Raw genomic sequence first — 72089 nt, 5'->3', positions numbered from 1 at the left:
TTCAGATTAAAGGTTCCTGCAACATTTAGGCTGCTGAAGCTAATGGTTGTCACAGCAGTGGAGCCCTTACGGCCCCACAAGGCATGCTGGCCATCCGTTTGTGAGGACCGTAGGCTTAGGGGCCCTTCCCATGACAGTTCCTGCCAGCCTTGCTCTGCTGGAGTCACACTTTTGCCTCCAAAAAATACCTTGTTACCCCCGTCATGATCAATTGTCTGTAGTCAGTTCTTCAAAATAAGACCTTCTTCAGTCCTTCAGCCCAAATATTTATGAAGTGAATGGCCACTTTTGCTCATTAGGCTCTCACGGTTCATGTGGGCTGAGAGCAGTAGCTACTGTTGTGGCTGTGATGCATATCTGCTGCTCCTCCTCTTTAGCTCTGGAATTTTTTTTCTGAAAATTTTTCCATCTCAGCTTTCTTCAAGTTTCTTCGTTGTGCCCCGTGGGTCTAGAGCTCAAGAGAAGTTGTTCTGGTGTAGTTCTGAAAGTTCATCAGGCTCAGTAAGTTAATAGCTTAAGAAGTTGAGAGGCTGGGGAGAAGACGAGATATTCAGAGCACCTTTTTAAGGTATTTGATACATAATCAAATACAATCAAATATTTTGATAAATAAATTAGGAACCTCTTGGCTTTCCTAACAGTGAAAGAGATAACTCGCCCTGATTCCATTTGGTGGAAGAACCTAATTTAAGCATCCAGATTTAGATGAGTTAAGTATATGATGTGATGACTCCTTCCCACTCCTGTTCATTTTTCCACTGCTCACATGGGTAGGAAATTCAGATGTATGTTACTATTTTTTTTTTTAGCAACGTGATGTGACCCCTTATTGTTAATGAGAAGAGATTAATCTTTGGAAATGTGAGGATGAAATTACACTCTTTCAGGACTAGAGCCACGAGCTAATATAATCATGTAGAGCCTAGGAAAGAGCTATGGAGACACCTGAATCTCAGATCTGAAATTCATGTCTATAATGAGAAAACCAGAACATTTATTAAGCGATTATTTAAGTAGGCTCAGGGTCACAATCCTAACCATTTCTGCTTTGGCCAGGAACAGAGAATAGTTACAGAGTAAGGATGCAAACGCAGACCTCCACCCACAGTTTCAGTGGGAGAAAAAATCATCTTCCCGCTGGGTTTTGCCATTGACTAATCCTGCAAAATCAAGAATTTTTATTTGCATGAAGAGGCCTAGGAACTAAAATGAGGTCTTAAAATGCAGCCCCAACAGTTTTTGGAACTGAATTTTGGGTGTGTAACTTACACTCATGACAGTCTTTGGCTGTACTATGTTTTGAACACAGCTGCAAGCACACATGTAGTCATTCCCTTAGAAACATCCATCTTGGTTATGGAAATACTAGGATTATTAGAAAATAACTACTAGTTATTATGAGAAATCACACTCATCTGACCAGAAGGACTGTGAAATATAGGTAATATTTTGTGGAAATTTAAAAAAAAAAGGGGTATTAAGGCAAAGAAATGCCAATATATACCTTTGTTATGTTGCATCAGCATAAACTATAAATAGATGGGAGAAAATGCTGTCACGAATCCCATTCAGAACTTGAGGAACTGCCTAATTACAGCTCTACCAGAGGTGAGTGGTCAAGGACACCACCCTTCTGAATGCCAGCAACATTTTTAAACTACTTGACATATGCTTAGGTGCTCGGCCATCCACAGGGGAGGAACAAGAAAGTATAATGTAATGGCCTTTAAGTAGGTTCATCCAATTGTCGCGGTTTAACCCCAGCTGGCAACTAAGCACCACACAGCCACTCAGTCACTGTCCCCCTGCCAGTGGGACAGGGGAGAGATGAGGAAGATTCAAACCCATGGGTTCTGATAAAGATAGTTTAATGGAACAGAAAAGAAAGTAAATAATAGTAATGATAAAAGAATCAGAATATACAAATCAAGTGTTGCACAATGCAATAGCTCACCACCAACTGACAGGTACCCAAGCCAGCCCCTGAGCAGCCAGCTTCCCCTCCCAGTTTATATACTGAGCATGATGCCATATGGCATGGGACATCCCTTGGGTCAGCTGGGGTCAGCTGTCCTGGATGTGTCTCCTCCCAACTTCTTGTGCCTCTCCAGCCTTCTCACTGGCAGGCCATGAGAAGCTGAAAAGTCCTTGACTTACTCCAAGTTGCTCAGCAACGACTGAAAATATCAGTGTGTTATCCATGTTACTTTCATACTAAATTCAAAACACAGCACTGTACCAACTACTAGAAAGAAAATTAACTTTATCCCAGCTGAAACCAGGACACCAATGTAGAAAATACTTACCCACATCAATGCATCTCCCTTTTGGTTCTACTGTCTTGCTCATCACATGGAACGTCATGTCAAATATTGCAATACTAGGAAAAGAGGTTTTACTAGTGTAATTAACATAGTTTCAACAAAAGCTGAGGGTTAGTTTTCTGTGCCACCACAGAAGTAGCGCTACATATATATTTCAGAAACAACCAAAGTACATACAGGTGGTCTTTAGTTGAAAGATGCTTTCACTCATATGCTACTCTTTCTTCCTTCCTGCCTTCCTTCCTTCCATCCCACCCCCTCTAATTCTTCTGCTCCCACTGCAGTAGTGCTCTGGAGGCTCCTGGCAGTCTCGTCCCATAGGTATGAAATGTGCATGAGACTTTCATGTGACAGCTCCTTGGATCCCGACATAAGCGTCTGAGCCCTGCTTGCTCACTGGGGTTGCCAGAGGAGCACTGGTGTGCAGCTTGTGCAGCATTCAGATGCCCCCCTTTTGACCAGAAAGAGGCTGTTTGATGGTTCATTTGGGCACACTAGGAGCTAGGCTCAGCTAGTGTTGACAAGGTAGGCGTCTCCCCCACTAATTCTGACAGGCTGACAATACAGGTTTAATACTAAGGAGCACAATTACTTCTCCTTGTACCCCATTAATATTTGTTTGATTAGTCTCATGTCTTCTTCCTTTGCTCTCCCATTTATATTCCCCCCTTTCACACTCTCATCTAAATTCAATCTATTTGTGACATACTCCCATCCATTATCCATTCTCTGTTTTCTCCTCAAATGCTCCTCTAATTCTCTTCCACAAAGTAAGAGTGGACAAGCGCACCGAGTAGTTAAAGCCCAGATAAGTGGTTACTGAGCTTCCAAGTCCTCCTTAACACAGCCTTGTACAGGGTTAAATGAGCAAGAAGGGGACATAATGGCTCATGCAGTCAGGGGAGAGGTCAAGGTGCTAGCCATGGCTGAGACATACTTTCTAATGAAGAGCTTTTAAGGGAGATCAAAGATTAGGTTGACCAGACATGCTACACTTGCAGTGTGCCAGAGGAGGAAGGAAACAGGTCCAGCTCCCTGAGGTCTATCTTCACTGAAGCCCCTCACAGGAGACGGAGGAGATGTAAAGAGAGATGGAAAGCATGAGGCACTGAATGGCGCAAGTGACACAGGGTAGATCTGACCCTCAGTTGAATTACTGCCTGGTGTGCAAAATTTGAGATTTGAGGTTTTGACTGTCCCACATACCTACTTACATTTGCATCCTTCCTCTTATTAGTTTAAATTAGTCTTATGTTTTGCTATAATAGGAAGATGAGGACCTTAAAAGACACACCACTTCCAGAAAGCCATTACTGCAGCATAACCCCCTCTTCTCATGGCAGAGCTGGGACAAGTCAGACTTCCACTGAATCCACTGACTTCCTAAAGTTTTTCAAAAAACTGAAGCATACAAAAAAGGTCCATACTGATTTGATGGGAATTCAGTTTCTAGATGGTAGCTGATTAGAACTAGATGACTAATTCAATTTTCAAGCCTGATGCCTGCTGATCAAGCTGATAACTAATGTACTGCAGGGACTGCTTTCTGACCTATCCAGAGATGGGCAGGCACCTGGAGGCAAATGTCTAATTTTCATTTAGACCCCTACATCAGACAAACCTCTCTTTTTTTTTTGCTTTTTTGCTTTTGTCTTTCTAACACTAATATTTACTTATGATGCTTACTTAGAGCCCTGCAATGCATAGCAAAAGTTGGTCTTATTGCAGAGAAATTGAAGTTCTCCTTTTCTCACTGACCAAATTGTATGCTGTGTCCATTTGGTGGGAAAAGAGAAGTGGAAGTGGACAGAATAGATCTCTTCCATTCTCCTTTGGGTTTCATTATCAAAGACATTTTCAATTTCAGTAGACACCTAAACTTTCTTTACGAGCTGCTAGCACAGTCTAGCACAATTGCCACAATTTAAATAACTCCTATACAAATACATTTTATCCATCAGTATCTTATGACCCAGGAAAACATAAAACTCAAATTACTCATTAACCTTAGCTTCCTGAAACTGCAATTACTGCCCTGTGCACAGTCAGTAATTGAATTGAATGCGGGTAGCATGCAAATGCCAGCCAGTGCTAGCTACTGCTAAAAAGCTAATCCTGCATGCTTACCAAAATTGCATGTGGCATACAGACAGCAGGTAGTAAAGCTAGAGTGTTAGAAAGGAAAATGCATAAAGTAGCATGTGCAGGGATTAAGGAGATGCAAAAGATCAGACTCACAGGAACCCACTCAGTGGGAATAAACACAACATTATATTAGCTCAGGTTTACGGTTACAGTTAATAGCATGCAGACTTTCACATTGAAAAGCATTTTCTGAGCGGGTGGTTTCACCACAGAATCAGATCTTGTTTTTCTCTCTGCCTTTTGTAATTCAAGATGCTAGCTGGCATTTTATATAGCCTAGTGTTCCTTGCCCCAACTGTCAAAAAAGAAATCAAGACATTACAAATAAGGACTGGATCTAACACAATGAGATTCAGTATGAAGTATACTTGTCTTTCAACATTGTTACTTTCTATTTTTTTCCTCCCATTGAATGATGAGTGTATGCTTTTCCAGGTTTGTGGACAGTGCTTTTACATTTTTCAGCTTGATCTAAGTGTAGATGACCCTGGTCTCTTGCAGCTACATTTAATATCTCATCATGGCCCTTGCAGAAATCTCTCACTAGCTGGCTAAGTGCATTTATCATGAAATCTCATATTCCTCTCACATTTCACTTGTTTTGTCTAGTTCCCTGATTCCAGCGCTTATTTCTTACTTTCTTTCTTTGCTACTTGAAGGTGCTCCAGTAAGTAAAAAACGCCACTTAAGAGCTCGAACGCCACAGTTTTGAACTCATACAAGGCATGCCTATGCTAGCACTGGCTGGCATTTGCATGCTACCCGCATTCAATTCAATTTTAATTCAGATAAGGATCATCCCCTCTTGCTGCACCTTGGTTCACATCATAGAACTTCATGTTTTATGAAAGGGATTTCTACTAGAAGACCCTAAATCACAAGCTGTTCTTCAGGAGTGCAGTGACTGATACCAGCAGTCACTGCCTGAAGACAGACTGGAGCAAGGCCAGAGCAATCTCTGCCCTGGAAATGTCCAGCACCAACGCAGTTTGACAGTGCCGCTCATTTTGGATCACATCACTCTTTAAGATTGACACAGCATCCATAGCATAAGTATACACAACTTTCTCCTGTTTTAATTTGGTGGTGCCTCGCAAGAAAGCCCCTACAGAGGATCTACAGCTACCTATAGAAAACAATGTTATTTTGATAATCTTTTTTTGTAAGCGATGCCTCTTTAATCTGATGTTTGAGTAGTTGTCTGGTTCTCCTTGGCTAAACTTGTCTCAGCCTGACTGGAAACCTTGGTTTAGCTTGCTGAGATGTAACAACATTTTTTTTTCTTATGATCAGACACATACTACCCATTCTGTGTAATTTTGCATATTTTAGTCATGTGATGTAATAGTTTTATAGTGGTGGCAGCTGGCTATTCTACATAGAAGGATGTATTTGGGACTCAAACATATATCAACCAGCACAAATATATAGGAACAAAGGCAAAGTATGACAGCAAAAGCCTTCAAAGTGGGAACACTGGATGTGGTCTAGACAAATCAGTCCTGGATTGATAAGAGGGGGTTTGGGATAACACTAGGAATGCAAGTACTCACCAATGGTAAATTAAAGATACTCACAATTTGGAGCTGGGCAAAACCGGAGTTAGGAGTAAAAGAGAGCAAAAGGCATTGCCCAGCACATATAAAATGCACTGTATATTGTAAATGCAGATGTAATGTACTTGCAGACCAGTGAAGAAAGAACAAGGTCTAATAAAGTGTCAGTCAACACAAAAATAGCCCCAAGTGGAACCTAGAGGGAGGAAGAAGTTGCCAACATTGTATTCCTCTTGGCAAAGAGGAGGAAACCCAGTCATCATCACACTCCACTCAGTGTGTGTGTGTGCTTGTGTGCTTTTCTCTGCAATAATTTAAATTGATTTTTTTTTAATGCAGTGAGAAATATTAATTTAGTAAGATAATTGGGACTGTGAAATTTAGTAACTGGACTAATCGAAGTAAATGTTTATTGCATTTTATTTAAGTCTACTAAAATGTCAGTTAGATGAACTTGGCTTCTCAAGTTAGGTTTGTCCCCATTTTTGCTTACAACGAGATTTTGAGAATAACAAACTGATTTTAATTAAGATGTATTTTGTCATCATTTTGAGTAATCCCTGTCTGGATGCACAGAGTTCACAAAAACCTGCAAAGGAGAGTTATTTGAGTTCAGATTTGTATCCAGAACAGCACCAGTAGAAGAAGTTAAATGTAACCAAGCTTAAACTTCTAAATATGTCAATGTGGGGATTTTCACTGCTTTTAAACTGTTTTCAGTCTGCTCTTAAGATGACAGAAACAGTGCAACCTGCCTGTGCTTTCCTTAGAGTAGTGACTATACACATCTTCTGCAAAACCCACCCATCTTGTCTGTCCTCCCACACACATTCCACGGAAGGGACACTGGAGTGACATCATTTTGGGATAGCTGGTAGATACTATAATCAAATAAGAGAAGACATGTAGAAAAATGTAATGGAAGAATATCTGTAATATTCAGCCATCACAGACTGCATGAAAAGGGAGATCCACTTCATCTAATTTACTTAGATTTATAAAAGCCATTCAACCACATCTCTCACTGAAGGTTCTTAGAGATACTAAGATGCCATGGGATAAAAGTCCTCTTCTGGTAAAACTGCTGATTAAATTATAAAAAGCTATTGTGTAAAGCAATGCTGAACCCCCATTTTTCAATGCAGTGCCGCCCTTCTTGAAAAGAGATGGGAAAAGAAAATATGTACAGAAAAGGGCTGTAAGGATGTTTAAAGGTATGAAATGGATTCAATAACAGGAAGAACTGAAGATAACAGGGCTTGCCAAGACTGTAAAGGATATGACTGATGGAAATATTTGATAAAAGATCTTAAAATTATGGGAAGTTATTTTACCATAGAAATGGCAAAAAGGAAACAATTGCTCATCTGTTTCTTCTGGTAAGAGAACGCTGGGGGATGAAACAAATTAGCAGACAATAAATTCAAAATAAAGAGAAGCTCTTTTTCCCATAGTGTATTGTTATGCTGTAGCAATTGCTACCACAGTGTATTGAAGATATCAATAAACAACATGGGTCTAAAAAGATGCAGGCAATCGGACCAAATCTTGGAAGAAAAGTCCATTGTGCTATTATGATTCATTAGCTCAGGGACAGCAGAAATTTACCATCAAGACTTCCTGCCTAGCAGGGGACAAAGTTTATTTTCTTTAAATCCTTGCTTATTTGAGGATTGCAGTAGGGAAAAAGCCTCCATTTTAAGTTTGTCTGTAACGCAGCATTAAGTTAATGAGGCTTGAGCAGCCCCTTCCATTTCTCTGTTCTTAAAAATCAAAACTGCATTGGAGCAAGGAAAGCAATGCCCTTATGCAGAGGTCATCACTGGCTGCAAATGGATGTTCTGGTCTCCTCTTTCTCCCAGTGGTTATTAGAGCTCTTTGCATTTTGTCTCCCTCCTGATATGCCCCTAAGACTCCACTAGGGGCAGCTGCAGTAACCTGCAAGAAGGACTGTAGTCAGGAACCTGTAGCATAAAGTAATTTCATAATTTGGCAGGTAACACATTTTGACCGTCCTACCACCTTCCTTCCCTCTTTTCAGGCAAGCTTGGACAATTCCATAAAGCCTGTGTTTACACTGCTACTGTGAATCTGCATCACTGTGCCTGAGAAAAGTGCCTGATTGCTTTCTTCAGTACCAGTCAGCTTTTAGGGACCCAAAATCTTATGCCAGATAGGGAAGGTGTCTGTAGAACTGTGTGTACTAACACACTGAGACACACATGGTAGATTTTATAATCTTTAAATGCCACATGAGAAGGCTTTAGAGAATATGATAAGGAATCTGGGTTAGAGGAAAATATAACAATTTTAATTTTAAAAAGCATCTTAATTCCCTCATGACAGCAAAAATCACAGCCAACAACAAACAGGATTCCTCCTTTCTAAGAGCCAAAATCATCTTCAGGAAATAAAAATTCAAACTTGTAACTAAAATAAAAAATTTCATAACTATCTGTTAGGATCTAGAGGAAGTTGGATTCTTTTGCAAGGGCACTTATCCAGACTGACATAAAATTTTGTTTAAATGGGATTGACCCTATAATCCTCTGTGATAGAACAGTATATTCAAAAAATAATGTATAGAATCAGACCTCTGAAGTACTTGGTAGTAACATATAAAGTTTACCTTTACAATTTTAAGGAAAAGCAGTCTTCACCAGAGATAGTTTACCGATATTTTGGCCAGAATTGGAAGGAAAAATAATTTCACTCAAGACCACCTAATCACATAATAGTACAAAGAACAAATTTTATGGACAATTCTAAAATTGCTCCAAAAAAAAGAATGAAAAAAGATATTATGAGTCCTGATAGAACGAAAAGTAATAAATCACACTGTTTTTTTTCGGGGTACATATTGATTCACTTATTAGGAAATTAAGAAGATCCATCTGGATACTTGATATTGAAGGGGATCCTCAAGCAGTACAACAGGTTGCACCTAACATACAGATCACTGGAAGTTAGCTAAAAATATCCTTTTTGTCAGAAAAGACACTTAAGCAAACAAAACTTTGCATACAAAAAGAAAAGTGTCTTTTTAATCCTTCAGTATTTCCTTCTTCTACGAAACAAAACATTTGTGCATTTCTTTGGCAATATTTTCAGTACCCACAGCGATACACCACTATTATACTTTAAGTTGTTGCTTTGGAAAAAGCAGGAGTTTTGACGAAAGAGACATTTACACAGTAGGAAGCAGTGAAAAGGGTACCCTTCATCTAACGGGGCAGGGAACACCTCCACTGGTGGAGCTTCACTGACCCCTAATGGACAATCTCCACCAGTGCGCTGCCCTGGCAGGAATTTCAAGCCATGCCAGAACACCTCATAGTACTCGAAACTTCTTTCAGCCTAATATGAACTCTGACATCTCAGCTTTTCATTATTTAGTGTGAACATATTTATGCCACCTTCGTATTTGAGTGTTTGAAATGTTCTAAGAAGCCAGAAGGAAGAGAAAGGTGAACAAACACTATGTTTAATGCAGCCATTCTGACAACTAGTTAGGACAGAGCAAAGTCAACTCTTTAAAGGTTTTACATCTTTCAACAAGAAATAAAAAATGTTAAGGACTAAGATCTCCAACTGACCCATTTAAACTGTTTTAAAAGGAAGAGTTGCAGTCGGCACAATCAAGAATCTGTATAAACAATGGCAGTAATCTGAAAGACATAGTCCAAGTATTTATGCCTTTTCTCCCCCAAGTATGACTGTATCTGCCATCAGGACAGCAAGGAACCGTTTCCATTCAGGGAAAGGATTCTTTGCTTCAGCAAAGCTACTACTGTTTCCACTGAATGAAAAACTGCCAACACAAGAAGGGAGAACGAATTCATGCTGGTTGGTGCAGTTTCTTTTTGACTTTCACAGACTGCAGAGATGAACTCATGAGAATGAACTCCCAGTATAGGAAAGTAACTTTGTCTAGAAAAGGTTTTTGTTCATGTTCTTTACTAGCTTGGTAGCTCTGCTCCCCTTTTCCTATGTACCTTGCTTTCCTTCCCACCTCAGAAATATACCTGCTATAAATCTTCCAAACTAGTGAGATTTTGACATGCAGAAGGTAATGGCATGGAACAAAAGGATCCCAGAGCTGACAGCTAGCAGAACAGCCCCATTTAGAAAAACAGTAGCACTAGACTGTAAGACAGTTACTGGCTTCCATGGCTAACTGGATTAACTAGAAATCCTTGCCCAAGTCAAAAAGACTCACCAAATTTCCAATCCTGCTTAAATCTAGCACTCTAAGTAATGATCACTTCATGATAGCCCTTTCACAAACAATAATGATAAAAAGGCAAACCAATTAAGGCAAGCCCTTTGCTGCCAGAAATTCTTTGCCCTTCAGTGTGGTGACATAAATTACAGATTAAATTAATTTAATCTCTGGTTGACAGAGCCCCTTGAGAGGCAGTCTTGAAGAGTAAAGGAATCCAGGAAGGCTGGACATCCTTCCAGAAGGAAATCTTAAAGCCAAAAGAGCAGGCTAACCCTTGTGCTGCAAGACAAGCCAGCAGGGAAGATTGGCCTGGCTGAACAGAGAGCTTTGGCTGAAACTCAGGAAAAAAATGGAGAGTTTATGGCCTTTGGAAGAAGGGGTAGGCAACTCAGGAGGACTACAAAGATGTCACAGGTTATAGAGGGAGAAAATTAGAAGGGCCAAAGCCAAAGTAGAACCTAATCTGGCTACTGCCACAGAAGACAATAAAAACTGTTTCCATAAATACATCCACAACAAAAGGAGGACTAGGGGGAATTTCAATCCTTTAGTGGATGCTTGGGTAAACACAGTGACAAAGGATGAGGAAAAGGCTGAGGTACTTAATGCCTTCTTTGCCTCAGTCTTTAATAGTAAGGCCATTTGTTTTCTGGGTACCAAGCCTCCTGAGCTGGAAGAATGGGATGGGGAACAGAATGAAGTCCCCACAAGCCAAAGGGAAAGTCAGCAACCTGCTACATCACTTAGATACACACAAGTCTATGGGGCCTGATGGGATCCACCCAAGGGTCCTGAAGTAGTTGGCAGGAGAGTTCAATGAGTCACTTTCTGTCATTTATCAGCAGTCCTGGCTGACCCGGGTGGTCCCAGTTGACAGGAGGTGAGACAATCTACAGGAAAGGCCAGAAGGAGGATCTAGGGAACTACAGTCCTGTCAGTCTGACCTCAGTGCCAGGGAAGGTCATGGAGCAGATCATCTTTAGTGCCATCACATAGCATGTACAGGACAGTCAGTATAAGTGTATGAAAGGCAGGTCCTGCCTGACTAACCCAATCTCCTTCCATGACAAGATGACATGCCTAGAGGATGAGGGACAGGCTCTGGATGTTGCATACCTGGACTTCAGTAAAGTTGAAGCATTCTCCTGGTGAAACTGGCTGCTCATGGCTTGGACAGGTGTACTCGTCACTGGGTTAAGAACTGGTTGGATGGCTGGGCCCAGAGTGGTGGTGAATGGTGCTGCATCCAGCTGGCAGCCAGTCACTAATGGAGTTCTCCAAGGCTCAGTGTTGGGGCCAGTCCTGTTTAACGTCTTTATTGATGATCTGGATGAGGGAATTGAGCGCACCTTCAGTCAGTTTGGAGATGATACCAAGGTGAGCAGGAGCATTGATCTGCTGGAGAGCAGGAAGGCTCTGCGGAGGCATCTGAACATACTGGACTGACAGGCTGAGGCCAGTGGCATGAGGTTCAAAAAGGCAAAATGCCAGTCCTGAACTCAGGTCACAACAAGCCCATGTCATACTACAGGCTTGGGGAAGAGTGGCTGGAAAGCTGCCCAGTGGAAAAGGACCTCGATGTGCTGGTCAACAGCGGCTGAACACGAGCCATCAGTGTGGCCGGGTGGCCAAGAAGGCCAATGGCATCCTGGCCTGTAACAAGAACAGTGTGGCCAGCAGGACCAGGGCAGTGATTGTCCCCCTGTACTCGGCATTGGTGAGGCTGCACCTTGAATCCTGTGCTCAGTTTCACAGCAAGAAAGACATTGAGGTGCTGGAGTGTGTCCAGAAAAGGGCAATGGAGCTGGTGAAGGGGATGGAGTACAGGTCTTATGAGGAGTAGCTGAGGGACCAGGGGTAGTTTAGCCTGGAGAAGAAGAGGTTCAGCAGGGACTTTATCGCTCCCCACAACTACCTGAAAGGAGGTTGTAGCCAGGTGAGGGTCAACCTCTTTTCCCAAGTAACAGAACAGGAGGAGATGGCCTCATGTTACACCAGGGGAGGTTTAGATTTGGTATTTTAACTTCCAATCCTTTTTTTTCCACCTTCTTCTGGTCTTCCTTTATCAGAAGTACCAAATGTTGACATTAGTTGTATATCTCTGCTCTGAAGGAGCAGAACAACTACTGAAAGGAAGATGTGACTGTTGCTATTCCTCTAGTACACACAGCAACAGTGCATCATTTGAGACATCCTGATAAGGCAATGGTTTTCATTTTTTCCCATATTGTGATCAGTAGACAAAAGAGAAATTTCCAGTCTTTCTATGTTCCTGTTGTTCGCTTCTGAAGAAATTATCTGTTAATTCAACCCACTGGCTGAATGCCCAGGTCTAAAAGTTTATGGACGCAATCAAATATTATTTTAGTCTCTTGATAGATATAAACTTTGGGTTTGGTACAAGACACAGTGCTAATCTTACATAATACAATTTCGGGAATTTACTCGATTAAATCCTAACTACATTGAAATCAGCAGCAAACCATCATTCAGTGGCCACGATCTATCATTTTTTCAGTATTTCATTATTTCTGTGATTCAAGAAAGTCAAGAAACCACCACTACTTCGGAGTAGATATTACTATCCTATTTCTGACACTTCTGTGATTTCTGCTTACCAAAAGACACTCCCATGTATTTTTTTCCATCATGAAGAAACTGCCAGGGACTAGAGGACCTCAGTAGCATCTGATGAATTTAGTGGTAAAGCACGTATTAGAAGGAAACAGTCCCACATGCTCCCAGAAAAGAGGGAATGGGACCCCTTTAACTGAGGCTTCTAAAGAACGTTGATCTGCTAACACAGGTTAGAACAGACTGAGAGCTGCAGCTAGCGGTCACCTTCCCTTTTTCTTTCCATCCTGTGATCTCTCTCAGTGGTTGTAAAGACCATTCAAACACTCCATCATTAGATGTCAACAAAGGTTGGGCTGACGGCTGAACTTCCCTATGAGGCAAGGGAGCAGCATGAATAACTTTCTTTTCCCACCCTTCTTTCTGCATCACACCACAAATGTCTGCTAGGTGGAGCAAGCACATAAATGCAGTGGTTTTGACTCATATAAAATCTGCAGAGATAAAATCAAGAGCCAGAACCCTCTTCATAGTATAATGGATGCAAAGTAAACAGGTTTCCTGAACTTTTTATGATTTCCAATGAATGATCAAATACATTCAAATACTCACAAAAATATGTCCTTCTCAAATGCAACAGTTTTTAATTTTTGGTACAAGAGACTGAGATTCCAATCTGCCTATATACAAACAGCACAGAACTACAAAAAGAAAGTTTATCTAAGTCAAATGTCTTAATTTTTATTAAATTCAAAAACTGCAGAAAAAAAAAATCACAAGTTTCTAAGTACAAATAAAAACAAATCAGCTAAAATAAAATAGTTGTCAAGTTAAAATCCATTTTCCATAAGATTCCCTTCCTTGCTATTGCCCACAGTATCATCAGAACTCATAGAAGTGCTTTAGAAATTTATTTTACCTTGCCAATATGATAACAAACTGTAAGTTTACCATGTAAAAAGGCAAACTGTTTAGGCACAAGGTGGCAGAAGACACAAATATCAACCATGCTTTCCTTAATTTGTCAGTAGAAATCCAGGTGTGCTTAAGACCTGCATGGTATTGTATTCAAACTGTCAGAGCTTACTCAGTGAAATAAGGGCTCTTTTTTTGGTATGGTTTTGTTTGGTTTTTTGTTGGTTTTTTTTAAATGTTAAAAGGTTTCTTGTATCTTTTTTCTCCCATAAAACAGAGAGAAGCTGTTTAAGTCAGCAGTATACCTTACTGTTCAGTGCCAGTGTTCTGGTTAGAAGAGTGGCAAAAGTGACAAAATGTGTTCCAGCACCAGAGAACGTGAAGTAGAAAAGCTGTAGTGTAAAAAAGACCGGTTCATACTTGTGTTTTCTGTGTAATTAATAGTCTGGCGACCACCTGCTAAGACAGCATGACAGGCAGTCACATGCTATTTGAAGATATGAGCTGGGCTAGGTCATCAGCTGCTCTCCCAACAGAGCAGTGATCAAGGTGAACAACTAACATCTGCTGCTCTTCTCACTGCACCTAAAGGAACTGTCAAGCAGAAAATTAAATTATAACAAAATTAAAACAAGTGTTGTTCCATATTCCAGATTCTACCTTTTACCCATCACTTGATACTTGCCATTCTAATAACAGGTGCAGTTCCACTGTCATTCATAAATACAAAATTTTATTTGCACTTCATTAGTTTAGAAAGACCACAATGTTTTTCAATACCACAACATTCAGGACACACCAAGTTATTCAAATATGTATCTACTGATTTACCACAGCTAAACTAAACAGTGCATTTAATAAAAGATATACCAAAGATATAATTCACAAGTTAATTATCAGACAAAATCCTAACACAATATTTGCTTGATGGGAATAATTTCCACCATTAGGAAAGAAAATAATTTTACCTTAGGTTCCCTTCCCCCCAACCCTACAGATGTCCAGACAAAAATACACATATATATTCCTTAACACCGGAAAAGTATAATTTTAATTTTTTTTTAAGAATTTGTCTAGGACAGCAGCATTGCTTTTTATACTTTCTTTTAGACCTTGAATATATATCCATTCTTTTATTGAAACGTAGTGATTCTTGTAACCCAAGTTTATGTTTATGCAGAAAATTATATATGCTATTTCAAAGTGCAATCTTAGATCTGCACCAGATGTGATGTCTTGGTACACAAAGAAAGGGTGCAGCATTAAACAAAATAAATAGAAGACTGCCAAAAATTAAACTTAGCTTTTCAATAAATCCAGTCAGCAGAGGATGCTACAGCCAAAAAGTGTTTTCACTACATTAAAAGGAAACATAACGCCCATTATGGAAGCTTTGTACATAAAGTCCTCTGTTTTTAAAAAATTTGTCTTTAAAATAGTTAGCAAAGCACCATATACTTATCTTCATACCAGAAGAGCTTCTGCCTGCCTGTTTATAATAACAAAGAACTATTACAACATTTATGTCAAGAATAGGTATAGATTTAATTTCTCCTTCTCCTCAACGGGATGTGTGGCAAACCCCCAACGACTGTACAGTATTTATAACACTGGGGCAATGAACAAAACATCATCGTGAGGGAGAGGGGTAATAATTAATGTTATAGTTGAATCCTACATAGGATTGCATATTTGCATATTTACAAGTTAGTGTGTAGCTCTGACTTGAATAACAAAGTGCAACAAGAAACTGCCAAATGATTGTAGTGCAGAGTAGTACAGATACTTTCTTTACCCTCCTGCTCCTATTTTTCACTCTGTAGGAAGTAACAAGTCAACAGCAACGGACATGTGGCCTTGGAGGAGGCAGTTCTGGTGGGATTTCTGGCTCTGGCTGCAGGGACAGGATACTGTTGGACAACTCATTTCTTATAACATCCAGTGGCATCTTAAAGAAAAGAAAAATCACCTGTAACAGTCATCTGCATAGAACTCAGCACAAAGAACTCGTTTCAGGAGTTCACGGTCAGCCAAAGCCTCAATTTAAGGATCTTTTGGATCTTATTAGTGAAATACATCTGTCAGCAGTCTGCGAACTACATCATGCCCGCTACATGTTATCCAAAAATTTCACGTGACAGTCTGTACTTGCCCTCTATGTCCTCCCAAGCATGTGCAATCATTATTTAAACATCGACCATTTATGTGGTCAGAGGAACTACCACCTGGTATTTTACCTTCTTCAGAATGTCATCAACAAGTTTTAGAAATATTTCATCCACATTAAAATTATCCTTGGCACTTGCTTCACAGAACCGCATCCCGGTTATTTGCTGTGCAAACTGATGGGAGAGAAAATAAAATAACTCCATGAAGATATGCACAAACTGCAAAAATCAGCAAATATACCTGCCCTCCCCATAAAACCTTAAGAAAAAATCAAACACACAACTTTCCCCAAATCTGTGACTAAAGTCTAATTCAAATAATAATCCTGAATCTGCATGGTACAGCAAATACTGCAACATACAGCTAATTTTTGCTTAAAATTGGTTTATTGGGAAGTGTTCTGCATTTTTCCAGACTTAAATCTGAGAAATTCACATATTCAGTTGACACAAGATTGCTGCAGACAAAAAGTAATAACTTTTCAGAAGAGTTAATCTGAACCTTATTATTCAAAATGCAGAAAAGGGATGTAAGAATTAGCCTTGACTCTCTGGTAGAAAACACTTCACTTCCAAATGTTTGTGTATGCCCATACTGATATTGTCCTGATGAAGATGAGTATCACACTAATGATATGAGTACCTTGACTGCTTGTCACTCCTGTACTCTCTAACACTTTTGGAGTTGCAAGAGAACATAACAAAAATGAAAACAAAGGTGAGCTAAGTAACCAAGCAGGGCTGTTGCCTGTCCAAAACCAGTACTGAAAGAAGGCTCGCAAACATGTCCTGAGTAAAGGTATCTTCATTTGTGATTCAAGTCTTCACTTTCAGAGCCCAGAAAGGGGTATCTCCAACACTACTGTATAGTGTAAGCCTACTTACAGCTTACTTTCTTTAGATCATACTGCTCCAGCAGGAACATATATAAACTGCACGTTCCATAGCAGCAAATACCATAGGAATTTTGCCAGATCAACACCACTCTCAATATGCTCTCTACAACTAACAGTCTGAACAAGAGCAGCCATGGACCATCAACAGCAGTGCCACAGCAGCTTTGTTTCTAGACCTGTCCTTACCTTCTCTCCCTGCTGTCGAGTAATCTCTCGATCAACTTCACAGTCCAGTTTATTTCCAACTAATAGAAGCTCTGCATCTTCTGAAGCATACTGTAATTAAAACATTTTTAATTAACTAAACTTAGAAACGTAAGATTTTGTAACGCAAACACAATACAAAAAAGGGCAATTCCTCTACTAAATGGGGAAGCACACCAAATCAGTTTATATGTAAATGTTCTTCCCAAAAATTATTTCAAAAATTTTTAACTTCAATTTTTAAATTCCATCTTTAAAACATGACTTGAGAACTAGCTGTTCCAGTTTATCTAAGAATGAACATAATGACCTCATTTCACAGAAAGGAAATAACCCCCCTCCCTTTACTGCACAGGTAAATGAGTAATGTTACAGAATTCCACTGACACTTCTAGCTGGGACAATTCTAGTTCAAGGAATTAGGAACGGACAACCATTTTGCAACAAAACCAAATTAATGTTAAATCCTAGCTAAAAGAATCTAGTGAAAATCAACTGGAAGTAGTTTAAAAATCCTAACTCAATGCTGTAAAATGTCTGACAGAGATTTCTCTGAGGGAAAAAAATGCTTCTTGAAAAAAGCATGTAAAAAGAAAATACTTAAGGCATACCTTATCAATCATTTTCATCCATTTTGGTAAATCGTCAAATGTTTCCTTCTTGGTGATATCATACACCAAAATAATTCCCTTGGCACTTCTGTAATATGCTGAGGTAATGCTGTTGAATCTCTCCTGACCTGCTGTGTCCCTAAGAAGCAGCAGCAAACATTGGCACAAACATTTCACCAATTTGCAAAGTACAGAACAACTTTTTTTACATTTTAATAGTAACACCCCCACACTCATTAGACACTCTACATTTCCTCCTGTATGTGTGAATTTCAGAGAAAAAAATGGAGTAGTACTTTCAATCATTAAAAGTTTTCATATTAGAACTATTTATCCCATACTAACTTCACCAAGAAAGGCCACCAAACATTTCTACATGTGTCTGAGAATGAAGCTGTCCAATGAAAATGTACCAGCAGATAAAGCTGGTTTTGCATTGCTGGAGTTTGTTTTTTGTTTTGTGGTCCCTTGTTTTGGTTTGTTTTTTTAATAGCCCTGAAAAAAATGAAAAAATAAATGGATACATCCAGACACCCAACTATAACACAAGCAATGCACTGATCATTTTGATTTGAGCTTTCAGAGTCTTTTTGGATCAACCACAGCAATTCAGCCACAGTTCTGAAACTACTTCAGAAGCTACTGTCACAGAAGTCAATGAAAAGAATAAGCAATCACCAATTGGTACAAGTTTTGAAAGTAGATACCTGGCTTTCACACTTGCATCTACTTATCTGAGGCGTTCAAATAACATTTCCATGCTCACTGTCAGCACTGTAGGTATTTCAGACAGGGTGCATTTACACTGGAGATTATTAGCCAGCAATGACACTAAGTCACCCATACTAGCTATGGCTTCTGTTCCAAAGTAGATGAGACAGAAGCATAATTTTTTACTGAACCATGAAAACCCGTGCACTGCTTTTAATTTTATCAAGACTGCTTAGGGAAGATTTTTGGCAGTTATAGTAAAAATATAGCTGGTGCATACCTCAAGTCCTAAAATGTGACTGGCATCTCAACTGGAAAAGAAGTTATATGGCGCCTTAAAGTGATCAAGCATTTGTTGCTTGAGTTCAGCCCCCAGATTAAACGGATAATTTTGAAATTTTACTTAGACCAAGTCAGAAGATGGACCAAAATTAAGAGCGGATGGAGAAAAATGTGCACATTTGTGTTTGGACTCAAAAGTTCAACGTGAACCCTCTTCAACAGTCACATTTTAGACAAAAGGAGAAGGAGGAGAATGAATTTGGGAATGAGATTAACAATGGAGACCTGAAACACTTGTTACCAAAAAAAAAAGAAGTGTGTTCACAAAATGCCACATCGATTGTCCCAAAGATTTAATCCTTTTAAGGCCTGTACACAACAAGCAGTAGAACAAACTACCGCAAACCTATCTTACTCTTCATGAAATCTTTAGGAATTTCAAAAAAGCAAGTTTAAAAGTGAAGTACTTAACTTTCTCTTCAAATTGCCACAAGCGTACTTGATAGCAAAAAATATGTGGCAATGAATTCACAAAGCAAAGCAGTGTCCACTAGAAAAAGATTTTGAACCTCTGCTTCATAGCCTGTGGAAACATATTGACTTATATTTCACTGCAAGCCAATGACATTGCAACATGAGGCAGAAGAGAACAAATTCCTATCACATCCATTTTTATTTGATTGTTATTCAAATCCCATTCTCAGAACTTCAGAATTACATTCATACAAACCTTTGGGAACCTACAGAAGGTGAAAACAGGTAGCCTGTCTCAATAAGGTCATGCACTAGTAGTATTGCAGGCCAGTTTTAGATGGTTAATTGGTTGCTTTCTTATCACTAGAGGCATTTTTATTAAAGCAATACAAGTTCTGGCAGCTGAAAATACATATAATAAGTATTAGAGCAAGTAACTCTACTTTATTTTCCATTACTTCTTGGCTATGGTCAGATTTATTTATGGAAGGTCCTTTGGACGTTCATTCCATGAAAAATTTAAAAATTCTAGTATGAACCGTTGATTTTCCACATATGGATAACATTGCTCTAGTGCTTATGAACAGAATTCTCAGAATTCTGCCATCTGTTGCTAATCCAGCCTACTGATCAAGTATATTGAGGATTGGATACCTTTGGTTCCATCACTCTGAGCAGACTTAACTAGGATGGCAGGTGGAAGGGTATACCTCATGCAGAAGAATATAACAATTTTAGCTTTGTCCAGAATAATGGGAAAAGCTGCTTTTGTTGTCATTGGGGGTTTTTTTGTGGGTTGGTTTTTTGTTTGGTTTTGGGTTTTGTTTTGCTTTTTTTCCTGGCCAGTCTTTTCCCTCTTTTCTGTACCTCTGTTGGAACACAGAAATAAAGAGGGTGTTTCAAAGTCACCTGTCTGTGCCTCCAGGTGACTGCTAAGGAGCTTCAGCAACTCCATCACAGAGGGGCCACCAGGGTACCAGACCACTGAGTCCATACATTATAAAAACAGAGGGGAAATAAACACACTAATGTTCACCTACCCTCCCTGAAGTCAGTCATCAGCACACTGGTTAAGTAAGCAACAAAGAAAACTACACAACATTATGCAACTCTCCCACTCCAGCTATCTCCAACTCCACATTTCCCCTAGTTTGCTAAGTGCTGTATCGCCAAGTCCACCTGGTACTATCAGCTTCTCCTCACTCTATAACACCCCCGGGCTCTTTAAAAGTTTATGGTATTCCTAGGTTGCTGCACCCTCAGATCCTGTGCTCCCATTTGTGTAGGTCCTTCACCCAAACGTCACACAACTTGTAGTCTCGCTTGCTGGCTATTCAGGACACACCACATGCTGTGCCCAGTTTAAAACACCCATGGACAGCCTGGCTGCCCACCACTTAAAATAAATGGCCAGATGGCTACTGACTGACACCTGCCAGTCGTGCCAATTACTGTGGATTATGGCTGACTTTCTCTGCCTTGCTTTAAGTCATCGACTTCTCCACACTTCACACAACCTCTACTGCTGCCACAGGTTGAAATGAAACCAGTCAGCAGGTTTCTGATTGTAAACGTGATATCCTTTGAGAAGTGGAAGAAAATAAGCTGAATTTGTGATCTCTAGCATTACCCTAAAATTGCATTTGCTGTCAAACAGTAAGGTGAAAACTGAAAAACTATTTCTGCAATAAGTAAGTTTAGAATGCAACCCCAAGTTACCTAAGTAAACTGCAGTTTGAGAAGAATAACATGATCTTTTGCATGGAAAAATCCCATTTTCATCTTATTTTTCACACAAATGTGCAGTAAATCCTTCCAATATTCAGGAAAAAATCACAACCCTCAATGGAGAGCTACCGTTAAAAGCATATCCAACTTCAAATGCCTTCCTTTCATGTGCAGTGCTGGAGCAATAGTTTGCTACACTATTTTCATCCATGTATTAGACTCCTGCAGCTGGAATATTTTACTAAGGATAACTACTGAAGCACTAATGCAAAGGTGGAAGAAGAGATGACCACTATTTAACTGGGCTAACAGTACATAACTTCATCAACTTCCTAAGTGATACTAAGTGCTACTAGTCCTTTATTTGCTCTGGTCAGAATCAACGCAATAGCCTAAGTCAGTTGAATTTAATTCAAACTCCAGAAGTCCAAATAATAAGTTACTACAACTTAAACAATGATCTAGCATAACTGAAAAAAAACCCAACAACAAACCATCAGATTTCTCTTTTTTAAATGCTAAAAGCCTTTTGATTTTTTCAAGAAAATTTTCTAAAGGAAAAATACTAGTATTTCTAAATTGTAATCAGAAACATACAGTGAATGCCTCCTTGACCAGCTATACTCTGCAATTACAGAATCCAACCGATTGATTGTTTTTCTGCTTCCAAAACAGAAATTAGACATAAAATACAAACATACATTACATCAAACAAAAGAAATTAAAAAAATCACACAAAGCCCATTTTCAAGCGTTGATATGTCATATTCTATGTCATACTGCATAAAATACAATACAAATACAGTTAATTAAAATATGTTTGGATAATTTTTCTTTTACATAAATGTTCTCTGTGTCTATCTACACCAGTTGAAACAAACACATGGACAGACTCAAAACTGTCTCTGGCTCTGTACTTAAATTACTTTTTTATGAGTGGTGGTGTGAAGTGGCAATAGAAGGGAAAATATTTTTAAAACTTTAATAAAAATTTAACACTAATTTAACACTCACATGCTCTATGCTTTTATGGAACCTACAGGCAGTATTTTAAAAAATGCTTTAAAGTAATTTTAGAGGTTAATTCTACTTGTCAAGATGAGTTTTTTTCCTCCCATAAACCAGAAAGATACTTAAGATCTTTTATTATATAAATAATGTATTTCAGAGGTACTGAACAAAAGGAACTACATTCTGTTATACTCCAGGACAAGGATTTTCCAAGACAACTGATCCTTAGACCACAGAGCCGGCAGAATGTGAACTGAGAATGCACCACTTTAAAACAACCTTCAGAAGCAAATCAAGACTGTTTTGTTGCCAGGACACCGGCTACCTAGGGCATTAGGCCTGTAGAGGTAGAGAGCCCCTTTGGCTCCAGCAGGGAACTCGGTGCAATGGCAGGGCACCACTGCTTCCAGCAACCAGGTCCTTTCTGAGGGAAGGCTGGAAGTGACTGCTGGTCATGTCAGCTGCTTGTGTGAATGAGTGCCCAGATGACTCACGTTAAGAGGGCACAGTCGGACACCTTACTGTCCTACTGAGCAACTCCCAGCACATCTATGCTTCAAAGCATCAATGTGGAGCTATTATTTGGTCTGGGTTTCCAGCTTTGAAAAAGCGCTGATTCACAGATGCCTGGATTCACTTAGACACTTGAACTATCCAGTAGTTCTGGTTACTCTACCCCATGGCCTGAGCTGCACGCATGCATTACTTTTTATAGAACACAGGAACTTGTTTCAGCCAAGAACTGTGATGCAGGACCTTAATTACCGCATCCCACTACTTTTGGCAATGCAAGGGGCACTACTACTGTTCCAGGTAGCACAGAAAAGATGGACACTACTCTCTGTCCTCAGTGGTGCTCTATCATTGCATAATCTAAGAAGTACAAGGTTGTTTCCTGACTGAAAGTCATGGAAACAGGGGGAGCAGGGACCAGATAGGAACAGGTAAAGCTAGAGGTGAGAGGAGACGCCTCTGTGATCCTTAGGGCATGGTATTGCATTATAAAGGGAATACAGGTGACAAGTCCTTTTGTATACTACTCTACTAAAAGCAGCAGGTGTGACAGCTGCTTTAAAAAGGACGTTTTGCAGACCCAATTGATTGAAATATTCAACATGGCACTACATTAATATATCTTTTGATAAACTCAAGTGGTAGAACAAGCGGTAGAGCTCTATGGAAAACATTCTGCTGACAGAGTGGTCAGTGGAGAAACAGGTCAAGTGACCATAAAAATACCAAATTTAAACTTTTTTTAAACTGTTCTTGTTTGACTTTTAAAGTAGAATCATCAAATGGCTAAATAAAAAAAAAAACAAACCCTGATGCTTCAAAACATAACTTTAGTCATTTTAAGAAAGCAAATAAACATAAAGTTCAGAAATTATCTGTTCACTGAATAAAACATTTTTTTTAGTAAAGTTACTGCAATTATATGTAAAACTACCAGGAAGTATGAGGCAACCTAAATTCTGTCACTGTGTAGGTATGAAAAGAGACTGACTTATGATTAGCCATGCAATTGCAGTCTGCATTTTTAACTTCCAAGTGTTTGACTTACTAAATTGCTTTCCTCTTCAATCTAACAATTGAAGATACAATAAAGAGCTGAGGGAGCTGGGGTTGTTTAGCCTGGAGAAAAGGAGGCTCAAGGGAGACCTTATCCCTCTCTACAACTACCAGAAAGGAGGTTGTAGCCAGCTGGGGGCAGCCTCTTCTACCAAGTAACCAGTGACAGGACAAAAGGAAACGGCTTCAAGTTGTGCCAGGGAAGGTTTAGATTGGATATTAGGAAAATAAACCTCTTCACCATAAGGGCTGTCAAGCACTGGAACAGGCTGCCCAGGGCAGTGGCTGAGTCACCTTAAGAGACATTTAGATATGACACTTAGGGACATGGTTATAAGTTGGGTTATAAGCAATGGGTTATAAGTTGGACTTATTAATCTTAAGGGTCTTTTCCAACCTAAATAATTCTGTGATTCTGTGTTAATAAGAGTTTATAAACAGGTCCAACAAAATACACAACAAAATTCAGCATAAATTAGCAAAAGGAGTGCTTATCTAATTGCTTTTCTAAAAAACTGGAAGTAAGCCAAGACAGTTTTAAAGATTCAGTATAAGAACAACATTTTAACAGCCACAGCTGGAGATGAAGTGACACTTAGGAGGAGGATGTTGTGTTTGTGGATTTTATCATATTTTAAAATATTATCTCATTACATTGTGTTTTCCTTGCCATTGTAGCAGGGCTCCACATAGGAGTAATCATCACAATTTAGCAATCTTTCAACTTTTAGTTTTAAGTTTCCTATATCCTACTAGCATATTCTCAATATGTGGAAAATAATGGTTTAAACACCTCTTTTAAAATAAAACTTCTCTCCTATAATGTAGTTATTCAACAGGAGAATTTTTTTGTATCAGCTTACCACATTTCACAGCAAGCATTCATATTAGGCATACAGTAGTATTTCCACATCAGAATTTTTTGTTACCTCTGTCAGCTCCAGCAGACCCTGGCTAACAATTGCTGGCTCAACTGCCAGTCTTGTGGTCATAGGTTTCCAAACAGGGACAGATGAATGAAGACATGCCACTAACATTCAAGTGTTAGGTGACTGATGAGACCAAAGATGAAGCAGCAGTTAACTCAGAGGGAAGCAAGACAGACACATGGTGTGACAGACAGAGTTGATGGTGACCTGCCAAGAGGAGTTAGTAAGCTGAATTCACTGCATCCATGTAGTTAAGAACGACAAACCATCAGAATATCCCAAAAGTGTAACAACAAGAATATTTAGAGCTTTTTCCCCCCCTCTATGGATTGTTAGCAGCTTAAACAGTTTAACTACAATGCCAATTATGCATCATACACTGTTAATAAACCAAAGCTAAGCTTCTACATAGTAGTATACAAGGTTAATGTATAGAACATAGCTGGTTTATTCTCTCATAGTAATGTTTATGTATTGTACTACTCCACAAAACAAAGGAGTTGTTAAACTCAATAACTTCTAAACAATAAAACCCATATTAATCACTAACATGGAGAACCATTTTCCCACACTGTTTAGAGCGGATATAATTTACTTAAGTCTCGAATGCCCTGAACTTTGAAGTTATTTCAAACAGCATCAAAGAAACAGCATTGCCTATACCAAGTTTTAGAAAAACAGTTTAGAAAATACTTCACAGTTGTTTTAAAATTGCTGTTACAATGAAGGTCAGTTTTAATCAGTCCAGAAAAATAAAGAAAACAAAGTGTACTTTCTCTAGTGTCTATTTAGCACAGTCACCTTTTGTTGTTTGTAGAACTCCTATTTCTTCTGTAGGTGATGTCATTCTTCTAGGAAAAGGGGCTCGAGTCGTCTGTGATGCATTAATATTTCAGTAATTACATTCATGCCCTACTTCTAACTTTATCTCTCCTTCTCCTCCTTTACCCACACAAAAATATAAGAGCTATTTGGTTTTGCTTAAGTCTTGTGGGAATGGAGGAGAGGAGTAGTAGGGTAAGAGCTAAACCAGCTTATAACAGTTAATAGGAGTATTAGACAAGCATATTAATTCATGCTAGAACATAAAATTAAAACATACTGCTGGTTGCACATTTGTTTTACTTACCAGATTTGTAATCTAATTTTCTTTCCTCTTAGCTCTACTGTTTTGATTTTAAAATCAACACCTATAAATAAAATACAGTAAACAGAAAAGGAGGAATAAGAAGCAAAAGTAATGAGGGTGTAATTATTATTTTTTGATACCTTTTTTTAAAATATATCAACTTGTAAGTCTCAATAAGCAGAAGGGTTTGCACCACTATGGGTCAACTCAGGAACATTATGGGGATTTGATAACCACTATATAGCTTGTGAGCCATCCAATTTGGTGGCATCACAACATAAAGCTTCCACTTTGTGCAAAATTTCCAGCAGCAGGTAAACCCAACATAACAGTAAAACAATAGGCACAGTATGTTTGTTTCTCCCCTGTTCACCTTGACTGTCAAGGACAAGCCTGCTCTACTTCCAACTGGCACAGATGCCCGGGAGGCATGGAGCAAAAACAATCCCTCCACATCACTTCTGCTGTTTGTGAAGCAGGAACAATATATGTCTGGCTTCCAGAATAGATGCTTAGCATCTGCTAAGTGCTGTTGTAGAAGTGCTGCAACTATGGCTGGTTTATGAAGAAGTTTGTCAGCAATGTCATTCTTAACTCCTGCAAATATTTATTAGCAAACTTCTTAGATTTAAAGAGGGTATTTGACTTTTAAAATTTATTTTATACCTGTATGGTGCTTTTACTGATCATCTCAAATCCAGTCACATTCTGAATGCATGCTAAATATCAAAGATAGAACCATGAAGACTTTGTTATACAGAGAGATCTATCTTCTATAAAAAATAATAGTGCTGGCTATCAACAGATAAGACATACTATGGTCAAACAATACCTAGACACAAAAGATTACCACCTTAACTACAAGAATATTTCAGGGAATAAATGCCCTAGCATATTTGTAGACTCTGAACCTGTTCATTTTAGTATACATTTGCAGGAAGATTTTTGCTTCAGTTCTTCCTTCTAAACTTCACCATCCCTTCTAACAGTGCTAAATCAAAAAGGGAGAAATAAGAAGACATGGTTCAGAACAGTACACTTAGAACTCACACAGAAGTGCAGAAGCATCGTGTGTTGGAAACACTTTTGGTATTTCACATACAATTGTACACTAAGAATAGGAATGAAACTGAGGAGGAAAAATCATTTTTATTTTCTTTAACAAAACCTACACATTTTGTCAATGTCTACCCTTGGTAAAAGCTGAGTGTCCCTGCTGATATTGTTAGGAGTTGAGACTGAATTGTAACTTTGACAGAAAGGACTGAACTTGGCCCTTACGTCCATACTTTTAGTTTGTAAAGCAGGTGGACATTGTTCAGCCAGATGAAATAAACAGAAAGATCACTGACCTTTATTCTCTTAAACAAAAATCCCTTCAAACAGTTTGCAGTTGCACATTACGCAGTGATAAAAGTAATGGTCACCACCAGGACATTTGTCCTCCTTCTCCATGTCCTTAACAGTGCCTAGCACACTTATTCACAATTCTTGGAGTGCTAATCAGGACACACAATGCTTGCACTTCGTTTACCAAGATGTATCTCATTCAAGCCCCAGGAGCTAAAGAGTTAAACTGATTTGTACTACACAGTCTAAAATTTAAAAGGCAATTTTCAAGCATTCATATGCAAATTGAGAAAAATATTAGAATTATTAACATTTCAGAGCATTTATTAATCCCAACTTCAAGAAATCTTTTTCTACACTTCTGAAAAACGACCATCTGTGTTGGTGTAAAAGCAGAAGAGAAACGATCCAGCTATGTTCTACTATCCAAAGTGTGTGAAATAGGAATTTCTGTAATTACTGCTTTTCTATTAATGAGTTTTTTTAAAGAAACACAGAACCATTTCTATGGTTTTAAGATTTCCTCTATATAAATGCATTTAAACTACAAAAACATTTTCCCTAAGGGTCACAGCTTTTTCTACAACAAAAGAGTAACTTTACTTGATAAGGAGATGATCAGTATTAACTGAAATTGCTTGCTTCAAACTTCTCCCATCATCCCAAGCCCAATTCCCAATCCTGCCACTCTGCCATACACAACTTTCTAAATGATTTGCCATTCATGTGTATTAAAAAAAAAATCTTCCTTTTCTCTCCCACAGAAACATAAATAGAAAAAAAGAATCTACAATGCTCATACAGGTGGGTATACTTGTCTCAGGCTGACGATTTTACTTGTAGAGGGGCTTGATGTGAATGCTGAGAGAATACAATTCTGCTGTGTAAAGGAAAAAAGTCTAAATCATCTCTGATCACAAACTGAGTATTAAAAAATGCCACAGGGATTTCATGTAAGTTCCAATAATTACAAAACTAAAATATTTTTATTTTTACAGAAGTGGTTTAAACACTGCTGCCTTACACAAACAAAGAAACAAAGAGCTTTTGTTGTATTTTTAAAAAAGAAAAATAAATAATGAACTATGGAAAGAAGATCCAACTGTTACAATAAAGTACATTTTCAACTTGGGACTTTCTGGAACTAGTGGGCACAATATATGAATTAAACAAAGTATGAAAAAAGCCTACATATTAAAGAGATAGTTTCAAAATAAATGTCAACAGCATTCTTATTTCAAAGGCAGATCTTTCTATTAATTATCTTAAATTCATACTATGAAATATTTCCCTACTGTTAAATTTTACAAGGAACAATGTACACAAGTAACAGTTTTGGAAAAGCAGATTCTTCTATAGAACTGTTTGAATCATTTAACACTTGAGTCAGACAGAGTGCCAGAACTACGCAAAGGTTGCTCAACTGCTTTTTATAATTAGTAATGCTCTGCAAGCATCAACACAAAATCAAAAGCTTTATGTCTGCCAATACTGAAGAAAAAAATCTGGCAGCTTTCCTTTTGCACACGAAGAAACAAATTCCTAAGCCTGTCAGGTTTCATTAGCATGTTCCACCATAGACTGCCAAAGCCAGTGCTTCGAGTTTACATACAATTTAGTAATTCAATTAAAACAACAACACAATAATTTGTTTTCCACTTCAATTTCAAATATCGCATTGAGTTAAGAAAAAGTTCAGTGAAAGAAATTATTTAACTTGACTTATGTTAATGAAAATACCTAAATGAAAAGTTTTGTTATCCATACAATTACTCCAGCATGCCTTTATATATAGTTCAATAAACTAGAAGAATCAACAATTACAACTGCATTAATCTGAACAATTTATCTTATAAAAAGAAAGGATTTTAAAAGGCTCTCTTTAGCTGCTACAACACCAGCAAACTATTGCTGGTTTGCATGCTATCTAGTTTGCATTTTAAAGGCCGGCTGGCTAATTTATTGTCAATGAAAAACCAAATATACACATGCCAGTGAAGCCAACAAGTGCATGTGCTTCTGATCATACTGAAATGTGCCCTTTGCCAGTTCACAGTGATTTAAGGGAATCAAAGGGCTTATTACAATCTACCCTCCCATTTAAAAGTTGGCCTCCTCTATATATCAGGCTTGCACAGACCACAGGCAACCAATGCATTCAGCTTATCTAAAATTGTAAACTCAGACCACAAGTAAATCTGAATCACCACCTCTATTTTTACGAGTTAAAAGTGTGTGTGTTTTGGATGGCATATTCTGACCCTCATTTTTCACTGGAGAGGCCTTTTTGGGAAGTTCAAATATCCTGTAAGAACTAATGAAAAAGGCATAAAAATACAAATCTCAGCCTCTGGTTTGTGTTTCTGATTTTGTATCTATTTAAACATTTGATTCAGCTTGCCCTACAACTTAAAACTGGAAATGAGCTGCTGTTCCCCATTCCCCACAGGCTAGATTTATGTCAAATAAGGCATTACATGCAGCAGCACCTACGTGGTGTGTGTAACAAAAGATTATTAGTTCAGGATTTTCAAAATTTTATATAATGCACACTGTTTTTGTTAATAACATATGAACTTTAGATGAAAAATATACTTTGTGAAAACAAGAAAGTCTATTACAACATGTGCTCAATTGAAACCATGCAGGAAAAATAAAGGGCTAGTAGAATAGAAGGGTTTTTTAAAAGTATATTAAACACACAGCCAAACAACCTGTCTGCACTCTTTTCAAAACTAAACAGCCCTAAAAGAGAACAGACACTCAAAATAGAAGCGCACTAATGAAGTTCTAGATAAGGGCAAGTCACTGAGGATGACGTATCTTGTCACTGAACCAAACTTGAGACTGTTCCAAACTTGAGACTGAAATCCCATGAATATGAAGCCTAGCCCAGAACAAAATATAATAGATTAACTCCTCACTCTAAACAGAAACTAAAACTTATCTACTAAGGTACAAACTAAAACACACACAACTGGGTCTGTCCTTTCTCTTTAAAGTTAAAAAAAATTGTTTAGAAATAAATAATAAACTTCTTCCTATGCATTTTATGTTCACTTTTTCAATTTTTTTTTTCCTAAGTGGCAAAAAAAGGAAGTGGAAACTGTTTTGCTTAATGCACACAGAGTGACCTTTTAGTGGCCAAGATTTCCTGGTAACAAAGCTAATGGAGGAACTGGGAAAACAGATGTAAACAGAGCACAAAAAAGCCCCTCCATCTAAAATCAATTCCAATGGACTAAATTTTCAGAAGCCTTTTAGTGATTTGCATCAAAGCAATTCAATCGGTGAAAAATAATCAGACCATGTTTAAAGAAACAGAATCAGTTTAAAAATTCAGAGGTTATATACTAATTAACCATTAAAACAGACATATGATTTGAAGACTACGACAGTTTATTTAATTTGGACATCTGACAGCATTATGTAAACAAATTTTCTTACTTATGCTACAGTTTAAGGCCAATGTTGCATGATTTTCAAAGTAACAACCATCTTTATTAGTCCTGGTCTGTAACTCAAACAATACAATACTTTCACCTATCCAGAAATTGCCAAAGCCAATGAAAAGACGCTCAGTAGCTTTGATACTGATTTCTAGAGTCTTGCATGGCAGTAGGGGAGAAGCAAGCAACAACAAAAGGTACACAGAGAGGACAGGAAAAGGTTACAGAAACTGTTCCCAGAAAAAAACTGAAACCATTGTGTCTTATTTTAATTGAAGCCATAGGACAAACAGGTAGTTTCTAAAACACACTAACGTGGAAATACCTCTTTCAAACTGCACATTATAAATTTAAAGATTATAAAAAGAGATTTGGCAGCATCTAGTGTTATGTCACATATAAGCCCGTCTGGGGATTATTTTAGAGGCAGGTAAAGTATGTTGTCCATAGAGCTTCAAGTGTGTAATTCTAGAACGATTAACATGCAGACATTCGAGACCACTCGCCTAAAATAAAAGTGTACCCACATCTCGAATGGCAACTGTGCTACAGACTAGAAAGAAACAGATATCAAATATTTTTTTTTCTGTTGGTGTAATACACATGCAGTGAGTAAATTCTGAAGGTGAATTAAGTGATTTTTTAAAATGTCCAATATACAGCTTCTAAACATCTCAGATGCTTGGTACATCCCAACTCAGTGAGAATGGAGGAAATTCTAATTTCTTTATATTCTTGTGGACAGTAAAATTATAAAGCCTTTCACAAAATGTAGGCTTTTGACACTAGTTAAGGTACTAAGTTCAAAGCATGCACCAAAATATTGACAAACAGAATGAGGTGGAAGAGGAAACTGGAAGGAATATGGCTTTCTGTGCCTTCACAAACAAGACTTATTTTCAAACTTCTGATTATAGAACAGGAAAGTTGGTCTACAACTACCTGACCTGAAAGGAAAACTGAATTTGAGGAAAAATAAAGTTATTTCATGAGCAGTACTATTCAGATTTTTAAAAATGGAATCTATTTCAAAATCAGACTGAATTTATCATTTTGTTTTGGGTATCAAGTTTCCCACTCCTTGGGATATCAGAAGAAGTTAATTGTTAAAGTGTTGCTATACAATTTCCAGAAAGTCCCTAACCAAGAATCATATGGCCCTATTTTCTTTGCTACTGACATGCCCAGCTGTTCACAGCAGAGACTGAGTTTGACAGCTGCATTCCACTCTCCTCACCAACTAAACCGCCCATTTGACACCATTCAAGTGGCCTCTTCATCTTGCCTGTTGTTTTACTTGCACCGTCAGTATATGTACTGACTAGGGACTACATGGTACTCCAACAGTCCTGTAGTGTTGATATAACCCAGTACCTGACTATTTCTATCAGCTGAAGTTAACATCTAGTTTACAAATGAAGAAAACAAAGTCGACTTCAAATTTACTTTTCTTTGCAACCTCTTGTTGACTAAAAACCCCATACCTCCCCAAAACTCTATTCCTAAACACCAATAATTTATATTACCTACCCACATTTCTCTATTTTCAATTATAGTTTTGTTCACTTACAAGGATTCAAATGGTTACACATAGAAAACAATTGTTGACTACATCAAATGCTGTAAAACACAGTTAACACATGAGAGGCAAACAATGACTTGTCAGGTGCTTTCACTTTCTGGAGTCTCTGGAGTGTCCATTACAAGTAACTACTCTGCTCCCAGATGTAAAAGGCTGGTTCCAGGGGACACAGGCTTCTGTCAAAAGTTGCATTTCCTAAGACAAACAAGGAGGTTCACACATGCTCCCTAATTATCTGAAGGTTTTGTGTAAGACAAAACTGTTTTCTGTTTGAGTTTCCAGACTCCTGCTCTCCTCGGTTTGTAGTTTGGCAAGACACTGCAGCACACCATCAACAATGTACTTATTCGGTTTATTTACACTATTCTGCACTAGTCAAAAAGCCAACACATAAAACCAGATGTATTAAAACACTTTGGATATGCAAAAGCAATAACAGTCAATAAGAACTGTGAATTTTCACAGAAGTACTTATCTCTGATCAGAACTTTCTTTTTTTGTACAACAGCAAAAATTTTTCATGCTGAGTATAGAGCTGATTTTGGATTAAAGCAAGAACATCTTACTGTTACTTTGCCATGATGTGGTAAAGCAAGAGACATCTATTTCTACTCTTTCTTCCCTCTCGCCACCCCAACTAGACTTTCAGTGCCATCTTATGAAAGGGTGGAAAAAATTCAGTTCTGAAAAATGACAAATAGATGCTTTTACAATGAATAGCCCGATACTTTTAAGTGAATTTAATTATGTTCTATGACAAGCTTATGGGAATGAAACTGAACATTTATGCTGTTAGTCCACATTTTTTAAGGATAAAGAGAATGAAGAAAGGGTTTCAATTGTCACATATATGTGACATATATAAAAGTATAATGTATGTATTTGTATATCATATATATGTATGTATATATATTAAAACCAGAAGCTGCCTTACTTAAGATTGCTCTGATAAAAGACAAAGCTAAAGTTTTCACTATTGTTATTGTTTATTTGATGGACATTAGGAATTTTGCACGGAGATGGGTATTTTAAAAATAACTCATAAGGAAAATACCGCTTGGAAGGAAAAGTTATGGACCTCTGTAAATCTCAGGAGTTGCCAACCTCCACACCATTTCACGTGGAGGTGAAACAAGGTCAAAGAGCATTTCTGTGAAGTCAAAGGAGTCTTGCACCACAGTGCCTTTACATGCCACCGATCTGGATCCTTCAGGCTACAATTAGTCCAGAACAGATCACAGGTCACCACATTCCCATTGTGATCCACAACGAACCTTCCCACTACAAACTCCACCTATGATTTTGCTTGCAAAACAGAACAGAAGGAAGCTTTAGTGTTTACTACAAGTGGTAGTGTAGTTTCCTATGAAGAGCTGCTACAAGAGCCAGTAATGCACGAGGCACAGAAATCGCATTGGTATTACCAAGAGCAAGGTCTCTTTCCTGGAATGCTTTTAGACCCGGTGAAAAAGAGCTGAAAGATAAGACTAGGTCTTAAAAAACTTTACATACTGAGCCAGCATGTAAAAGAAAAGCTGAGTAGCTAAACCTGATTTGAGGGACCATGAGAATCAGCATCCCAAGAGGTGAGTCAGTGCAGGGCCACCAGTTTGGGAGAGCAGGAACCTCAGGTTCAGAAAATAAACACCAGAGAGAAGTATAATGCCTGCAGCAGAATTAGATGGACGGGAAATACTGCTGCGTACAGGAATTCTGTAGATCTGTCATGGAAGAAAAACAGCAGGTAGACTGGCAATGAACTAAGATTTGGTGGATGATGTAGGACACACAACCATGAGACTGAGTTGTATTTGTACAGATACTGGGAAGAGAACAGAGGCCATTAATTATTAAATAAAGGCACTCTGATGAAAAAGAGGGTGAGATACTACCATTTTAAAAAATTATTTTATAAATTATAAAGATCACCACCACTATGGAGATCTGAATTACAATGTATTCCTTTTAGGATAAGAACTACTTGGGGTAGGGTAAGGGGAGGAAGTCATGGAAGAAGCAGAGGTAAACACTTTTCCTTTGCCCCAATCCTTGGATCTTCTTATGTGGCAATGAGCATTTATCCATTACCCTTTTTCATGCCATATTCGGCATATGTGGTCTCAACTGCCAAGTTGGAAAAACTTCCAAGTCATAGTTTTGGATTCTGCTCCTGTGTGAATAATGCAGGTGCATGGAGATCAAATTTTATTTTAAATGGAGATCAAATTTTATTTTAAAAGAAAACGTGTAGCTTTATGTTTGTTGACAAAGATAATACAATGCCAATATACCCTGGTACAAGCATTATTCCACTGCAGAAAAGAAGTTAACTACTCTGGATTTAACACTGGCTCAGAGAAAGTAATTTCACATTTTGCAAAAATCAGTAAATATTTGAGCATATTGAGTATTCTCAGTGCTATGTAAATAACAGATTAAATAGACACAATATTCTATGCAACTAATTTAATGCCCAAAATAAATACATCAAAAGAATTTTAGATCAACAGCGCATTGTGTGCCATTATGAATAATGTGCTGAAATCTGCCAAGCTATTTTTGAACACTTTGAAAGAACTTCAGTATCAGAGATGTGACTGAAGACATGTTGATATGTTTTCATTACAAAATTTACCAATCTGGCAATGTAGGCTTCTTAAATTAGCATTAAAATACTGCATCTTTCTTAATTGAATCCCTACATCCTCTTTTCAGCAGAAACACTCTACAATGACACAGCATGATTATCCTAAACAGCCCTTAGGGACAGGAGACAGAAAAGTTTTAGGACATTTGCAATTCTTACACTGTTAGAGAAGACTTCTGAGCAGCCTGTGCACTTTCAGCCAAAAGCTCAAGGTGTTTTTCTATTTGTCCTATACATCCACAGTTTAATATACAAGCATAAAAGTCAGGTTGAGACCATTAATGTCAAGGTAAGGAAGTAAGCATATATTCTAGCACTTCATTATAAATACAGCTTTGCTAATATAAGGTAGGTTCAATAAATTTTTGTTTGGTTACATAGTCTTTTCAAATTTAATCTCAAAATATATTCAGTTTACATAAGTTCCTCTGAAACTGGATCAGTCACAGGGTTTTCACTGATGTTTCAAAACACATTCTCCACTTGCAATTCTTGAAAACCACTGCAGTTAAGCGGTGACAAAGGAAGAGCTTTATGATTTCAACTATGTATCAAAGGCTGAACTCAGGTTGTTTTGGAGTGCAAGGTATATTCAATCTATATTAAATGTAAATAGCAGAGGTTACTTTTTCTTACAGCGCAAAAAAAAGCAGGGTGCGAGCTGACTGTGAAAAGCTCTTTCTTTTAGCAGTCAATGGACCTGGGAGAATCTCAACAGCTCTCAAGTTAGCCAGAGGACCTTGAAAGAATGCCATTACTGTCAAGTCCTTCTGCATGTATTTTGGCACAAGTTGATTTCCCTATGCTGCTTTATGTTGGCACACTTTGTACACCAAACATTACATAACCTTCTGTCTAGCAGCATATCACCACTTATTTCCTGTTTCTTCTCTAAAATAAGGAAGCTTCTCTGCTTCAATCACTGTCTCAGTTATCTAGGGAATCAGTTTTGCTTACAAGGCAGCAGCCTAGAAGTCTGGACCAAGATCTAGAGCACCTCCTCAAGAGCAACTTCCCAAGATTCACAGCAGGAAACTAACCCTAGTTACACAGAGCAGCCCAGGCTTGAAGGAACCCTTAATGTAGGTCAAGCAAAAGATACAGGAGAGCTCAAATCAATGTTTAGACCTAGAGAATTTATTAAGAAACATTCCATGATTAGTTCTAATTCAGCTGTACCATAAATTTAATTAAATCTGCCCATCTACAGAAGCTATCAGCATTTCTTCATTACAACACATCCCTTGAGGATTAATGCCTCAGATATGCTATTATTGTCTTTCTAACTTCAACAATGTTAACAACTTCAAACCAAAGAATTTAAGGGTGCAATCTGCACTATCAGATTTGGATTCCTAGAGAACCTAGGAAAGAATTAAAAAACGGATAAAACACACATTAAAACAAAAGTATAAGTAACTATGTATTATTTTGTCACAGGAAGATGGTTTTGGATAGTAATAACTCAGCTTCTAAAAGGCATTACAATCACTTTTCATCAGAGGTTTCCTCACATTCCAAGCTACAATTCAGCCATGTATTTTCCAGTGACACAGACTTTAACAACCACCTTTCTGCAATACTCAAGAGTTCAATTTCAAGGACAGGACTCTAATAACAAAACAGAATAACTAGCTTGTTTTCCTACCTTTACACATTTGTGTATTAAAAGACAGCAGGCATTAAATTACCTCCAAGACTTGTACAGATGACTAAACCATGAATAAGACAGCACACTACAGAAGTAGGAGGTTCTCTTGAGTTGTGTGAGGAGCCAAACATGCGGCGTGCTCAAGAGGTACTACTCTTCAAAAAACAAAACTTCCTCGGACCTAACATCGCAGAAGGCTTCTTGAAGAAGGCGTAACAGCCACCTGGAGTTAATCTGTTAATCTAACTGCGGTCTGGAAAAGCAGCTGAATACACTGAGAAGAGTACGCTGGATACACAATGAGCAACTTTTCAACTCCTGAAATACTTCTGTCTCCTTACATGCAACATCTAAGACTTAAGCACAAAAGCCTGCTTTACCAACCACCTCTAATATTTCCCTTTACACTGTTTGCCGTTAGTAAGGCTGAAACTGGACACCCAGCACTTTCTCAGACCTTCCAACGATAACTAGGGCATCCACGATCTTTCCAAGCGGAGCTGTGAAGTTCGGCACCAAGGGCTCCCGCACCATCGACCCCCTGAGCTTCCCACGGCCCGGGAACCCACTCGGCGAGACCCAACGCCGCTCCGCTGGGCGGGAGGCTGGGCGGGAAGGGGACGGGGACCACTGCGCACCCCGGGGCGGGGAAAGGTCTGGGAGGGAAATGCCTGGCACGCGGGGAGGGGGCGCCCAGGCTTGCGGGAAGGCGGGAGAGGGGCCGGCGAAGGGCGGCCGCCTCACCGAGCCCCGCGTTCCCATGGCCGGGCCCTGCGAGCACCCAGGGCAGGACAGTCCCTTCCCCCGGGACGGGACGGGACGCGCTCCCTTACCCACGGTGGACTTGCAGGCCTCGCAGAAGGTGTCGTCGGTGAACCGCTCCATGAGGCTGGTCTTGCCCACCCCCCGCGACCCGATGATGATCACCTGCAGCTTGAAGTCGGCCGGGCGCGGCGGCTGCTTCCTGCGGCGGGACTGCCCCCCGGAGAGCGCCGGCGACCCCGCCGCCGAGCCCGCCCCGAGGTCCAGCCCGCCGCCCCCCGCCCTGCGCTGCGGCAGCCCCGAGCCCGGCTCCATCAGCCACGCATGCGGCGGCGCCGCGCTCCCTCCCCGCCCTCCCCGCCACCGGCGCCGACCACTGCGAGGCAGGGGGAGGAGGGGGCAGCGAGGACGAGACGCGACCGCCGCCCGGCCCTGCCCGAGGGGAACGCGAACAGCCACAGGAACGGGAACTGCGCCGCCGCCGCCGCCGCCGGGAGCGGCGCGCCCAAGCCCGCGCCCGCCCGCGCAGCGCCCTCTGCCGCCCCGGAGCCGCGTCCCGCCCGCGCCGCAGTGCCGGGGGCGGGGAGCGACCGCCCCGGAGCGGCCCCTGGCGGGACCGCGAGGTCTCTGGCAGCGGGAGTGGTTGGGGGGCGGGAGCGTCCCGCTTGCGAGGAAAGGCTGAGGGGCTTGAGCCTGTTCAGCCTCGAGTTGAGACAACTGAGAGGGGACCTCGTTTATGTGTATAAATATCTAAAGTGGGCGTGCCAAGAGGATGGAGCCAGGCTCTTCTCCGTGGTGCCAAGCAATAGCACAGGAGGCAATGGGCAAAACTGATGCGCAGGAAGTTCCACCTGACTATGAGGAAGAACTTCTTTACTGTGCAGGTGACTGAGCACTGGGACAGATTGCCCAGAGAGGGTGTGGAACATCCTTCACTGGAGATACTCAAGAACCACCTGGACGCAAAACTGTGCAAGGTTCCCTAGGACAACCTTGCTAAAGCAGGGAGGTCGGACCACATGGCCTGCTGTGGTGCCTTCCAACCTGACCCATTCTGTGACTCCATGATTCTGTTTCACCTAAATTTACCTTCAGGGAGTCAAGCAGGCCCCAGCCCTGGGCAGAGCCCTTGAGTGTGGCAGCACACGCAGGGCTGGGGTCAGCCAGGTTTGGATTTCACTGTCAAATCTGAACCTGGTACCCGCTGGCTCATGGGCATGGACCTTTTCATAACAACCTCCAATACCAGCTCAATTGTATTCCAAGCAAAGGAAAACATGGCTTTAGAGGAAGTAGAATAATAAATCATGTGAAGGAATAATTATCAGGATAAGTGTTACTCATTGTAATATTTGAGGAAATTTCTAACTCTCCAAGAGTTCAGAGAATACAGATTTTTCAGCAGCAGCCAGAGGCAAAGAGCACAGAATCACAAAATAGTAGAATGACCTGAGTTGGAAGGGACCTTAAAGACCATCTAGTTCCAACCCCCCTTTCATGGGCAGAGGTACCTTTCACTAGACCAGGTTGCTTAGAGCTCCATCCAACCTGGCCTTAAACACTTCCAGGGACAGGGCTTCCACAACTTCTCTTGCAGAGGTAGGAAGGATTCATGGTTTTAGCTGAGTTCTAGAGGTAGAGATAGCATCCTTCTGAACACCAAACGAAAGCTAGTGGAGATGTGAGAAAATTTGGTCCCCTTTTTTAGATTCTCACTAGCATTTGTAAGATAAGGAAATTCTACAAGGGAATGTCAAATTGGGATTTACATTTAAGAAATCATTGCCCTATAGGAATGATTTTCTCAGCAGCTAATTTTCTTGAAACAATACCATTTCACAGGATGGCTATGTTGTCAAGGGCAAAAAAGAAAACAATAACAAAAGCAACAGAAAAACCATTTTTCTTAATTGCCATTAGTTTTCATTGCCAGAATTATTGGCAGTCCTTCAAACAAGTAGAATGGTCTAAACCTTAAAACAGGCAAACTAATTCCATAATTTCTTGTGCATTACTCTCACCCCCTCCTCTTCTTATTGATTATCCATAGTGCTATAATTAGGTATTTTGAAGGGGCAATCCATCTCTGAGAGTGAAATAATCTAGCAAGTAACCTTTTTGTTTTGAGTTGGGTTTTTTTATCCCTTAGGTTCTTCCTCTAGAACTATAATGTTCTCCAAAATCTGTAACTTTGGTAGATTCTCAAGACTGCTTAGCTCTTCCTGAAGAGTGCAGACCCCTAGGTATGTTGTAGACATACAGTCTACAATTGTAGACTGTTCCCCCACATTCATTACTGGTCATTAGAGGAGCCTCAGTTCCACATGCTGCTTTGTGTTCTACCAATTCACTTTCAAAGAAGCTAAATCAAGCAAATCTAGATTGACCACTCTATTTCAGTACCTGCACATAGATATTCAGCAACATCAATATTCATTTTCAGTCCTTCATTAGATAAACTGAACTGTGAATACCAGGCTTCAATTGCTTAGCCTTGAGTGGTTTGTATCTTCTGTGCAGCAGGAGAGCTTTATCCTGATTAGTCAACAGCTGCAGAAAACCCACAAACTTGAAGTGAATTCCTTTGTGCCTCCAGTTTGTCATGTTTAGCAATCTGTCACCAGCCATTGCCTATCTTCCTTTTTCGTTCCTCTCTGGCTGTTAAGTGGGGTCATCTCACCAAGCATACATAGATTTTTCATGTTAGCTAGTCTCTGGCATCCAGACTTTTCCTTCAGCATCTATTTTCAGCTTCCCCACACTGACATGCATAGTCAACTGCTGAGTATCATAGAATCATAGAATCGTTGAAGAGAATATGTCAAGTTGGGAGGGACCCATAAGAATCCAACTCCCAGCTCCTCCCAGGACTGCCTAAAACTAAACCATGTGACTAAAGTTGTTATACAGGTGCCCCATAAGCTCTGACAGGCTTGGTGCTCTGTCCACTGCCCTGGGGAGCCTGTTCCAGTGAGTGACAACAATCTCAGTGAAAAACATTATTCAAATGTCCAATCTGAACTTCCACTGATGCAACTCTCTCGTGTCTCACTGGCACCAGCGAAAAGATCAGCACCACCCTCTCTGTTGCCTGCCTTCAGGAAACTGTAGACTGCAATGGGGTGCTCCCTCAGCCTTCTCTTCTGCAAGCTGAACAAACCAAGTGACCTCTGCTGCTCCTCCTAAGTCTTGCCTTTGAGGCCTTTCACCATCTTGGTTGCTCTCCTCAGGACATACTTAATAGTTTCATGTCGCTCTTGTATTGTGGTGCCCAAAACTGCACACAGGAGGTTTCCCCAGTGCAGACCGGAGTGGGACAATCCCCTCCCTCGACCAGCTGGCGATGCTTTGCCTGATGGCCCCCAGGACATGGTTGGCCCTCCTGGCTGCCAGGGCACTGCTGACTCATATTCAGCTTGCCACCAACCCATCCAATAGACCAAAAACTTGCCATCAACCCAAAGCAACCAGTAGAGCAATAGATTCTTATTTGTCAAGATCAAACTAAAAATCTCAGGCAAAATATGAAGTATTTGGACAACTTGCAGTACTGCAGGAATGAGTTTGTCATACCCTCAACTATGACACTCCAAAAAGAACAAGGGTTTTTTTCCCCTAATAGGTGGGTGTGAATTTTCTTTAGAAAACCAACAATACCATCAGTAGCTGCTGATGGAAAATTTTTCAAATAGACTTTCAAAATGGTCTTCTGAGTTTTGCTGTTTTATATCAGGCAACTTAATTTCTTGCTTGGAAGGAAGTTGAGAGACACTGGTGCCTTCATCTAGATTTCTTCCTCTCCTACCCATACCAGAAGAGTCATTATAAAAACATGGAAAATGGGTTCTCTGGCTATGCTGGAAAGAGATGACATAGGAAATGTGAAGTCTGAATTATGTCCTAAAGAAATTATTCTGAATTAAGATTGAATATGATTTTAATTACTTGTATTCATCTCAGATGAGTTTAACTTCTTTTAATTAAAAAAAAATGTGTTTGATTTTGGGGATAGAAGGTGTTAGAATCTGAGCTGCATGGTTATAACATAGATCAATTTGACTGAGGGTGTGATTTTTTAAAACCAAAATGCTGTTATCATTCACTGTGTGAATACTCCTTCTGTTATAATGAGATTTATATTGGTATGATTAATACACTTTCTCTAAATGGGAGCCTATATATATCATGTATTAAGTGCATGTGCATCAGCAGAATCATACCTACCTACGTACCTACATACATATATATATACACATAGGAATGTACTGATATTACTATATACAAATTTTTTGGTAAAGCTGTACAACTTTTATGGATATTCTGGCCTACCTTTCAACTCATTTATGTACAGAAATAAAAGATGACCATGGGGAAAAAAAACAATCAAAAACTAGCTCAAAAAGCAGAGAAAGAGATGAGATTTTGATTTCCTTGTAATTGTTTTGTGAAAAATAATCAATATGCTAGTAGGTAGTATAGTCTGAGTTGCAATGTTTTCATTACAAATTAAATTGGTATTGGCCAGCAGAAAAAAGCTTGGGGCAAAGCTCACATAGTTGGTACAGCAGCAGGGATGAAATAGAAAAAGAGCTTCTGTCCTCTTGAAAACAAAGAAACAAAAGAAAAAAAAAACAAACCCCAAGCCCCCAAACTTCTCATTTTATTAATTAGCATTTGTACGGAATAAGAGCTATTTTAATACATTATCCTGCTGTGTTCTAGGGGCAAATCTTAGCTAATATTTCCATCCCTCTTCTACATCCCAGGGTCCCAGTGCATGCGTTTATGTTCAGAAATGTGAAAGGAGCCTTGCTTCAATGTGACGAGCTGTTTGGAGATGTCACTTCATATCTGTACATTTAATTTCCACTGTACAGTCTTCAGTATATGTTCCCTATATGTCATCTGTCATGCCCAGGTCTAAACTCTTTCTTTTCATGCAGGGTTTTTTTCCTTCTGTTGTGTCTTGTGCCCTTCTAGGTTTTATCCAGGTGAAATTTATTTCAGGAGAATTATTTAAAAGAAAATACATGAAGTATTCTTTTGGAGAGAGTGGGATAAGCAGGGCTGATTGGAGTCTAGGTCTGTGACTGTCAAACTCAGTCTCTCTAAGCTTGAAGGATATTGAAGAAGTATTGACCTATTGGTCATTGTTCCAGTGGAAGGGACTCTTGCTACTCAATGGAGTACAGCATTATAGTTAATTTAAATGTCTCTTTAATCAATCTTTCTCACAATCTGTTGCATGATACTTATACCATCACATCTGAATTATGTTACTATTATAATTAATTTGTATTTTCAGTACACATCTAAAGGGATACCACTATGCCTATATTACAGATGGGAAACTGAGGCCTTGATATTTATGGCTGTGTACTCTTTTAGACTGATTAAAAAAAATCTAGATGATTATTTTATATGTTAAGTCTTGACTAATTCCTTCATGAACTTGTTGGAATATGCTTCTTTTGGAAAGTGAAAAAAAGAAAAAAGGTAAGACCATAGCAATCAAAAGGAACACAAGGTGGGGGCTGGAAGCTTATACCTGAATGATGCCAGACTAGTCTAAAAGCAGGACTTCAAGGCTTCTGCTATAGTACATTGGAAAATTTATAGCACCTCAGAAGAGTGATCCAAGAAATAGTAGTCTTGACCTACTCTGCAAGAAATGCTAAGCAGAGGGGTATAGCTAACATCTTTCTTCCCCACAGGCTTCAAAGTTTTATAGAGCTTCTTCAAGATGCATAGCAGAATGGAGATTCTCCCTCTCAGATGAATATCCTAAAACAATCTGTCATCAAATAGAAATTAACTCAGTGGCTTCTGTTGGCTTAATTTCTCCTTTTTCTACTTTATGAATTTGTGAAAAGGTATCAGTGCTCTGAATCTATATGCAAATTTTTTTTAAAGAAATATTACCTTATTTGCTTTGCAGAAACTTCATCAACTCTGATTGTTTTTTCCTCCTCATTTCAGAGTCATCAACTGTAAATCCCATGTGGATTTTAGATACACTTTTTAAACAGTTTTTATTCTGAACAATAAACCCCTTTTTTAATATGTTTATTCCTTTTCGCACTCAAACGTTTTATTTACTGAGTGGACTAAAAGAACCTTTTTCATAGGCCATCAGAACCTATTCTAGGATATGAAAGAATAAAAATATGGAGTGATATCACACTATGCTTTAGTTTCCCAGTATATTTTTTCTCTGAAAATTCAATATTAGCATTGTTGCATCCATATTAGTTTCATTTTTGAGAAGTTCCTTACATGAGTGGGATATTTATCATCCAGTGTCAACATGTCAGATTAAGTATGATTAAATACAAGAGAAAAACAAATGAAAATTAGGAAAAGTCCTACTGTAAACAACTCTGTGGGTCTTTTATTGTATTATCAATTTTAAGCAGGTCTTCTCATTGATTTCAGTGTGGAGTTTGGTTAAAAATCAATAGTATGAGGTGGCCTCCTGATTATACATTAAAATTTGTACAAAGACAATAAAAGGATTTTATGTGAGAGAGGGACCTTTCTACTAGTACCATCAGTGTGAGAGTTAATGGGGTGTATTCTGATTGCTATCACTTCTGAGTAAATTTTCCTTTGACACATCAATCACACAAGAACAGATGTACAATGTAATCCATACCTTTCTTCATGCAGGAGTGAACAGCTTTCCACATCTTTCTGTGACCAGGGTTGATTCCTACATATGCAGGGACCCTTGGGAGTGGTAGAAGGAAATAGCTAGGAGAAGCAGGCATTCACTTAGCCCTTGTTTTTTTAAAAAATTTGGAGATGAAGAACACCTAATACCCTTTAGCTATTGCCATGGAATTGTCTGGTCTACCACAGGAATTCCTAGTCTGTCCTGTGAAGGCGAGCAGCTCCGCCTCCCCAGTGGAAGGGTCTTATAGAACTATATTTTGCTGAATTCCTTAGTTCACAGAAAAATACTGGCACAAAGGAGCAACATCTTTCTCATCATTGACTTCAGGAATGACTTAATGGCTGCACAGTGCCTTTAGATTTGGCTTTACTTCTGTAGTCATGCTTTACTTCTGTAGTCATGCTTTACGTTCAGCTTTTCCAGCTCTCTGTTTTTTTTTAATCTAACAAGAGATTCTTGTAAAAGAAGATGGCAGTTTTGAAAGCTTCAGTACATGTATAAGATCCACACACCCATCCATCCATCCATCCGTCTATCCAGGTAAGGCTGGCTTAAGTTCTAGATGAACTGTGGGATGTAGTGAGGGAGAACAGAGAAGTCCAGCCATGACCAGTTATGTGGCTTGGATGGCTACTTCAGCTTCTGGTTACCAGTGTAAGCAAGTCCCACACTTCTCTTGGTCCACCTATATCATAGCCCTTTGTAATGCCAAAAAATGGAATTCAGTGACATCTATGGAATCAAACTGGTACATACTTTTTTTTTGTGTGATTGAAGTTTCAGATAAAGTTCAGAAGAAAACTAAAAAATGTACGAAGTTGTTTTGCTGATGCCAGCATATTTGCCTCAGTCCTGTTGCTTCAAATAAAATATATTTGCTATTGAAGTGAGAAACTCTGTAAAGAGTAAAAATTAAATACTGAGGAATGGATCTACAAGCAAATTCTTAGAATAAAATTAAAACTAATGATCCAGTCATTTCTGACTACTGTAATATGATAAAACATGAAACATACTTTCAAAGTATGCAATCTTATGGAGCTCAGGTTGCTATAATAAGCTTGACTGACCAAGTTGCCTCATCTCTTTTAATTCTATGTTTTTCTTAGCAATTTCAGAAAGCTATTGTCGAACAAATGAATTTTTGATTCATTTAAACAGAAATAAACTCTGAGGTTTGATAATCAATATTGCTAATTATTATGATTAACTTGAAGGACTAGATTTTAAAATGGAAGGGTTACAATTAGATGAAGGTGTTAAAGTACTTTGCTTACTATAAAGAATAGCAGATTTTTTTGTAAAACGTGGAGTCTTTATATGAGTTGTCTTCATTGTAACCAATGACTTTCAAAAACTCAAGGGATTTTCTTCCTTGTATTTGTCTGTGAAATAAAGGATAAATTAACTCTAGTTAAAGATCTAGATCTCAGAGAATAAAAAGTAGAATGTTTCCCCTCACATGCTAACACATTTACACATGCATTTGCGCATGCACACACACACACACACGTATGAAAATTAATATTTGCTTTAAGTTCATTAAATGTTTGCTTCAAGAACTCGGAACTGTTAACGTGAACTGTTTATGCATATCAAGACCACTAGGTGCTGCCTATTCACTGCAGCAAATGTTACAGTCTCTTATAGTGAGTGAGAGGAATTAAGTGAATTATTCATAGTATCAAACTGAATTCGAGGCCTTTTCCTTCCTGCTATAATCTGAACAACTGAGAATAAAGCTAAAAATATGGTAGAGGGCTTATGTTGTGTAATTAGGAGAAGCATTTCCTTGGCCATTTAATTTTGAGCCCTCAATTACTGACATGGTGAATAAAAGGTATCAAGAAAATCCTTCAAAAAGCCTTTCCAGTGTTTTAAGTAAGGAGAACACAAAAAACCCTCTCATGTTCTAGTCTGACTGGCATAGGAGGGATTTACTGTCAGGCAATTACTAAAAATTGAAAATGTAATTAAGGTTCACTTAAAAGTTTATAATCTCACTTTAACTCTGATGCTCATTATCATCTTAAATGCGACATCTATTGTTTTTTAAATAATGTGTGAAGAGCTGGGTTCTTACAGTTAACACTCAATCCTTCCTAATATATTTCATTACCTACTAATTCTGTACTTGCAACTGCAGATTAAGGATAGACAGGAACAGGAGAAGAAAGTTTATTCTACATGGTTATAATAGAAAAAAATAATTCAAATATCTAGCTTTATACAAGCCTGTCTATGGTAGTTGTAAATACGCTTAAGAGTGAAATGCCAGCAGCAATCACAACATGTGAGCTGCCTATCCACAGATAAATGGAAGCCAATGGCTGCAACACATTTCATGGAAACCTTTGTGATTTTGCTCTGCTTGACAAACCTGTATTTCTATCCTCCAGAAGGTGGACTACTGTATGAATTTTAACACCAACAAGTACTGGATTCTGTACCTGGAACAGGGCAACCCTGGATGTACTCAGAAACTGGGGAATGAGAGACTGGATAGCAGCGCTGTGGAAAAGTACTTGGAGTTCTTGGTTGATGGCAAGTTGAATATGAGTCAGCAGTGCCCTGGCAGCCAGGACGGCCAACTGTGTCCTGAGGGGCATCAGGCAAAGCATCACCAGCCGGTCAAGGGAGGAGATTGTCCCGCTCTGCTCTGCACTGGTGATGCCTCACCTTCAACATTGTGTGCAATTTTGGGCACTGCACTATGGAAAAGACATTAGGCTATTAGAGAGCATCCAAACGAGGGTCATGAGGATGGTGAAGGACCTGGAGGGGAAGCCGTATGAGGAGCAGCTGAGGTCACTTGGTCTGTTCAGCCTGGAGAAGAGGACACTGAGGGGAGACCTCATTGCAGTTTACTACTTCGTCGTGAGGGGAAGAGGAGGGGCTGACACTGATCTCTTCTCTGTGGTGACAAGTGACAAGACCCAAGGGAATGGCCTGAAGCTATATCATGGGTGGTTTAGGTTGGATATTAGAAAAAGGTTCTTCACCCAGTGGGTGTCTGGGCAATGGAACAGGCTCCCCCAGGAAGTGGTCACAGCAACAAGCCTGATAGAGTTCAAGAAGTGTTTGGACGATGCTTGTAGGTGCACGGTGTGATTCTTGGGGTGTCCCATGTAGGGCCAGGAGTTGGACTTCAGTGATCCCTGTGGGTCCCTTCCAACTCAGAACATTCTATGATTTCTATGACTAGTTTGAAAATAGATATGGGACAAGAAATAGAAGTAAAGAGCATTGATGGTGTGTCTATATTAACATGAAAAATGAAACATTGAAATAAGACGTGCAGTATGCAGAAAGCAGGGTTATTGCTCCTATGTGTGTTTGATACCACTGTTCTCTTTTCTAATGAAGAAGTGATGAAATTTCATTTATCCTTTGACTCCAATATAGCATTTTTTTTTCAGTAGTAAGAACAATAGAGATGTGAAACTAATGTTGAAAAGCAGAACTGAACATTATAAACGTTTTCTCAAAGATTTAGATAAAAAATTTCAAGAGTATAATTGTTCTTTCCATGTCAGTAAAATGACTCTCAGAATGAAGCTGTACCCACATTATTTTCAAGGTCTGGAAAAAAAAGTAATGCTCAAGTAAACAACAAAATATAGAAAATTAGTAGTCTAGCAAAGAGATTCATCACTTCTGTAAAATATCTGTCTATTAATACTTCATGTAAAGATTGTCTTAAGAGAATATATATTCAGGTGACAGAACTCCCACAGAGCAAGGTCATAATTACAGCATGGGTAAGATTCTGAAGCAAAGTTTAGAAACTCTAAACCCCTGCACATTCAGTTTTTCCTTTTCCCTCTCTTTAATTGCAAGATACAAATTATATATCCCAGAATGATGTTATCATCTAGAAAATTTAACATGAATCAAAACACACTCAGTGTTATATTTTTCAGCAGGAAATCCCAAATCGATTGAAACTAATGGGAGGTTATTTTTTTTCATCTCTAATTTCACTATAGTGAAAATCCATCCATGTTTCATTTTAAGCACTGGCTAGGAGGTGCAGGCTGCTACCATTTGTGTGGAATATGCACAACATTCCTTTCCACATCTCTGAAACCCTTGTTTTTCACAGCCAATGCCAGGTTTGGGGCCATCCAGTCAGTGTTCTCTGCTGCAGATGTTCTCTCCTGTTGCAGAACAAGAGACTTGACATCAGCTATTCATACTGGCAGCATTGTGTGATATTCTTTGAATATGGTCAAAACAAAAATGTTGTGCCCTGGATGTGAGAAAAGTCGAGCTCATCTGGTCCATGCCACTGCTTTGTAGTGCACATTTTCCTTCCCGTTAGTAAAAATGTGAATGACTTGGGTAATACTCTAATTGTCTGCATCATTCCCTTCTGCATGAGATCTGCCAGAAAAACAGCTTTCAATCATATCTGGGAGTGTGGAGGAGGTGCTGTGGCAGAGCCTGCCCCAATGAACCAGCTGTGTGGGGTCAAAGCCTTAAATTCTAAATTCCTGAAAACCACCAGTTATTTAATGGTGTTATTTTCAGCTACACATGGCAAGCTTGATCAAAGGACATGCTTAGTGTATTTCACTGTTCAGAAATTAGTGTGTAAATGCCAGACTTGTGTCTAATCTCACAGTTGCCCAAGTTACAAGGTTAACTTTATTTGTAGTGAAGCTGGCTTCTTTATGACAAATAACAAGATCACTGTAACAAACATTTCATTTTCTGGGTAAGAAAGAACATTTACTCTACCTAAGGAATGTAAAGAGGAAAATATCTGGTAGCATCTTCTAAAATTAAATATATTCATATGCTGTTAAATTTCTACTTGAAAGGATATTAAATAACAATAATTTTCAAATTAACTTGGAAATCTGAAGACATGCCAGTGTGGATTTCCAGCATTGTTTTAGAGAAAGTGAAGGAAACTAGAAGTTCTAGTTATTTACTTAAATACCATACAAGGTAAAACCCATTAATTTTGTTAAAAATAACATAATAAACTTAAACTGTCAATCAACATAATTTCATGGAAAATAGATATTTCCAAACAAACTATTATGTTTATTTTATAGTGAACTGTGGATCTGATGGAACAGGACAGCTGTATTGATACACTATTGTTGGATTTCTCCAGTGGATTTGATATAATGCTGTACATTCTGAAAAAGAGAGATGATTATCATGAGACAGCCAGCATTCACAGCGTATAGATTTAAAGCTGGATTACCAAGAGGTCTTGAAATGCTCCTGATACCAGGCTGTCAGACCTGGATGTCTCAAGCAGGTTCCAAACGGGTCATTAGAGTACTTCAACGCTCTTTTTAAAATCAGTTGTGTAGATGATGACACAGAATCTTTGCCTGGATGGTTTAAAGATGACATAAAGATCGACCAGGGAGTATAATGAATACAAGTTGCTTTACAGAGAGGACCTCATTACCTAATTAAATGCAATTACTCAGTCCAAAGAACTGTGATTCAGAAGAGCCACATCTATAACTAGAAGTCATTACAGGGCACCGCAAAGTCTGAGCCAGCACCAAGTACTCTTCAGCAGGGCTATATTGTCTCGGCATGTGGTTTTGACTATGCTGTCTATCGTATTCAAACTAACTCTCTAGGGGCCATCTCAAGCGTGTCTGAATTGGATTGTATCCAATTGTTTCCAATTGGATTAGATCTTGCTTACTCTTGTCTTTGTAGATGAATGACTCAAAGAATAGCTGAAGGTTCACTGTAGGTGATCATCTCAAAATCAAGCATTCAGGCTGTGTTTTAGGAAGAAGGAGTGAAGGGAAACAGGGAAGTGACTTTGCCAGTACACATAACAATAGTAGCAGCATTACTAGAATACTGTTTTAATTTTTTGTAGCTATGCTATGAAAGGGATGTGGAAATGTGATTGAAAGGTGCAGAAATGTACAGAGCAATGTCAGCATGAGGTCTGTAGATATCCCTGTTTCTAACTTTCAGAGAGTTTGAAAGAAAGCAGAATACCTTTCCACCAGTGGCTTATGTTCATACTTCACTTGCATGGACTGTTCATTACTTGGTTAGAGAAAGGCTGAGCTGAAAGTATTCAACATTGTTCTGAGAGTCACATCTGCCTGCTCTCCAGTCTGTGCGCTGAAGCAGTTTCTCTCTTTAGGCAGTGGGACTAGATGATCGTTGTAGGTCCCTTCTAACTGAAATATACTAATTTAGTGTGGACTAGTCTGTTCTTCAGAGTTTGCCTTATCATTGGTCCTTTCTCTTTGGGCTTTTCCTCCCCCATTTGATTTTTAAGAGGTCCATATCTTGGGACCTTCTTTTTATGGAAGCCTATTGCACACCTAAAACAAGATGAGTAAAGGAGATTAACTAAATCAGCCATGCGGAAGCAATTGCATAATACTGTAGGGTTTTTTCAATTTAAACCTGTTTTTTTTTAGAAAATGTTAATCATTGTATACTATTCTAAAGACCCTCTATAATTACCTTTTCATTTTCACTGACTTCACTGATAGTAGAGGGTGGACCAGTAATGATCTTTGACTACATAGCACTTTTTTCCTTTCAATGGAAGGACAATAGATAATTACAGCTTACTAATGGACAAGAGAACAGTTTTATGAATACAGGAAAAAATGTTAGGGTCTCATTCAAAACTGGAGAGGGGAAACTTTCAATGCATAGAGGTATGCTGTTTTATCAAAAAACTTGGTTTTTGTCTTTCCCCAAACATTGATTCTTCAGAAGCTCAGTAATATTTTACACACTGTGTTATTTTGTTATGTTGCAGTGTGCAAGGATTTGCATCTTATGGAAGGAGAAATCTGCCAAAATTCAAAGATGTTTCTGATTTGATTTATCGACTCTAGTTCAATTATGTCTATCTTTTTTAGTTAACTACAGATTTGTAAACAGGAATTTTAAGTGTGATGTAAAACGTTCCTGCCCCTGAAAAAATCTTACAATCTGCCAGCATCCTGGATGACATTTCAATGTGTGCTTTTGCTATTTTTAAAGATCAATTTTTTATGTAACTTCAGTAGCAACAAGTGTTATTTGAATTTAAATGGATTCCAGAATGTGTTGTAAGTCTTGTGGCTGCAAAAACCCCATACGTCTTATTAATAAAGCTAGGCCACCTGCCTCCTGCCTTGATCAGTACATCAGGTGTTAGGAAGGGATAAAACTATGCTGTAAATTGTAGCTATTTGTTTGCACTCCAAACCCTTTTAATTTTTTTTTTTTAAAGGGAAGAGAAATATGTCCTCTTCCCCAGTACCTAACAAATATTGCTATGACTCAGAAGTGCAATTTGAGATTAGGTTATTTCCATTTCAAAAGGAGCTTTGAGAAGAGCGGATACATGGAAGATGCAAAACCACCGAAGTCTTTATAGACCACAATTTCTGAACTGTAATAGACTTTTTTTTTATTACTTACTGTTAATAAGATGCACCACAAGATGTCTCTCTAACAACAAAAATAGTCACGACATTCAGAGCTGGTTCTAAAAATAGTTGCTGAGCTCTGAGTGGGAGCAAGTTTACTAGCACAGACCTGTGTGTGGTGCTGTTGCAACTGAGAAGAAAGAGTTTAACCACCCAGACAATGCCTCGTGAATCCTTGTTTTTTACCTACATGTTGTTATTTGTTCACAGAAAGCAATTAGAATGTAAAAGAACTTGCTTAAATGTTTGACAGTAAATAGCCATGGCCACCTGTGACAAGTTAACAGTGTATTTGTTACATGGCTACTGAGTGCGACAGCAGGAGAACTCAATGGGCATTTTTAGCTAAAGAATAATTTCAAAATAATTTATACCCAATTTTGTGTGAAAAAAAGAAGCATTTGTTCTTAAATTTTACTATCCTACTGAAAGAAAGATGAGTATGTTTCAAACTTCCATTTATTTACAAAAATTATGTACAGAGCTGTTATTTGACTGGTTTGCTTGTTGGAAACAAAAACTTGCATGTGTGCAAAAGTGTGGGAAGAGAATATGCATGTGGAGAATACATGACCAATTAAAGTATCAACTGCAACTTGTGTGCTGTAATAGTCTTAAGCAGATACAGTCAGAAGTGACTACTGGTAAAGGCCATCTCCTAGGAAGCATGCACTGGCTTTGCTGGAGATGAAGCACCAAACTTTTGTATTCTTGTCCTTTATCTCATAGATTATTGTCAAAAACCCAAGTTTTTGTGTTGGTAGCAAAGACTAAAACAAACTTCATTTTTTTAGAACTGTTTTTGGAGAGCCATTGGGTAGGTATACGCAGTTCCGGTACAGGACATTTCATGTCCTGGGTAAATGAAAGATGCAGACACTAGTCTAACTGGACTAGTCTAGTCCAGTCAAACTCTTCTTGGAGCTTAAGTACAAATTACACAACACAGCAGAAGAAATAAGGTCAGCATCTAAGACTGACTCTCCTAATCTTGCTCAGCAGATCAGGACACACAGAACTGAGAGGAGAAAGTCAGAAACTTCCTTAGCTTCTCCTCATCTGTTGTTGCTGATAGTTGTAATTCAATAATTGCCTGTGTGAACACTTATGTATTGTGTTAGGACAAAAATCAGTTAAATTCACCTGTTTGAATTTTCCCCTAGATGGAGCAGAAGAGCCCTTGTAGTTAGTTAAAAACTTTCAGCCGAGAGTTATACACTATCCAATTCATAGCAAGGCAAAATAACAGATTAGTTTGAACTATCTTCAGCAGCTTGCTAAGATAACATGTCCTGAAATGAAGTGCTCCCATAGTCAGACATAGCAGAGATGTGATGCTAGAATATTTTTTTCCTTCCCTCTCAGCTGCTAGCTGCTGCCTCAGACCCATACCTGACTGTGAAAAGGCTTAGGAAGTACTAATAAATCAAGAGAAGGCACAGATTTAATGTGTTAGTGGTTTTGCTGTGACTGAACTTGGGATAGAGAGCTTAGCCACAACCCAGTGTTATTATGGTTCTGATAGAGACCACTTCACAGAGGCTTGCGGTGCTAGTAATGAAATATAAGAGGATTACTGTTTTGGACAGAGATTTATATCTAGTCTTCCCAGCTCTAATAAGAAATGGTCCTAAGCCACATAAAATGGGATTTCAGACTTTCCTAAAGTTTAGTTGTGTTCTGAATGGGGACTTTGGTTCAGAGGAAGTATTTATAAACTTACAGATCCCGAAGTGTCTACTGTCTGAGACTCCCTAGCTCTCTCTACAGCTCCCTGTGGAGCAGTCCAGCAAAATCACTGTGATGAAAGTTCTGCCTTGCAGTTCCTCAGCCCTAACCCTGTCCATGTTTCTTATAAAGGGCTCTTGTTGCTAAGCTGGGCTCTTTGGTTACTACCCTTCATGTAAATTATCCTTCACAGGGGTGAGCTAAGCTCACAGACAATGCCAGCGGAGTTCTCCTAATTTGTTATGATGTGACCACTGTTTGATTGCTCATGTGAAATCAGGGAATAGACTGTGTCTGTTAACTGACGCCAAGTGAGATGATGCATTAGACACTGAAATGGCTGAATTAAACTGGAAGTCATGGCTGATTCCTTTCTCCCTAGTCTACTATCATCCTGATCATTCTCTTCATTGGAAGAGTAACCTCCAGTTATGATCTGTTGCAAAATTTAATCTGATGAAAATGACCCATTTTAGGTGGCAATGGAACAAAAAAGGATCCCTAGATCTGTGGAATGGACCAGGCAGATTATATCCATTGTTACAGAATCACAAGATGGTTGAGGTTAGAAAAGACTATCCCTGGAAGTATTCAAGGCCAGGTTGGATGGGGCCCTGAGCAACCTGATCTAGCGAGTGACATCTCTGCCCATGGTAGGGGGGGTTGCAACTAGCTGATGTTCAAAATCCCTTCCAACTCAAGCCACTCCATGATTCTATGACCTTCTGGTTGAACCTCACTGCTCAAGCAGGGCCCAGAACCATGTCTAGTCAGATTTTGAAGAGCTCCGCAGATGGAGACTCCACAGCCTTTCTGGGCAACCTGATCCAGTGTTTGGGCACTTTTATGGTACAGAAGTGTTTTATCATGTTCAGATGGAATTTCATGTGGTTTAATTTCTGTCCTTTGACTCTTCTCCTCTAACTGGGCACCACTGACAGGAACCAGACTCTATCTTCTTCACTCCTTCCGTCAGTTATATATATAAATTGGTAAGTTGTCTCCAGGCTGAGCAGTTCCATCTATCTCAGCCTTTCCTCATATGAGACATGCTGCAGTCCCTTCATCATCTTAATGGCCCTTAGCTGGATTTGCTCCAGTAAGTCAAAATCTGTCTTGTGCTAGGGAGCCCAGAAGTGAACTCAGCACACCAGGTGTGCTGAATACACAGGAGAATTACTTACCTCCTCCCAACACTCCTCCTCATGCAGCTCAGGAGACTGTTGGCCTTTTTTTTTTGCCACAGGAGTGCATTGCCAGCTCAGAGTCAGTTTATTATACAGAAGGAATCCAAGGTCTTTCTTGGCAAAGCTTTCCAGCCCATTGCTCTCAGTGGGTGCTGCTGCCTGCTATTATTACTCCCTCTGCACTTCCCCTTGTTGAACTTCATGAGATTCCTTTCTGCCCAGCTCTCCTGCCAAAGTCTCTCAACAGTGGCACAACAATCTGGTGTATCAACCACTCCTCTCTTTTTTGTATTATCTGTGAACTTGCTGAGGGTATAATTCTGCCGCATTCTTGAGGTTGTTAATGAAGATTTTGAACACTATTGCCCCCATAGTGGAGCCCTGTGATTTGTGCCACTAGCGACTTGCCTCCAGCTGGACTTTGGGCCACAGATCACAACACTCTGGACCTGATCCTTCAGCTAGCTCTTAATCCACCTCGCTGTCCACTTTTCTAACCTATATTTTATCAGCTTGTCCATGGTGATGTTACAGAAGTTAATCTTGAAGTCTTTACTAATGGAAAACAGTGTCCACTGCTCTCCTTTTGTCCACTAAGCTAGTCATATATCACTGTAGAAGGCTATTAGGTCAGTCAAACATGTTCTCCCCTTTGTAAATCCTTGCTGACTCCTCCCCACAACCTTCTTGTCCTTCATGTATTTGGAAATGCTTTCCAGGAAGATTTTCTTCGTTGCCTTCACAGAGACTGAGGTGACACTGGCTGGCCTGTAGTTCCCTGCATATTTGTTCTTGCCTTATTGAAGATCGAAGTGATATTTTCCCTCTTTCAGTCTTCAGTAATCTCTCCTAGTTGCTATGATTGTTCAAAGTTAGTCAAGCTCAGCCAGCTCCCTCATCACTCATGAGCACAGCCTGCCAGTATGTTTAAGTGCTCCCTGAACTGTTCTCCCTTTAGCAGGGTAAGTCTTCTAAGTCTTCCTGGCCCCAGACTTTCCCTCTGGTCTTAGGTGCCTGGGGTTCCTGAAGGATGAGGCAAAAAAGGCACCAGGTACCTCAGACTTCTCTGTGTCATTTGTCACCGGCTCGCTTCATGCAGTTGACATATTTTCTGTGGTCTTCCTTTTGCTGTTTATGAACTTGTAGAATACTTGCTTCTTGTCCTTCACATCCCTTCCCAGATTTAACTCCAAGTCAGCCTATATATGTCAGACTCTATATTCCCGGCTTAACTGCCTCTTCTTCCACCCTTTGTACGCTTATCTGTCATAGCCATGTACCTGCTGAAAATACTTCAGCAACCATGGAGCAAAGCAACAAGATTCTTCATTCTCCACCAGTCCTTTGCAAGACAGACTATGTTGAGTTTGTCAGCTTCTCCCTTCATATGGGCTCGTCATGGCTTTAGCACCTAACTGCTGTCAGCAACTTCTGCCCCAGAAGATGCATCGTCACTGTGCTGTAATGGAAAATATTGGGGAATAAGGTTCTATTCCTACTTACCTGGCTTAAAACTGAACTAGGTGTTACAGAGATAAAAACACTGCTGATCTAGCAAGGCCAGCCCTCCCAGCAGCGCCAGGAAGAGAGCCGTCAGAGCATGAATAAAATCAAGACTCTGGTGGGGATAAGGCAAAATACAATGTACACTCATTTCTGCAGAAAACCCAGTGGAACACTTTGCAACCAGCTGGATCTACCCAATGTGCAGCACAGGTTGTGCAGCAAGGGCTTCCAGGCCCCAATGCCACAGTGGGAAAAGAATGAAGCACAGTTGCTGCAGCAGCATCTTGTGATCTGCAGCAGAGTCGTTGTACTGGGCATTGACATTGGATGTTACATTCCTCTCCCATGTTTCTATTTGGTAAATCCTAACATGGACTTTTTTGTCTCTTGGTATATATATACAAGAACAATATATTTTTTAATAAATAAAGATTAATGATAAAGAACATAATAAATATATTGCATATGTTGTTTCATTTGTTTCTGTTTAACAATTTGTTACTGAAACTTAAAATGACAAAAGTGACTTGGCTGGTTGGAACATGCAATCTGCTGTATTGGTCTTTGGCAAGTGATGTTTTGGGATGCACAAGACAAATCATCATTGCAGTTAGTATACCATGGAGACAACTGGAAAAATAGAAAACACGGTAGAAATCTTGTTGTAAGTTAAAATTCACAAATCTTTACAGATTTAAAGGAAGGAAAAATGTATTTTTTATTTTGTTAGGATTAAACTATAGAACATTAATAACACAAACAATAGCAATGATTTGTAAATAGAAGTATAATAGTATACTCTGTGCGTTTTCAAAAGTTAGCAATTTCAGTAAATTCGGTACAAATGAAAATAAAACACAATAAATTTCATCTGTGGTGTTAAAATATATCACTACTCTATTGTGAAATTTGCAGTCTGTGACTCAAGTAATGATACTTGAAAGTCTGAAGCAATAAAGCACAAAACAGTAGCTCATACAGAACACAGAAATTGCATCAATATGCACTTCACAACAGGGAACAAAAGGAAAGAAAATTATGGTTATGCCCTCACTGCTTTCAGAGACAATGTGGGGATAGGGTTAGGGTTAGAGTAGGAGAGGATAGGAGAAGAAGATATGTGTTTGAGAAAAATACTTCATTAAAAAAATTCTATTGACTTAGTCAGCAGTGAATAGTATTCTTGGTGTATTAAAGCATCAATCAACATATTTCATCTTGTGAGATCTGTGTCATTAATCCATACATGCCCCCAGTGCAATGCTAGGTTAAGTAGGTGCATGTGGTTTATCAAAGTGCAAATATTTTCTTAGATCTGGCAGTCTCTGGGAAGATGTCACACCACTAATCAGCATTAGAAGAGGCAAAATATTTTTCCCCTCCATGTGGGAAGTTTATGTTCCTAGACAGCTGACAGGACACCAGAGACTTTTATTTTCTCATTATTAAAGCTGAGTGTGCCACCAGCACATGGCCAGTTTTAACTGAAAGGTGTAATTCAGAGCTAATGTTGATGAAGATTTTGGCTCAAGGGATACACTGAATGGACAATTTAACTTTCCAGGAATCAAGGGTACCTGTATGTCCTCACACGATTGAATCTGATCAGACATCAGAACTATTAATTTTCAGTTAGAAGCTGAAATACTGAAGGTCGGGCTGCCAACACAGTGTTGAGCCATCAAAGCACATGTTCCAAGAAGATGCATATCAGCATCAGGCTGCTCCTGAGCGAGTAGCAGTGGAGTGGGCAGTGCCCTCCTGGTTTTCTCTTACACTCATCTAGCTAGGAGAAATAAAGATTAGCCCTGAGCAAGATTGCTGATATCACTTTGAAGAATATCCATAAGAAGTCAAGAGGCTGTAGCACCAAATCCCAAAGTTCATCTCCTGGGAAAGAGCAAATGTTTTCCACTGTACACCATAAATTCCTTACTGGTGAAAGAGCTGCCAGTTTAAGAGCTGAGGTTCACAATTTCCAGGCTTTCGCCTGCTTTGGCACACAATATTTGTGTGTTGAATACCATTGTTTTCCTATCAGTAAATTTAAGGACAGGCACATGTAGTGTTTCATTGTCCTAAAGTAGTTCCTGACACCTGGTCTGGGTACACCAGGAAGAGCATCTTGCCTGGTTCTCTGTTGTACCAAGCTTTTCAGATGTCCTATTAAAATCAGTGCTCTATCAAAATATATTCAGTATAATGAATGTATTTAGTTTTTTCTAGTGAGGATATAGCTATTAGCGGAGGCAGCAATAAACAGGTTAAAAAAAAGATGAAAAAGCTGTTCATCTAGCAAGAGTATTTTTCAGGCTCGTATGCTACCACATACACACGGGTCTTTCAGGGTTAGTCCTCTGAGCATGGGGTGCATGAATTCCTTAATGTAGATAAATAATCTGTAGCAGAACTAGTCCCCTGGAAGAAGATACTCATATGCCTGAGTGCTGTGAAGGGCTCAGCAGTTCTGAATTTGCATTGTGCAGTTACAAATGCCAAGTCAAATGGCACTTAAGTGGTTAAATTTTTGCATAAAAGAGATACCATAACACTATAGTAGATTGTCTGTGCATTGGTCCAAGGCAGTGTTTTCTACAAAATTCTGTACTAAATTACAATAATAATACTTTATTTGCTTAATGTCAAGCTATCATCAATCCCATGCAAATTGTTAGCTTTGCAGCAAAACACCATGTAATTGTCACTACAATCTTAAGCCTCAGCAGTCTTGATTTTCAAAATACCATTTCATCAATAAACCATTGTAAAGGCTTTAAGCTCCAACAGGAATGCAGTAAAGAAGCTCTTTTCATCTGTGATGTCAATAAGCTGAGATAAGAAAGGAAACCAGATTCATCCAAGTGACAAGTGGATATATATATTTTAACCGTAATGAATAAATGACATCCCTATTAATTATTTATCTGCTTTCAACATTAACAAACAGTTCTAGTGATAAAGACTAAACTTTTTTTTGCATTAGAAAAGTAAACTGACACATACCTAACACAGTCAATTAAAGCCTAGTTCAATATTCATAAATGCTAGCTTAGTATATGGAAGCTGAGTTGGTAATTACAACCAGAACTATTCATTTTCTTTTTTAAGAGTAGATATGTGGGAATGCCATTTAGTCATTACTCAGAATTACTTGTTATCTTTGATGAACTTAGTCTGTGCTTTCATCTGGTACCAGACTTCATGCTAATGCCAATCAACAGTGTAAATATGCAAAGAAAAAAATATTTGGGATGCGAATTTTAAATAAGCTTGGTGTCATTTTTGCTCCAATCCCTCCCATTGAGTCAGAGACTGCAGTGGCAGCACCCTCTTCAAAAATACTACCACTGGGACAAGAGGGGATATCATAGTGCTTAGAGAAATCCATCTCTATTCTTGTGACAAGAAATGCACTGCAAATGGGCATTTTTCCTATCCCTCAGTCCATTCCATTTGTTCCTATTCTTATACCAATTTCGAGCTACTCACCCATATCCTGCCCATTAGAACTGGTTAGTACGTGTTGTTCATTTATCATACAGGAAATAGGCTGCTTCACCAGTCAGACGCTTTTTTACAGGAAGGTATCTGTTTCAGCAAGGGCTTTTTCTGAAGGTCTGAAAAGCAAGAGAGTAGAGCCCTGTGTCCCATGGCAGCCTTACCATCGCCAGGGGTCACAGGCGCAGGCATCGGATAGTGAAAACCGGTATCTGTTTGCTCTGTTTTGTGCAAACAGCGGAAACAGGTTGTTTTTATCCATGTACAGAGAAAAAAGCACAGCAGCAACAATAAAAGTCACAACCTGAAGAGCTGCCACAAACTAGAAATGTCATTCTCCGGTCAACTTGTGGAGACATTTAGTTTGGAGATCTAACTCAGCATTTAGGACACACATACAAAAAATAAAACCACCCCATACCAAACCAAACAAAAACAAACAAACAAAAAACCAAAACAAAAAGATGATGTAGCTCTTTTTCTGAAATTGACTTCTATTTCTTTTACATCCTTACAGTTAAAATATCTATTTTAAGCTTTACTGTAGTGTCTTTCATCATCCCCTTTAGGTACTGCAGAGGAAATTTTGAAACACAAATACTCAGTAATAATAATAAGAAAAACAATAACAATAAATATGAATGTCAAGAAGACAATTACTCCTATTTTTGCCTTTGAAAAGTTCTCCCACTTAATCATTAAACATTCTCAGAGTTCTCTAACCTCAGTACATTTATCTGTAGGGAGATTAATGTTCCTTTGAAGTTATGGGTCATTTTTCAAAATGTTGGTTTCCTCCTGTTTTCTGTTCATTTTTCTCAAGATGCCTCTGCTCCAGGGAGAGGCTGGTTAGTACATTAGCTCTTCACCTTTGAAGAGCCAGATGAAAGATTTTAGCCTTTCGTACTTGTCCCTTAAATTTACTCAGTCATAAACTACAGCACAGCTACCAGAGAAACAGAAGGAAACTTAGAGTGGGACTTGAGCAGGAGGCATGGGTAATGTTGGTACAGCTGTGAAGGAAACACTTATTAATGCCAGCTAGTTAAATCTGAATTAGGCTGTCAGTACTGAAGTCAATGCACTTTATCAGTTAGACCAAGGTGAAATCAGGACTTAACTCCGCTTTTTCTGCTGGTTGCAGATTCAGTGCCTCACTCTAGCAAGACTGTAAGAGCTCTCTCCCCACCTTTGAAGAACAGACATTAACCTTGAAGGATAGCTATTTGCATAAAATATGTTGCAAATACTGGATTTCTGAACACAGGCTTCTGTTAACATATTTCAATGGAAGCACATTAAAAAAAAAGATGGTTATTTGGAATTGTCACGCATTACAGTGAATACAAATACAATCTTATAAATGAATAAAATGCTAAAGCTTCTTATGTTAGGATCTGTCAGTCAGTCTCAGTGGAACTTTATCCTCTTCATAAAGGCTTAAATTTTCTCCTGAAATAAATATAAATCAGCACCTCATTCTCAGTTATTGAAATGGCAGTTTGCTTTGTTTTTCTTGAGAAAAATCAGATGGGATCCAGTTGGCAAGCTTGTGATAAATGCCTCAGTGGTCAGACTAATCACCTTTAATCATTTCAAGCCCTGAGCCTTTCTGACATAAAAAGGGAAAATCCAGGCATTGCTGTCTGCACCTTCCTGAGAAAAACTGTCTTTGGGCGCAAAGCCCAGTGGAGGCCATGACCTGGGAAAGAAGGACCAGAAGAAACAGCAAAGTAAGTTTAGCCTAGCCTGGAAGTGTTCCTTGTCCCAGGAGAATGCTTCCTTGGCCCTTCAGGCATGCTTTAACCTAACTGGGGAGGTGCAGGGGAAGCAGAGGGAAAAATGATATATAGTCCCTCCTGGTGTGATGGGCTGTGCAATTAAGCAGAGAGGTGCTATTCAAGAGCTTCAGAAAGTAAGCTTTGAGAAGCTGGCTTCTCAAGCAAGTGTGTTGTTTGTGATTGCTCACTCCCAGGAAGAAGGCCCTCAATCTCTCTTCAAATGAGGATGTTTTATAGAAAGTCATAGCAAATATCAGGCCAGGCGTCAGGCACTTCTGAGTTCTCACTGTCCTCAGATTTCAGAAATACTGTATATAGGCCATTTTGTTATTTACACTGGAAATCACAGCTTCCTAGCAGAGACTGGGGAGGTTAAATGAGATTTGTTAATACTTCTGGAAGTCCTGCTGAGCTGAGGTTTATGGTTGGTCTAAAGGTGTTGATAGTGTCTCTGTATGACAAGGAGACAGCAGATAGAAATCAAAATGTTTTTTCAGCATGAGTGTGTTTTGGGACCACAGACTCTGCAGTACCCATGAATCATCTCTTATCCTGTAATAATAGGATGTAGAAAAAAATTTCCTTTGGAAAAAACAAGAGAGTTTTTGAAGTCAAGTTTCTACCATTTTGCCCATCTTTCAGTTATCATAAGAGTTGAGAAAGACAGGTATTTTCTTCTTCCTCTTCCTCCCTCTTTCAGCTCCCATTTCTCCCAGATCTTCAAGCTTTGCCAGGCTCTGTCTGTTGTGCATGAGGTGCTCTTAGAGCTGACTGGTTCCAAACAACATTTAGGAAAAAACTTCTGGACTGGTACCAGAAACAAAGTGAATGGAAAGGAGGGGATAAGGTATGTGTTACAGACCATTTGTTTCCAAACTTTTCTGTCCCCCACAGCATCATGCAATCAGATCTTGATTATCCACATTAACAGAGACTTAAGATGGCTTGTGTAAAGCAAAAATATAGCTAACATAAACCATATGGCAATTAGACTATTGGAATATTGAGTGAAAAAAATAATGGGAAAGGGAAATAAGACCAATAAAACTCTTAAGAGTGGAGCATGGTGGTCCCCATGCTAACACTGATTTGAGCTAGAAAGTCCACGCTTAGCCCTGTAGAACCTGCTTTCAGATAAGGAAGGGCTGTAGAAATCTTTCTCTAGGAGTGGGTTAGTTACCTACACCTCAAACATTTTGCTGAAAAATGTTCCAAAGTGACTCCAAAGAAGCTGCAGGACCTCCTTCCTTCCTACATTTCATGAGAAACAGTCACGATCTCCTGGATTCTGTCCTGTCTTAAGATCGAGTTCAGTAAAGGACCCTTAATAGTCATGTCCTTTTTTGATTGGTTGGGTTAACATAGTACCAAGTTGTTCTAATCTTCTTAGTTGACAAAAATAAAGAAAACTTCACAGGGTCCCTCAGTTTACTCATCCCTTACCCAGCAGAGGTCAGAGCAAGATCCAAGCCCTAGGCTTATTTTCTTTTTCCACACAAAGGTTGAGATTGACTCCTTTATTTTAATGCCAGTGTAAAACAAAAAACTCACCCTTAAACAACTGCATTGCAAACCTACCACTTGAAAAATTGGGCTTTAAAACCATTAATCCACTCTGGCTTCTCTGTGGTCTCCTGGAATAAAAGAAATATTTGTCTGTGCTCAGCAACCAGCCACTGCAGGTTAAGTTCCCCAGTGGTCAGCACAGAGGGACAGTACATGCAATCGCAAAAGATGAACACCAGTTAAACCTTGAATGTGAAACATTCTACCTGCTTAATGCCTTGCCAGAGAAATGAAAGGCCAGGGATCAGAAAAGGTTCCTAACTGATGAACTGAAAAGGACAGCCTTCGAGTACTTCATTGATGAGTTGTCCTATCAGGCTTCCAACTGCTTTTCTCATCAAGAAGATAAACCTGAAGAAGTTGCTTGACCAAGATGTGTAAGAATAATTTGTTTGCAAGTTTACTATGTTTGTCCTGTCCTAGTACACTCCAGGTCTCAGTGGAAGGAAACAAGAAACAATCCCTCTCAAAATTCTCTCAAAACCAGGTGTCTGCTGATAGTTTGATTGAGATACTGCTTGGGAATGTTGAGTGCTACCCTTTGGGATTAAAAGCAAAGACTCTAAAATGCACTGTGAATCAAATCCTGGGATTTCAGGATGTGATGAAAACATATGGGGGACTTAAGATGTAAAGCAATTGTGAGGGAAAGCAGTAATAAGGAATCTTACAATGATAGGACTAAAACCACCAGATTCCCCGTGTGCTATAGGATGTCACTTGTCTTGAAATCTAGCTCACTTATTCCCATAATACTGCAGTGAAATGACTGGAAGGATCCTGCAACCTCTCTCTACCTGCTACGGCTTTCAGAGTGTCTTCTGGTGAGTCCAATATCAGACCGTAGTTCAGTAATGGAATACCAAGTGGAAAAGAACTCCATACACATCTGGGAGATAGAAAACCCCAAGGAAAAAAATCTGTGCACGTTTGCAAAGAACAAATTGTACCACCCAAGCTAGATTATTTTTGATAGAATTACTAAATTAATGAATGATGGGAATGAAATCGATTAAGCCGTTCTGAGCTTTCAGTAAGGTATTTGATATAGTGTGTCACAAAATCTGGTGTGAAAAATGAGTAGCCATCTGAGCTGCAAAGAAATTGTCATGGATTGAATCAAGGACTTAAGAGGAGGGAAATAAAGCTCAAAAAATAAATGACAATGACAAACCAGAAGGACGTATTTGCTCTGGGCTCTCCAAAATCCAGTGTTCATTTCACTGGTATTTCATGCCCCATTAGGGAGCTGTTGCAAAAGATGGAGGTGACAATAAATTAGGAGATTCACCTGAGTTGGAAATACAAGCAGGAATTAGTAGAAAGATGAATTTCCCCTCAGCCTCAGATTCACTCAACATCACACACATACACACACTCTGGACCCCCCCAAAAAACATCAAGTCAAACCTAATATGCTGGGAGAAGGAGAGGGAAACACAGCAGGACTGAAAGGTGCACCTGGAAGGAGTGGCATGGTGAGGTTGGCACAGACCTTGGTGCAGAGAATGAGTGGAGACCTTTTGACTGGCTGATGTCTGGTTCAACCTATGTTATCCAACTGAAGACCCTCCAGGCTGTGGGTTTTGGTTCTCTTTCACAGCTTGCTTGGCCTGACAGATGTGCTCTGCTTGGAAGGCTGAGAATTCAGCAGAGACATACAGAGATGGGAATTGCAAAAAAAAAAAAAAAAGAAAAATTGGCAATCCTACTCATGTGGCACAGAAAAAGAGTATTTTAAGGAGTATACAGGAATGCTTCATATTATGTCATGGGAAGCTCCTGTCTGCACAGTGATGATGGAACTAGGCTTCAGCTTTGCTATACTGATTTTTATTCCCATTTCTATGTCTCTTCATTAGTAACTAGTAATTTCTCCCCACTTCTCAGGTAAGCTGCACCTTTTGAAAATATTACTTCTTGAAAATAAGCAGACAGATATCCCATGTTGCAGCAATTTCTATTCTGAAGGCCTTGGACCTTCTGTGACTCATTTTTTCAGGTGTTTTAAGATTTTTGAGCAAGTCAAGTAGCAAACCTGAGTGATGGTAAAACTTTGCCACACAGAGAGACTAATTTTCTTCTGTTGCAGAGATTAATGTTATTCTTTTTGGATAAAAAAGATATCTCCTGGCTGATGAACTTTGCTCTGACACTGGGCAGGAACGGCTCCAGATTTTTTTATTCTCTCTCTTTCTCCAGAACCGCTTTGCTCAGCAGCTTTTTGTAGGATACTGAAAAAGCCAAGGAACTGTGCCAGTTCCTGCTGAGAATCAGTGATGAGCTCTTGTGCTAGGGGAAAAGGCAGTAGGAGCTGAGCCCTTCTGAGAGAAAGCTGCCTTGCTAAAGACCTGTCAGCTGCTGCCAAAACCAACAAGGCGAACAGCCCTCATGGGCAATTGTGAACCCACAGGATTCGGAGGTCTTTGCTGGTGGTACAGTTCACTGGGTAAAAACACCTGTGGTTTGAAGGAGCCAGCAGTCCTTTCTGATTAACAACCTCTTACAAAACACATTTTCATCTAATTTACCTCTTTTGGCTTTCAAATAAGCAAGTAATGTCACACCTGCTAAGCAGCTAGAATTATGCGGCATAATAAATTAAACTTTTTAATTTGCCAAAATTTCTGGCTTATGCCGTTTATCATTCAGAGTCATCCTTCAGAGAGGCAGAATTGTTTCCTGCATGACTGCATATGAGAGGGGAATCTTTTTCCATTGTCCTGCAGCACAGGATGAGGCACAGTGGGCAGTGGGTGCCAGCACCAGAAGCTCTCCAGAAGGATGCATCATTAGTGAAGTTGTTAACCCAGGACACTTGTGTTGCAGTGCTATGTTTTGCACCATGTACCTCCACAGCTGCTTTAGGCTGGAGACTGGTGCACAGGTCCTGCTGTTTGGTTCCCAGGGGCTTAGTGCAGGCACCTTCCGCCAGTGGGGCAGCAATGAAGAGGCAGCTGCTTTGCTGATGTCAGGTACTGTGAGAAGTCCTTGCAAATAGGAGTATGATACTCACATCAGTGATGCTGTTCCAGCTGAGTAGGCTGGTATCAACTTCAAATTCTGCCATTCAAGGAGGGAAAGTGCTCTTATGAAGTTGGGTAGTTTTGGCCTCCCTCTTCCTGTCCCCCGACTCAAGGCTCAAAGCTGCTTAACCCATGAGAGAGGGAATCAGTAAAGAGGCTACTTCTGTAAATGCTTTTCAGTGATGGAAGCTGGGCTTTGAAGACTGTTGTCTCTTGAAAACTGTATATCTGTTGGAAAAATATTGATGAGATTACGTTTTACATTAAAGAGCAAGGTGATGCTGCTGCTTAACACAAGCTCCCTGGAAGAGAAATCAGAAATGTGAGCTTGTCCCAGGTCTGGTAACTGCAGAAAAAATGGGGTGCCTGTACTCTCTTTTCCTGTGAAATTTTTTAGTGGATTTTCTTCCAGTGCCTTTCCTTTCAGGCCAAAAGCTGAACCCTTTTCATTGCTTGTAAAATGGTGGTGGGTTCTCCTTCCTAACAAGAAATTTGAGATCAGGGAATGTAGAGTGGAAATATTCTACTGAAAAAGTAATTTCCTCTTGAAGAAATATTTGAAGTCACAACAAATTGTTTGTTGAACAAATCTATGAAGAGTTTTCTAGACACCATGTAATACAAATGAATTAAACTGCTTATAAGCGTTTGCCCTTTTCCATAAGCAAAAAGTCCATATCAAAACAGATATAGATATATGTGGATGTGCTGAGAGTAAAATAACTGCATTTAAAGAACCCAAAAAAGGTCTAGCAAAAACACGAAGATGAGGGTGATTTGTGGTACTTTAAAGAGAGAGAGTTTTATTTGGATGCTACCCTTTCTTTCTGTAAAACATACACATAGCTGCTGGGAAAACAAGTTGGGAAGGAGCCAAGAAGAACAGCAGTGAATGGCATGAACCCTGCAGAGGGAAAACAAAGACCACCAACTGCGTGCAGCACAGCTTGGCTTTCCCTCTCTGCTGCCGGCTTTGCTTGGGTCAGCAGCACAACGCTGGGTCAGAGGGCAAAAGGCGGGTTTCATCTGCTGGCCTGGCTGTTGGGAGCCTCCTCCCATTAAGTATGAACAGCCTCCAGAGGACCTGCAGCTTCTCTTGACATTCTGCTGTCTGTTTTACAGCCCCGCTGTTCCAGCAGGGGCCTGTGCCAGGGCCATGGCCCTGGGCTCAGGGAGATGCCTGAGGAGCAGAACACCACGTCCTGTGCCCGCTGTGCCTTAGCCTGCAGGGCAGTGCTGGCTGATGGAAGGGCTGTAGTAGACTAAACCACAGACAGAACTGTTTGGAAAATTATCCTGAAAAGGCTACAGTCCTAATACTTCAGGAGCAAACTTCGTCAAGGCTGGAGGTGTTTGCCAGTTCCTATTTGTGCTGGTTTCCCTCTGTGTGTCCTTCTGGATAGCCTTCTCCCAGTGGGATCCTGGGCTTTTCATGGGGAGAGTAAAAGAGCTCTGAAATCTCAGAGATGCACATGCTTACATGAGAAACCAAGACTGCTCTTTGATATCAAGCAATCAGAACTATTAATGGAGGTTTTATCTTCTTGTGGTCTCTTCTGAGAGAGGACAAACTCTTAATCAAGTTAAATATACACATTGCGTATGTGATACTGATAAACAGTCTTCTGCACTATATCCCTGCTGTTAGGGATACAAAAATCCTTTGTTTAAATTAAGACTACGTTATTGCTGTTCACATCTAAATTAAAGCGTGGAAACCAAGTCTGGAGTAGTTACACACAACTCTTCCCAAAAGACTGAGCCATATTTATTCAGTCTAGGGATAGATGTGGGAGGCTCAGGGTCTGTATAAGCATATTCATGCCTACGATGTGCTGACACCGCTGAGCCCCTCTCAGTTAGCAATGCAAACACATCCTATGGGTAGCAGAGTGTGTCGTGCTTCAGCTTACTGCTGGGTCTGGAGCAGCAATGCAACCTATTCCAAGTCCAGTGGTGGAACAAACCCCTCCCCATGGGACAGTACTGTTAAATGTCTTCTGGAATCCAAATCAAGTAAGTTGGATACCTCATCATCACGTGAAGTGTATTTAGAACTTCACACCTGTGAGTTATAATAAAAAAATATGCTAACATATACAGCAATAAGGTGTGATTCGTGATGTTAATGACTTTCCCCTCTATACACTTACTGACAAAATATATTGCATAATTTATGGAATTGCTTTAGCGCTCAGAGCACAAATGGCACCTCCTGATTGGCTCAGTTCAGTGCCATATGTTATATACAAAATGTATTTATACTCAGTGAAGATGTAAATTGTAAGGAAGCCTTGAGTACAATGATAAAATTATAAACGCATTTTCTGCTTGTTGAACACAGAATTTATATTTGTAATCTTATCTTGGTTGTGTTGCAACAGTCAGCTTGGCTTTTGTTTTCACCCCTAAAGGCTTTCTTCAAATATTCCCTTACTAGAAGCATTTCTTGAAGCTCTACAACTAGACAATTAAGTGAGTACAAAGAACACAAGAATGACTCCACACTGCAAGTATCATGTCATGTGTGGTAATGCGTTTCTTCCTCTCAGTTTATTTGATCTAGTGATATGTTACACTGAGAGACTGGCTTCCAAGTCCATATTCAACTCAGTTACAATCAGTTTCATGAGAACATTGCTGTTCATAAAATACATAAATGTGCAAAAGCTTGAAAGCTGGAGAATTAAAGTGATCCAGGGATTTTTCATTCTCACTAATTGATGAAAGCATTTCAATTTTAAACCCTACTGATATAATCTGACACACACACACACACACACACACATATATATAAACTGCATTTCCCCAATTGTTTATGTTATATTATCATAGAGCAAGTTACTTTAAACAGTAAGTTTGTCCTTTCTGAAAGGATTTAAGTGTAAAATATGCAAGAGGAGAGGAGAGAGAGGTCATGGTGCCCCTTGTTACATGTACATCATCATCCTCAGTCTGTGGAGGCAGACAGACCCTTTCAAGATGTGTCATCCCGTGGCCATGGAAAAACAGTTTTGGAGTAGGCAGACTCCTAGCAGGGTCCTCAGTCAGATGGCCATGATGATTCAAAGCCTTGGAGCATGTGTTTTATTTGAAATACAGATTTCTGACAATTCTGGTAGACACTGGCCAAATTGGACAAGATTTTTATTCTTTCCTACCTCCTTTCCAGAGAGAAATGAACGGCCTGTTTAACTGCTGCCAACTTTGTTAGTTGATTGATAGGCTTGCTGGCCTGGCTGAGCACTGCTCTGAAGGTTAGGTTTCCTGAAAGCAGAAGGAAAATCCCCCATGACCACTCTGGCACTTGTCGAACAAGCAATTTGTCTGACTGGTTGCCGAATGTATTAATATTTGAAGTTAATTTGTCTGCTTGAATAATCTGGTGCCAAATCATGTAGCCATTTATCATCTGTACTGGGAAGACACCGCTCTTGTCCGACCGCTTCTAGAAAGTAACCACCATAATCTCAGTACATTTGAAAGAGCTGGTTGTGGAAAATTACATTGCAATATTGTTCTGACTGCTTGGTTACAAGAACTATTTAGTAGGTTTATATGCAAGGTTGGACTAAATTATATCTTTGTTGTCCAGAAGAAGTGTAACAGATGAATTTGCAGTTGTAATAAGCAGTACCAGTTAGGGGAGGGTGTACAATTCTTCCTAAGAGTCTCAGCTAAATAGAAATCTCTTGCAACGTGTATTGAAAGAGAGCATTCTCAGCAGAGGTTTTGGGAGGGGAGAGAATACTCTATTTAAAAAGACAGAAGGTAAATACCACCCAAGCCAGTAAAACTCTGCCCACCTTCAGGAGATGATGTTCTGCCCCAGGCTGCACTGCTGACAGATGTGCTGGGATGGCAGGCAGGAGAGCAATGCTGTCAGGATGAATGAGAGCCTTTGCTGGAGAACAAATGTTTGGCAAAGTTGCCTGTCAAAACAGACACAGGATGACCACAGACTGATCCTTCAAGTGTAGTCAGACATTCAGAATGTGGGTCATAGTGATTTGGCGAAAAGGCAGGTTGGCAGCAAGAAGGGAGGAAGGAAGGGATGAGTGCCAACAGAAGGAGAAAGAAGCTCGATTTGACCAGCAGGCTCTATCATCTGATAAAAAGACAGTACAGTTTAATGTACCAAAAGCTTTCATTTAGTGTATCAAAAGCTCTTATTCAAATCAATTACAGCAGCACTCACTTATGTGCCCTTTTGGCCGTCAGGCTGAGGCGCAGCTCTACGCAAGGCAGCCTAAAGAAGGCAGACGACAGACTGATAGCAGTTCATTCGTTTATTGTAATTGAAAGAGATACAGATTTGTGCATATGCCATTTTCTTGCTAGGACTTCACAGAGGTTGGTACAGGCAGGTTAGAAGAAACTGTGAAGAGTGGAGTATCTAGTTTGGGTGATGGCTTGTATTTTGCTCATATCCTATCAAGAAAAAAACTAATCTGAAAAAAATGAAGCAAAAGAATTGCAAGCCACTGGCAGATGGTTTTTTAACAGTGCTATCTCCATGGATTTGCTCAAAAGCTGGTTGTTTTCAGACTGTAATCATTCCAAAACGCAGGGCTGCAATCCACTGCAATCCAGAGCTGCAATTCAGCATAGCTGAATGTATGCTGATCCCCTGTAACAGCAAAGCTACATTTTGTTATATGTGGTGTGTAATATTGATTAAATTCCTGTACATGGCCAGCAAAAGTCACTCCTCTTAAATCTGGGTGTGCAAGAGTTTCCCAGGTGTTCCCACCAAACTGTGCAGACTGGAGAACACAGAAATGAGCAGATAATGAAGCCTTCAAGGACCAACATCAAATTCCATCCCGGTTCTCACGTGGCAAGGCAGTAACTGTATTTCACTGAAAAGACTTTCCATTCCCAAAAGGCTTTATATTATAGGCTGATTGTTATATACCATATAAATCAGAATTTCAAGGGGACACAACAACAGGCTAGTTCTCTATGCATTCAGCTCAACTTCTAAAGGTTATAAATACAGAGAGTAACAAGATGGCATACATACCAGTGTCTCTTTAGAGGCTGTCATTACTAGCCTGATATGTAAAAGGAGTCTTAAGTATGTGATCCATTGTGGTGCTCTGCCCTCTGAGGAATCTTAAATTGTTAGTTTCTGGGAGAACAACTCATTGGGGTCAAATGCCACCCCCTTGAAAAGTATCTGCAGTTGTGCAGGCCTGGAGCTCTCAGGCAGGGTTCTGCTGCACCTATAACATTCATTCATGGCATAGCAAAAGCACTAGCAGAGGGTTTTTTTGCTGCAGTAACTGCTGGTTATAGACATAACTTAAAATGAATTGAATACTGTACAGATACAGAGAAGGCCAAGTGTCTGCCCCAAATTTTCTGCCACATACAATTAAATTAAATGTTTTTATCACTTTGAGTGAGTGGGTCAATCTATCCCATCTATTTAGGTTCATTTTTAAAATGTAGTTTTAATAACATACATCATGGGCTTAATTTTAAGCACCTAGGCAATCCCATTAATTTTATGACAAGTGAGCTCCTATTTAAAAATTTTTCTTGAAGCATATTGTTGACTGATGGATGTAGACCTACAAACACTTCAGTACTCTGGTGGACTGACTCCAGCCAGCAGCTAAATCTCCACAGCTACACTTGCACAGTCCTTCCACCCTTGATGGGATGGGGAGAGAATAGGAAGAGCAAAAGCATGGTAATTTGTGGGTCAAGATAAAGAGAGTTTAATAAGTGAAGGAAAGTGGAAGGAGAAAGTGGGAAAAAAGCCACAAACAATTTATGCAAAAGGATTAAAAAATTCACCCACCTTCTCCCACAGACAGACCAATGCCCAGCCAGACTCCTAGAAATTGCTTTTCCCCCCTCCGCCCCCATTTTGTTGCTGACTGGGATGATGTATGGTAGGGGATATCCTGTCTTTGGTCAGTGGAACTCATCTATCCCAGCTGTGTTCCCTCCCCCTCTAGCTGATTTTGACCATCTGCAGGCTACTTGCTGGGGTAAAGGCGGAGTGAGAAGCAGAGAAGGCATTGATGCTGTGCAAACACTGATTGGCAATAGCTAAAATGCTGGTGTGCTATCAACACTGTTTTAGTCACAAATAGAAAACACAGCAACATATGGGCTGCTATGATGAAAATTAACTTAATCTCAGCCAGACTCGATATAGCATCATGACAGGACATACACAAGGACTGATGAACTCATATGCAAAATGTGTGTGAGTATCAGATTGATTTTTTTTGTGCAACTTGGACTAGACAAGAGGGTATTACTGTGAATATTTGTAGGACTAGGCATTCTGATTGAATTTACTCAGGCCTGGCAGCAGTATTAATGTATGTCTAGCATGAATGAGACTTAGGCTTTAATTGTGGCCCCTGAGCACATCATCAGAAAAAAACAATTGCTAGAAATATCACAACCGTAGAGATACAATTAAAAATCTTCTAGCTGCTACTGAAAACACATCAATACAAGAGTTTCAGGAGTAAAAATACCATTGCTTGGAAAGACTGCCAGTGAACATGAGATATTAATCTCCCCTGACACATTCCCTTAGACAAGCTACAACAAGCATCACTCTCACTCTTCATTGTTGAAGCCTATTTTTCCTGTGCCTTTGTACATTGAATACTATCAGCAATATTAAAAAAAAACATGATAGAGTGTTTGTAGACCTCAACCTCTTCCAGACTCAAATCTGCCTTCTATTTATCTCAAGTCATATTACTCAGAAAGATCATCACATGCTCTGGTGACAGGACTGGGAGGGAAGAAGGAGCACCAG

The 72089-nt window shown here is 39.5% G+C and overlaps 1 protein-coding gene and 1 long non-coding RNA gene across 2 annotated transcripts in view; both read right to left on the bottom strand.

Moving 5' to 3' along the window:
- Positions 1-113, bottom strand: part of LOC113950784 — a 2061-nt gene extending 1948 nt beyond the window's left edge. The window contains exon 1 of the long non-coding RNA XR_003528879.1: positions 1-113. This exon is cut by the window's left edge and continues 311 nt beyond it. This is a non-coding gene — a long non-coding RNA (uncharacterized LOC113950784).
- A 15150-nt stretch (positions 114-15263) lies between these two features.
- RAB12 (RAB12, member RAS oncogene family) lies at positions 15264-37222 on the bottom strand. Its single transcript, XM_027650851.1, has 6 exons — positions 36964-37222; positions 25452-25512; positions 17619-17757; positions 16990-17079; positions 15977-16081; positions 15264-15687 (listed from the first exon to the last, which is right to left on the bottom strand). Exons 1-6 carry the CDS (start codon positions 37205-37207, stop codon positions 15574-15576), a joined length of 753 nt encoding a protein of 250 aa, XP_027506652.1. The 5' UTR covers positions 37208-37222; the 3' UTR covers positions 15264-15573.
- Between the last annotated feature and the right edge of the window lie 34867 nt (positions 37223-72089).

The sequence above is a fragment of the Corapipo altera genome, unplaced genomic scaffold (genome assembly GCF_003945725.1).
Source record: "Corapipo altera isolate COAL_440 unplaced genomic scaffold, ASM394572v1 24, whole genome shotgun sequence".
Lineage (NCBI taxonomy): Eukaryota > Metazoa > Chordata > Aves > Passeriformes > Pipridae > Corapipo > Corapipo altera.
This window is presented reverse-complemented; position numbering and strand designations above follow the sequence as displayed.

What these genes read in the sequence shown, in the direction of transcription:
- RAB12 (XM_027650851.1), bottom strand. Translation starts at nt 37,207, where the DNA reads ATGGAGCCGGGCTCGGGGCTGCCGCAGCGCAGGGCGGGGGGCGGCGGG. An exon ending in GGCCTGCAAGTCCACCGTGG is followed by an intron (nt 25,513 to 36,963) that starts GTAAGGGAGCGC and finishes TTTTATTTATAG; the next exon opens with GTGTTGATTTTAAAATCAAA. An exon ending in CTCGACAGCAGGGAGAGAAG is followed by an intron (nt 16,082 to 16,989) that starts GTAAGGACAGGT and finishes CTCTCCCATCAG; the next exon opens with TTTGCACAGCAAATAACCGG.